The sequence below is a fragment of the Eleutherodactylus coqui genome, chromosome 3, assembly GCF_035609145.1.
Source record: "Eleutherodactylus coqui strain aEleCoq1 chromosome 3, aEleCoq1.hap1, whole genome shotgun sequence".
NCBI lineage: Eukaryota > Metazoa > Chordata > Amphibia > Anura > Eleutherodactylidae > Eleutherodactylus > Eleutherodactylus coqui.
This window is the reverse complement of record NC_089839.1, coordinates 14,403,786-14,467,978: the sequence shown is the minus strand read 5'-3', so window position 1 is coordinate 14,467,978 and position 64,193 is coordinate 14,403,786. Positions and strand designations below refer to the sequence as shown.

The 64,193-nt window shown below is 46.9% G+C and overlaps 1 protein-coding gene across 1 annotated transcript; it reads right to left on the bottom strand.

Moving 5' to 3' along the window:
* Positions 1–4,316: 4,316 nt before the first annotated feature.
* Positions 4,317–31,773, bottom strand: ACBD3 (acyl-CoA binding domain containing 3). Its single transcript, XM_066595146.1, has 8 exons — positions 31,493–31,773; positions 21,074–21,215; positions 17,963–18,103; positions 16,177–16,335; positions 14,639–14,813; positions 10,917–11,118; positions 10,423–10,707; positions 4,317–9,205 (listed from the first exon to the last, which is right to left on the bottom strand). Exons 1-8 carry the CDS (start codon positions 31,710–31,712, stop codon positions 8,994–8,996), a joined length of 1,536 nt encoding a protein of 511 aa, XP_066451243.1. The 5' UTR covers positions 31,713–31,773; the 3' UTR covers positions 4,317–8,993.
* Between the last annotated feature and the right edge of the window lie 32,420 nt (positions 31,774–64,193).

Genomic DNA, 64,193 nt, shown 5'->3' with positions numbered 1-64,193 from the left:
GTAAAAGGGCCTTAAGATTCGGGGCTAAAAATGTAGAAAATGATTTATCAAAAATTGTGGATTGTCCCACAGTGGACTTAAACGTGCAATCACTTATATACTGTAGTACCTCAGTATTGCAATATATTTAAAGCGATTGTCCACTTAGCCTATCCTGAAGATAGTTTATATCAATAGATTTTAGTGGGTCCCATTGATTAGCTGTTCGTCAGACTGATGTGCCGATTTCTGCAGGAAGCGGACAGCTCTGTTTCTCCCGAAGTGGTTGGACTTGGCATTACAGGCAAAGATCCCATTGAAGTGAATGGAAACTTTTATCTGCAATACTATGTTTGGCCACTGCCGTAGAAATGGAGCTGTTTGCTTCATGCAGAAATCAGCTGCATGCACAAACGCACTGCGCCAGCAAAAGGTTGGTCAGCAAGGATGCTGGCCGGCAAACCCCTATAGAAAGGCCATCAATTTGCAACTGGACAACCCCTTTTTAAGTCTTGTCACATTTACGAAAATCCAGGCTCCCACGCTAACTGGTCCACACAATGGCCTCCTGGGGGCGGCTGATGAGACAGCAGAGGGGAGCCTTCTCTGGTTGGCTGGCTGTTTTAGATGTGGTCCGTTTTGACAGTGGCATCTAAATAGTTAATGCTGCGATTAGGGCGAAGTTCCATAGCGGCAGTTGCTATCGGCTGTCAAAAACAGCTGCTAACTGCCCAGTATGGAGTGGACTCGGCTTCCCCACTCACCCCCTACACCCGTCACCGCATGGGGCCAAGCTGTTAGAGGAAGATATGTAGAAGGAGCTAAGGGGGCTGCATGCAGAGATGTGTAGAACGGGCTAAGGGGGCTGCATGCAGAGACGTGTAGAACGGGCTAAGGGGGCTGCATGCAGAGACGTGGAGTCAGATTGGGTGTGAACAACCCGTATCCATTTTATAACTGCCATATTTGCTATAAGGGGGCGGAGTCAGACACGGTTTACACGCCGTTCTGGATAAAGTCTACCCCGCAGCCAAGTGTGACTAATGCAGTACAGGGGTTTATTTAAAGGGTGGAAACCCCACTATGATTGGTAATGCACACGTGGGGATCTCAACACCCCCGCTAGCTGGTAACCCCTCAGTGATGCAGTCGGTTTGTGCCTTAATGGACAACCAATTTTTTAGGCTTTTTATTTTTTTTCTTTTGCCATCGCATGCGAGGAGCCATAGTTTTTTAATTGTCCCGTCGACATAAGACGCTCGCGGCCTCGTTATTGGCGGGACAAGTTGTGTCTTTAATGGCATCAGTTTTGGGTGCAAATCTGTAACTTTTTTATTGTTTTTTGGGGGGAAAAATTCTGCCATTCAGTTTTTCGGATCTCATTTTCATGGCATTTAGTGTGGAAAATAAATACTGTGATGACATCATCCTCCCCGGCGGCACGATGCCAACTATATATATATAAATTTTTTTTTTTTTTTTTTTTCATTTTTAGGTTTTGCTATTTTTGTACACAAAATGTATACATTTTTTTTAAAGATCAGCTTTTGTCTTGACTTTCCTGAAGCCACAGAACTTTTCTTCTTCCTTCGCCGAGGGGCTTGCAGTTTTTCTGCGGGATAAACTCTAGTAGTCATTTATCCAATTTTGGGAAATATATAACATTTTGATGCTTTTTTTATTGCCAGAATTGCAGATTTTGTTGCTCTTACCTCAGAAATGAAAAAGCATGCATTTTATTTTCTAAACCGCGTGGCAGAAATAACTCTCTATGAATTCTGCGGGCCGCTGGGATCAGATTAATACCGAGAGGATGCCATTCTTTTTACTTGTAACCTTTTCACAAATGTTTTGGTTGTGCAGCTTGATTCTAAGATTCTTAACTTTCTTTTTTTGTCCATGGTGCTCTCTGTGTACGGTGGCTGGTTGTTCGCTTTTTTCACAAGATGAGTTGTACTTTTTAATAGCGCCATTTGTATCCATGTGATGTTTTGATTACTTTCTATTCTGTTTTTTTCCCACTTTTTGTGTTTAGTATGTTGCAGCGGGAGGCTGGCTGGCTATCGGTGACAACCGCCTCCCGCACCGTGTGAGATTTCTTCCGATTTCGCGCTATCCCCACAATGTAAGAGTATGTCCAGCTGACGGATGTACCCCAGCGCCATGACGTACTCTTACATCATATGGAGGGAAGGGGTTAATATGTAGCATCTTCGGGAATCAACAGAAGAATAACAGTTTCTCTACAGCCGATGGTTTGTGGATCAGAGATGTCTGACGTTAGACTTGCTCAGAGGATAGATGGTTGGTGCCCTCTAGTCAGACTCGCACAAGAGGTGGCACAAGGCAGGAGTGCCGCCACCCTGGAGGAGGAAGTAATCATCCGCTACACGCTATAGAGGCTGAAGATGTGAACTCTGAAACAAAAGGGTGTTGAAGCAGATTGTGACCAAATAAGGCAGCTGCAGTGATTGTGGCGCCCAATTGTTTCCAGCATCTTGTCTCCACCGCTAGAGAGGAGAGACCGACGCAAACTTCACTGCCAAGCAGCAATTTACAACCGCTGGTTATACAAACGAATGCACAAAGACAACTATAAATGGTGTCACGAGCACAAATCCTGGACTGCTGCTAACCAGAAACGTGAGGTTTACTCCAACCAATCCTCTTTTGTTACTTCCCAGCACAGAACGTTAAAGGGGGACGAGCTTCAGCCAGTCCAGCACAGTGGTGGAGCCGGCCTAGTTTGGGCAGTCAACTCTTGGTTTTCTCTAAGACCCATCATCATCATCACCTTGTGACTGCCAAGGACTAGACTGATAGCAGGTCACCCTATGTACAGAGGTTTCCTCTGGATGCCTGCCCTCACTGTGCAGCTCGCTAAGGCCAGGCAAGGGCCGATGAAGTTCCTTCTTGAGCAGCAGTCACCAGCCCTGACCGTCATCGAGGAGTGTGAAGACTTTATCCCCACCTTCAGCTCTCCGGGTCAATTATCGCATGACATGGGTCTGAGCTCATTCCAAGCCAAATTCAGGTTGCAGCTACCATAACGTTCCATTATTTTGATTAACCCCTGTACAAAAACCTCAAATCCAGTTGCCACATCTTTGGGCTGTCGGTGCGCCGGCTCGTGGCTGCCATTATTCAGCTATAATTCATGCTGGCGCAAATTATATCATCACCCATAAAGCAGCATTAAGTAGGCAGCTGCTGCCATCTGCTGCGCTTCTCTCTGTACTGCCCCCATTGGACACTTTGCACTCATCTTTTACTGATGAGTGCTGCTATTTTTTTTATACTTTTTGCCCCACCCCCTCCTGTTAAGCTCCACCCATGAAGAACATACATTCTGGCACACAAGATGGTCTTTTCTACTACAGCAACCCTCTGTGAACCATTTAATAAAGGCACCACACCAGGCTGTTAAAAAAAAAAAGTGGACAACCCTTTTAAGGGGTATTTTAATCTTGGCAGGTCATCCCCTATTGCGTGGATAGGGGATAACTCTCCATTCGATGGGGATTCAACCGCTGTGAGTTCGATGGCTGTAGAGATACCGCTCCTGGCGTGTCCCTAAACCATGACTGCGGTGGTCATGCATGAGCACTACTCCCTGCAATGAGTGCCAAGCGCTTGAACTCTATCTTCGACCGTCCCATTGAAACGAGTGGCGCACACGCACAACAACTGCTGTCAGTTTTGGTATGGGGCAAAGGACTATGGTCAGACCCTCACAGAGCAGCAAGTTACCCCCAATAGGGAATGACTAGTAAAGATGGGAATACCCCATGAGAGAGGGTTTCTGTGCAAGATACTACTGCTGACCCTTTCCTCGGGATTGGTCATCAACAGTTGATCAGCTGGGGGCCGCCTCTCACAGATTAGGGCTCCTTCACACCGGTGATTGCGATATCGATGCAAGAAAATCACAACTTTTCCCCCCCGTGATTTGTGAGTGGCAGAAGAGGAGGCGATCAGAGGAGCGCGGGCACCAGAAGTAGAAACTGCGCCACCGAAATCCAACACATGGTCACGGTGAATGGAAGCGATCGAAGATCCCGGTTCGCAGCTCTGCCCGCAATTACCAACACCAGTCCGCGTAATCCATTTCCACCCCGCCTCCTGTGTATGAAACAAGAATGTAGAAAGCGGCACCCTCACAGACCACATTCGTGGACTGACTCCCGTGTATTGTGGCGCTGACAATGGGCGCCTCATCAACTAGGATCCCGAGTGGCAGATCGCAGCCGATCAACTATTGATAGAATATATTGATCCCTGTGCCGGCGGTGCTCGCAGATCACGGTTACCCCACAATGAAGAATCTCAGACACCGGTTACATCATAAGAAATCAAAAAGGAAAGAATTCTGTCTTTAATGAGGATAAAGGGAATTATTTTATATAAGAACTAAATGTACAGTGTATGACATCCTTCCAACAGACACAAAGAATAGCGACTGGACAGAGACTCCGACCGGGAGGACCGAGAAATAGTCTATTCCTTTCAATTGCACTTGTTATTACTGAACAGCTGGAAGGCAAAGAGACGAGAAGGTGAAAGGAGGGCGGAGAACCAAACCGGGAAAGGGTTAATGTCACCGACAGCCGGCGCCGAGAACGTGCTTTGCGGATCGTTGTATGCTATATCCAGTATAATCCTCCAGTTTGGGGAAACATCATTGTACAGGAAGTCAATGGAAGTCTTGAAGGGAGCCTGTCAGTATACAGAAGCCCTTCAAAGAGATCCTGAATAGTGTGCCAAGTGCAACCACTCCCTTAATATGTCTTGGACCAGTGGGCAGCGCCAGCAGGAGGGTGCTGGTACCCGCAGAGATCCTACATGGCTCCACTTCAGCCTCCAGAGCAGCCTCTGACTAATAGGGGGGTAATTAGTTTGGAGGTTCTATTACAAGTGACGCTGCCTATAATTCCGGTCCAACCTCAAGCTTTTCATTAAAAGGGGGGTACACACAGGTCAGAGATGGCTTGCTGATGAGTGGGGGTCCCACTGCTGGGATCTTCACCAATCCTGAGACCTAGGGGGTTGGAGCCTTCTGCACACGCACCTTGCCACTCCCTTCATTAGGAATGACAGAGATAGCCAAGGGCTTGTGTGTGCGACCGCCGCTGCCTTCATGGCAGGCTGCTTCAGGATGATTGAGAATCCCGGCTATCAGACCCCCACGGAGCAGAAGTTACCCCGTCTCCTGTGGCCAGGTTATAAAGGAGTAATTGCATGGGATTAATTTAAGGGGCAAGTGCTAATTTCAATATTAGGGCACCTTATACAAACAGCAAATTGAAGAATGGCCTATTCCCAGGATTTAAGAGGGTATTCCTATCTCAGCAAGTTATCCCTCTATCTACAGGATAGGAAATAACTGGCTTATTGGCGAGAGTTCAACTGCTGGGACCCCCACCGGTCCAGAGATCGCCTGTGCTTTGTTCCTAAATTTTGGCAGCCGTTGTCCATACATTTGTAGCACTCACTTCAATGGAAGCGATTGATGATAACTAAACACTTGAACCCGGCTATCTCCAGCGGCTCCATTGATGTCAACGTCACAGGGATGCCTGAGACCACTGATGCCAAAAATTCACTAGAGGCAATTTCTTTGGATTATTGGGGTCCCAAGGGTGAGTCCCTCATGATGTGCAAGTTATCGCCTATTCACAGCATAGGGAATACTTTGCCAAGATGGGAATGACCCATTAAGTTCAAAATTCCCTGCTGATGAATATTTTACTATGTCTTTATAGACAAACAACATGGAGTGCTCACAGCCACCACTAGGGGGAGCCAAGGCTCTTTTTATATTCGTTTTTGCAATGCAGCACCGATTGCATACTGCAGGGGATGGGAACTATAGTCTGCAATAGGCAAGCCGGCATCCTCTCTGGTCTCCCTTTCCATCCCTGGCGGTCTTTTAGATGGAGAGAAAAGTGCCATGGTCGGAACGGAAACCTAATGAAATGGACACCATGGAGGCCTCAGTCTCGCCTTCTAGTTCCCATCTGAATACATTTTTTTTTTTTGCATACAAGACAGAAACCAGGATGAAAGCAACGCTGCATCACCAGAATCTGTCCTGCTGCATGCCTTGAGCTCCCTCTAGTGGTGGAAGGTGGCAGCCAGAATGTCATTCTTTCACAAGACAGTTTAGTTCAGAGATTCAAGAAATTAAATCGGTGCAGAATTTTGCATTTTGATGGGTGTTCATCATTAAGCAGAATTACATACAATGTGTGTATATAGATCTATCACTGGGAGCAGGTGGGCAGCATACAGCACCGCTCAACCCATCCCACAACAATGGCAGCCACTCATCTCACAGATCATCAATACGCCATTAATGGGACTGGTTGTTACTATCTCAGCCGCATCCATCCAGGCAGCTTATTGTACTTCGCTCCATTGCGGATCCCTGCAATATGTATTAAAGTATAACTAAACTTTTTTAAAACTTGACACGCCCACTTGTTTTAGTGATTGGTTGAAGCGCAGAGCCCTTTGGGCTGTTAGGGGATCTTTGGAGTCCATACACTGCTCTGAGCACAGAGAACCAGCTGAATGGCGAAATCACTCGGAGGAGCACTTCTGGCCATTCGTTTTAGTTCAATGGAGATTTCAACATCCCGACTACCAATCTAAATTTCTGACACCTCACAAGTTTTTTTAAAAAGTTTAGTTCCCCAATAAGTCCACAGGGTCACCCCATAGATCACCGAGCCAGATATTACACCCGCTGCACCTCCTCCCAGGGATATCACTGCACAGCTAAAGTACGAGTCCAGGGATTCAGCACATTAACAGGTGTAAGCGCTTTAGGGTGAATGCACACGGGCGGTAATTCCCCGCAGACTCTCCGCCCGCGCACGCTGGCATAGGATTACATTGGTTTATGCAATCCTATGCAGACAGACGCACTTTGACCGCGTGAAAACTTGCGCATTAACAAATCGCGTTATGTCCTATTTGTGTGCGAGGCTCACACAGAAACGCCACCGCTGGCTCGGCTCTGCGCATGTGCGGTTGTGTGCCAGAAGATGCTGGAGGAGGTGAGTCAAGAGTCGCGTTCTCGTAGCAGGATCTAACCTGGCTGTCCGCATTAACCCTTTGTCGGACAAGAAAATCCCCCGTAAATATGCAGGTCCTGAAGTCCTCATCTATTTAAAATCTGCATTTAGCTATTCTTTACTTACATCTGTTTCTGGGAAAGGTATCATTTCTCCTTAAGGAGATCATGTAGAAGATGTGAGGAGACTCATAAGGCCATGCATGCTCCTCTGGGAAATATGCAGATTGGAGGATGGAACAATGCCTCTACAGCACCACCTATTGGAAGGCAGCATTCCTGCAAGTCAATTTCAGACCTTTTAACAAGCCTTATAACCATGACTGGGAATATAAGCCAGAGTCTTCTCCAAAAGGAAAAGCTAACCGTCTACAGACCGCTTCCTGGGGATTGCCCCTCATCAGTATCCAGTAGGTTTCTGGATTAGCTCCATAAGGAGAACCGACACCCTTCCTGACCCACGTCTATAGACATCTCCCTAGCCAAGCCAGAAACCTACTACACAATGATGAGGGTCAATCACCGCAAAACAGTCTGTACGTGGTTATCTTCTTTTGCTTAGTTATTGGCCCAGTCGTTACAAGACCTGTTAAAAGGTCCAACATTGACTTGCCTTCCAATAGGTGGCGCTGTAAAGACATTGTTCAGTCTTCCATTTGGGAAAGCTGTGCGATGACCTATAAGGCCGCCATTACTGCTCGCACACAGGCCGTCACCTAGCTGTCCCAGATCCTTGGACGTCCAGCCCGCCTCCAGTGACACCCAAACCGTTAATGCACTGGAGGCCATATTGTCGTCATCGGGTTCCTCAGACAAGAAGCAACAGAATGCCTTCATAGAAAACAACGGCAATTAGATAAACATATTAGTGCAAGTCGAAAAGCAATTTAGAATATCCAACCATCACAAAACTACAATCCCCAGCATGCAGTTGTCAAGGTACGCTGGGAGTTATAGGTCTGCAACAAAAGGAGAACCGGGTTGGAGATTATTGCACCGTGCCTCCTCCCAGGTAGGTGACAAGGCGTACTGCAGCTCCCCCGCCGAGCCGAACTCTATATAAAAGTTGTAAATCGCCTTACACCCCAGTCCCATGCAGAGCTGCACTGACAATTCTGCAGCTTTCATCTTCAGCCCACCCCGGGTGGCATGGTGAGAGGGGCAGCGTTTACACCGGACCGGACAGATTACTCCATACCACCATCATTATTATTATAAACCATTTCTCATATCGTTACATATTTTACATAGTACAAGATCATCGAGACAAACCGGAAACGGATGAGAGGAGACACTTACACCACAACCCTCCTATAACCCACCGCTGCCGGCTGATACCAGAGAGGTAAAAGCACTTTGCTGATTCGCTCTTATAGTGGAGAAGAAACCGTTAACAAATGGAGCTTTGTGATGATGCGTGGCTACCTGCGTCTGGTACAGAATAGCATTGACCTGTGCGCACTCCGTACCTTCCAGTCGCTCCCACTGACATGTAGGCTCCAGGTTGGCAACACATCAACCTCTACCAGTCTTGAGGGGCACCTGGTACCCAACAAAAAAGGGGGACAATTCAAACAGAGGATGCTCTTTTGTGACTTTCCATGTACATTCTTCAAAATAGATCATGAGACGCCCAAGAGGCGACTTAAAGAAAAGAAAACTTCCATACAGGTGCAAAAAAAAAAAAAGTGCGGGCACAGCCAAATTATCTCTAACCCCTTTCACTGTCACGGACGGTTGCGACACTGAAAGGGTTAAATCACAGCACGCTGAATTAGTGTTGCGCCGAGAGCCGTCAGTTGGTTGCCTCATAATGGGAAGAGGAGCGATAAAAGGAGACAACACTGATTGAAAAAAGATCCAGCACATGTGATCTACTCGCTGCCCTGGCCCCTCCCCCTCACTGACCTCTCACCCTCCCCTCCCCCCCATTCCTTTATCTAGTATAGTACACTCTGTAGTACACGGATTTGGAACGCCACAAGGAGTAAGAGTTGTCAAATTTGAGCAGGTAGACCCCCCGGCCGGGGTACTGGTGGCTGCCGGCGTACACCTCTTCATGACAATCCCGCCTGTAGACCGGCACAATCTCATCCAGCTGAGGCTTGTTGGCGTTCTTTTTGGCTTTCTCTTCATTGTTGGGGTTTTCTGTAATGAGACGAGAGTCAGAAATGAGTTCAGGCTACAAGACGGAATGGATCTCGTAGTCAACAAGCGAAAACCGAGGGCTGTTGGGACATTGCTACAGATGGCCAGGATAGCGCATCGATAGTCGATCAGAGGGGTAGGCCGCTAGGGTTCCCAGCGGATCAGAAGATCCGTGTGCGGACAGAGATGCAAGCAGACAGCTCTGACAACAGTGCAGCAGCCCGGGTTGGTATTGCAGCAAATTCAATGGGAACTCCACCTGCAATGCCAACCCAGGCCACAAGACTATGAACAGAGCTGTCTGTCTGTCCACAGTGACAGCAGCCCGATGTCAGCTGAACAGCAGGGAGCCCCACCCAGCTGATCAACTACTGGTGACCTAATACTGAGGGTAAGTCATTAATGGTAAATTCCCTGACAACCCAAAGACTTGTCAACGACTGATCAGCATGGCCGGTTGTAGAGCTCTGCAGCTGAGACCTCACCAGCCCTATCGTACCCCTTTGTTATGTAAATCCCTTGTTCCCCCGCATGATCTCCATCACATTCAGCTATCAAGTGGGTGGTTTCCACTGTCAATAGGTGACATCAGGTCTCCTAAAGTCACAGTGAGCAGCGCTTTGCAGCCGGCCTGCTGATGAGATGACATAACAGCTCCTCTTTGTAGGCTATGGCCACCTTTAGGGTAACGTTTAAATTATTTTCTTCATAAAACAGCTTTTGCTCCATTTGACTTCTGCAACTTATACGTAGTCCAATGGAGAACAGGCTTTAGGAATGCCGCTCAGTCAGTTTAATCAGACTGGCTCTTTGATGGCTCCTCCTGAAGGATCATCTATACTGAATTCTCAGCAAGTCCAAGTTGATCAACTCGGCTTTGATCCAAATTCAGCTTAGATGAACATTCAGGATAAGGCAGAAGGGTCTGGAGACCACCAGCCACACGGCAACTTGTGGAGTAGTAGAGCTTACAAGCACCATAAACCAAGTTCTGGTGCTCATAGGACAGGCCAGAGGATTCCAGGGAAGTACGTTGCATACTGACCCAGCTCCCTGTTCACACACGGTCACCCATGTAAGTAGGCACATGGTATGTGAGCACTGAAAGGCAAAGCACATCCCTGGGGTTCTATAATGCACCATAACTTAGTTTACGGGGCACATAAGTGATGACAGGTTTCCTTTTAACACCACAAATGAGGTACATAGTAACGAACCTTCATCCTCCTCCTCATCCTCGCTGGACTCACTGACGTGCACGCTCACAGCCGTGTTTGGGGAGTCTGTCCATTCAAAGTAAACCCCAAAACCAATGTCAAAGTTATCTGTGGCAAACTCCCAGAAGAGGTAGGAGCCCTCCTCGTGCGTGGGAACCCGGACTGTGACCACCTCTCCTCTGCCAACAGTGATGACGGAGTCTGCATCCTGTCGGATCTTCTCCTTGAAGTCTTTTATTTGGGGTCTTGTCCACATGGAAGGTGCAGCTATGACCGGCGTGGACTCTGCAGAGACAGAAGAGAACGTTAATGACAAGCTATGTGCAGACCAAACATAGACCTATAGCCATGTAGGAGTAAGGAGCAGCAGCTGACTTGGCCATCATATCAGGATAAGCATCCAATGTCCAGTTAACCATGATGACCAATGACAATTCCACCAGTGTATCACGTCTATATAGTAGTTTAGATGCTGGTCTCCATAGGGGACATACCTTTAGGTCCGTTCTCAAGCAGGTCGTCCAACGGGTCGGGCTCCAGTTCTGTCTCTGTGCTGTCTATGTGAGGATGAGTTTGTCCATTGACCGAGGGGGCTTCTCCGGGGGCGGTGATGCTTCCCATGTTCATCTTGGTCGGAGAACTTACTGGGGAGTTGGTTCCCGCTGACAGCGCCTCTTGTTGCTTCTGTAAGGCAGCCTACAAGGCAGGATATAATAAGTGTGAGGGTTAACAGTGCAATATTACGCTGCAGGTCTAATGCATGAGATTGTGTAATGAGCAGCCAATTCTGCAGAAGTGTCCGGAAGCTGACCGTATTTTATCATCATTCAGTCCTTGCAGAAGAGAACGATTCTCTACACATGGATTTCCTGCTACATTTCTGCTTAAACACTGAAGACGCGGATCTACCATGTAAAGCAGGGGGCCCCAACTCCTGTCCTCAGGGACCACCAACAGGTCATGTTTTCAGGATCTCCTATGGTTAAGAACCCCTGTGGCAATGTCTGAGGACCGACAATAAGTACATCACCTGTGCAAGTCTGAGGAAAGCCTGCAAATATGACCTGTTGGGGGTCCCTGAGGACTGGAGTTGGGGGAACGACAAAAACAGCAAGAGCTGCATTTCAGACTACTACACGCTCCAACAGACAATGCAGTGAAGTCTAATGATCTGCTGAGCTGCCGTCTCGTGTGCTGCATCCAAGTGATGCGCTCTTCAGCCTTCACCCCAGTGTAAATAGTCGCTGACTTTTCAAACAACTGGTGCTTATTCAGCAGTTTATGTGAGAAGAATCAAACATGCAATATTCTAACATTAAAGAATCTGTAGTGCCAGCCACTAGGGGGCTCCCTTCCAGCCCATTTGATGTCCAATGCCTATTCTGCATAGTCCATCTTTAGCAATAGAGAGGATTAGATGGACTGCAGAAAATGGGGGGGGGGGGGGAGCAGGACCAACATTACAGGCTTCCTCCTGTGTATTCAGAAAGAGCCTGACTCTGCTTGCAGGGGGGCCCTCCCCGAAAACAGAATCCACTGTCCAACCAGATGAGTCTTTCGACAGACCTGAACAGCGCCCGCTGACTATAACCGAGTTTGCTCATGCTGCATTATTTCATCTGGGATTTTACCCTTCCAGGACCAGGCTGTTTTGTACCTTAAGGACCGGACACTTTAGGGATTTTACTGCCCTAAAAACATGATTTTTTTCTCAAACATTTCTAGTTTTTTTATTAGGATATTTACACTAAAGTAAAGTACGGGACCGGGTGCCTCATTTTGTTTCGACCGTTTCGATCTATAGTATGTATGGTGTTGGATTACAGGGCGCAGACGGCGACGGTTTTGGTTGGCGTCGACTTTGGATTGTTTTCTCTTATGTATATATTAGTTTTATTCTGTAATTTTCTTTTACTTATTTATATAATGATGTTTTTTACCATCTATGTCCCACGTGACGTCATGTAAGACCTCTGGGGGACATTCACATTTTTTTTTTATTTGATACTTTTCCACTGTATAGCTGGGGCAACCATAGAAGCCGCAGTTACAGAAGAAACCATCCCCTGTAGTGACATTAGTCACTGGCAGAGACGGTCAGGGTCTACTACGACCGTGCAGCTATGCTATAGCAGGGAATCCCGGTCACATGACCCCTGGGCTCGCGTAGTGGAAGAAACACTTTCACTTTAGTACATATAGCTCATTGAACAATGTGTACTAAAGAAAGGATTCGGCAGAAAGGGTTAAAACCCACTTCTCCCTCATCCTCCAGGTTATCAGCTGTGACGAACAGCCGACAACCCATCCTGCTTCTCATCAATTACAGAAGCAGGAGGCTTTAATCCCCGCCGTAATTTTACATACGGCTGGGCTTTAAGCCCGGGACCAAGCGCCGTATATTTACAGTGCCTGGTCCTTAACGGGTTAATGGAAATCAGCAATTAAGGCCCCAAACACTGATGTTAATGAAGCCCTATTTTGTCATTTGAAGCCTTAAGGGACATTTACATGGGCCGAGTATTGCACAAAATTTGTTCAAACGGATGTGAAGCACTGAGCGAGAAGTCAGCAGTGATCCGAGAAGTCAGCAGTGATCCGAGAAGTCAGCAGTGATCCGAGAAGTCAGCAGTGATCCGCCTGTCGAGTACCAACAACTAGCGGTGACGTAACCCACCGGCTCATGCAGTCCTTTAGAAGACAGTAGTCCCATGTAAATGTAGCATTAAGCCTTATCTTGTCAGCCATGCTATAGTATTATAATTCATACTAGCTCCATGGATGTTATCAGTCTCCGGGCTGCTTCTGCATTTGTACTCTGCTGCACCTCCACAGAGGAGATCACTATGCAGGCGGCTCCTGTTTAGTTGTGTTGTTGACTCATTTATCTTATCAGCCAGACAGCTTTTCTCATGCCAATGAATTGTATGGGGCAGTCTGGGAACAAGTCATAGGGAGTATAATACTGGCAGACATGCCCCCTGCTGGGGAGAGGAATGCGGAAAAAAAAAACAAAAAAACAACAGGTCAAAAGGGAAGGAAACAAAAAAAAAAAAAAAAAAACTGCACTGTAGACTAAAGGCCCATTTACACAACCGGATGATCGCTCAAACGACAGTGACAGCTTTGAGCGATCATTTTGCATAAACTATTAAGTAGCTACTCAGCTACCTAAGAGCAGTTTAGCGTGCAAATGAAGCCTTAGCTGAAAGCAGTTGATAGGCCAAGGGCTCTTATCTGCATTCAGTTCCTTTGTTCTCTAACAGGAAACAATGCTATCAGTACTACCCATGGAGAACTGCTGATAAGGCCAAATGATGATTCTTAGGTTGGACTGAATTTAACGATCAGCTAGTAGTCCCCGAAAAGTGCACAATGGCTGCACAACGATGATCGCTCAAACGATCACTTTTTAGCGATTTTTGAGCAATCATCGCTCCGTGTAAAAGGGCCTTAATGCCCATTTACACTTAACGATTATCGCTCGATTTGTTCAAAAGAATGAATGAACGATAATCCTTCAGTGTGAATGTGAAAAAAAACCCCAAAACGCTCACTTGTTGTTCACGGTTGTTTAAGATGACTTTTTAGTCAGCTTAAAAAAACCTCGTTAGCTCGCAGGCTTCTCCAACTGTGTAAATGCTCAGCACTTCCCATAGGAGGCGAAGCCCGCGATCCAGCAGCAAGTCTTTCTGTATAAATGCTCCATACGTTTGCTGACGACCTTAGCGGCGACATCAGCACTTGTGCTGTCATTTAAAAGACTGGCGGCCCGTGTAAAAGGGCCTTATTGTTCAAGAGATTTATAAGCCTTGATTTGTGGCTGCAGTATAGTGAAGGCTATCAATAGTAAGGGTCCTTTTACAAACTCAAGCGCCTGACAGTCGACCCAGCGATAATCGGTGCTGTGCCTTCGCATAAGGGGGGGGGGGGGGAATTAATAAATTAAAATCGCTCAGTGAGTGGAGGCCGAACTGGACGGAGATTGCTTCTGACCGCTCTCCCCCATCCACAGTAAACAGGCCGCCGTTCATGACTGATTGTTATTTGATTTTTATGCCTGCACAGACTGAATGATGAATGATAAGTGAACGAATTATCATTCATTGTTCAGTTGCTGGAAGAGTTTACACTGAACAATTCCTGCAATCCAATGCGAATCTGTGTAAGGGGCCCCTAAGTGCAGCCTTGCAGATCTGCGTGGTGCCGTCTCTACCTGTTGCTGGGCGAGCTGCACTTGGTACAGCTGCTGCATGTACTGCTGGTAGTGCTGCTCCTGCAGTTGCCGGATCAGGAGCTGCTGTTGCTCAAAGTTCCCTGGGTACTGTTGTGCTGCGTACTGCTGAAACTGCACTGCGGTCTGCGAGTTCAGGGCAGCCATGATCTGCTGTCTGTAAGGAAAGAGCAGATGGAAAGACGATTGTTTTTAACAAATGAGACAGTGCCTGGTCCTGATAAAATGCCGCCTGCTGTGCGCCCCTGGCAGAGCTTCAGTGGTCTCATGGAATTTTCCATCAAACCGGCTGTGACTGCAATGCTAAATGTGGATGATGCACTACAGGGGGCTCTTTATCCCATCTCATGAACCCCACTAATGACATCATCCAACAAGTTTCACTTGGCTCTTACACAAAGAACAGCCAACCCCATTATCCCGGCCCCCGACACCTCCATCGCACAGAAGAGTTTGCTGGGGAAGTATTGCGTCCTCTCACATAGCAGTCATGTAATATATTATGGGAGCCGCAGCACCTTGGAGGCTTTCCATTATTGCTCATAGGAGTGGGTCACCAATGATGTCCATAAGCCCTTTGAAAAGGGGTTGTACCAAGAGCACAGCCCCTGTTTATATGCTCTATCAGGGCACATGAACATTGGGACCCCCGCTACGATCCAGAAAGGAGAGCCACGCTACAAGAGTGGCTCCAGTTCTGGTGGACATCCTGCTATAACCGTGGCAGATGTTCTAGCAGACCAATGACTGTCCTGTAATAAATACTTGGATGGCTGTAGCTTTCCCCAACAAAATCAGAAAGTGGGACGCAGCATAATGACCTAATTGTCCCAAACCTCACATTCTGGGAGGGGCTGTGCTTGCTGGCACAACCCCTTTCTACTGATGACCTATCCCCAGGACAGGTCATCAATAGATGATTGGCATGGATCTGCCGCTCAGGATTTCTGATGCCGCTGTCACTACAGAGATCGCAGGAAGCAGAAAGCGCTGACCACAGCACAGTGGCCCAGGCTGGTATTACATTGGATTCAGTGGGAGCTGCTCCTGCACCACCAACCCGGGCCACTGCACTGTGGTCAGCGGTTTCTGCTTCCTGCACTGTCCATAATGACAGCTGCTCTTGGAATCAGCTGATCAGTGGGATCCTGTGCGGCGGACCCCCACTGACCATCTTCATCAACAGAAACCAGTGAGAAAACTTGCCCTTCTTCCGGTAATCACTAAAACAGCCGAGCGCTTCAGTCCAGCACTGTCTGCAAAGCTCTCGTTGAAATGAAAAGGATTTACAGAAACAGTGTAGCGCAGAGTGCTTTGCGGTTTCCGTATCGAGGGGAGGTATGTAAATGGCACAGCACAGCATGCCACACTGTTTCCCTAGTTCTCTCATTCAATCTACTGTGCTGGACTGAAGCGCTCGGCTGTTTCCAACACCTGGTCATAAACAGAGGGCCAGGGTTCTCCCCATTTTGGCTTTTTCATGCCTGCACTATAATAGATGACCCCATGGGAGTACTTACTTCTGTTGCTCCATTCGAAACCGCTCATCCTCCGCACGCATCCTCTCCTCCTCCTCCCTCCTCAGCCGCTCCTCCTCCTCTTTCCGCCGCTTCTCCTCCTCCCGTAACAGGCGCTGTCGCTCCTCCTCTTCCCGTTTTCTTCGTTCCTCCTCTTCTCTCCTGTCAAACAAGCAGATGCTGTTTTATGCTGAACTCCGGGGTACAAGATACTCTCAGCCTTCATTATTACATATTGGCCGCTCTGTAGCTCTGCTGCATTAGAGTTTGAAGCCGTCTGCAATCCACCTTTATTCTAACCAGAGTCTCAGCCTGCTGTTCTGTCCACTATGCTTTACATTGCAGGTTGGATTCTACATACTGAACTTTCTCATACAGTTCAAGAATTCCTTGAACTACATGCTGCAGCCATCGTGTTGTAGAGGCGGCATTTATGAAACCCGTTACCAGGAAGCGATCTTTAGTGGGCAGCCGAGGACTGCTCGAGGCCTGCGGGAGCTCTGAAGGGCAGCGGGAGGAATGTGGACCGAGCCTGCTAGGCAATGTATTGTTTTTTTTTTAGTAACTCGGCTAGGGCTTATTTTCGGGTAGGGCTTATATTTCAAGTCTCCCCAAAAATTAAAAAAATTAAAAATTTTCAGGGAAACATGGTAGATGCTAAATTAAAGGAACAAAGTTGTATAGTAACAAATTGGTGACATCAAATCTAGGACAGCAGGAGCAACAATCACCAGGCACTCAGCAACAGCAACTGGGAATTGGACTATTTCAGTTGCTGTATTCTTTCGTCTCCCCGCCGGGACATCGCTGTGAGAGGTTACGCTGCCACCGAGGGGATTCTGTTACAGAAGATCATCACAGTAATGCTAACGAAGGAACGGTTCCCAGGTTTCAGCAGACGATGTTGGGAGGATTATATATCAGTATTACAGTGAAATTCCTTTAGGTTGCTTTCACAGGCAGCGAAAAATCGTTCACCTGAGCGAACGGGCCGACTAGCGGACAACGCTGTAGTTCGCTGGGGCGGTCAGTTTGAAACACCCAGAATATATATATATTTTTTTTTTTTTAACAGGAACGTTCAGTGGTCCAGTTCGCTGAATTGGTGAATGAGAACGACTGAACGATTAGCAAACAAGCCAGCGATGATTTTTATGCTTGCATGAGATGAACGATAAGTGAACTAATTATTGTTCGGTCAGTCGTTGGTCGCGTTTACACTGAACGATGACTTAAGCTGCATAAAATCCTGAACGATGATTGCTCAGTGTAAACAGCAGCTGTTCAGTACTGAGCGGCCGCTGCTAAAGCGAATGGAGAGGTCCGGGGGAGAACGGGGAGAGAAATCTCCTCCAGCCACCCCGGCCCCCTGCTGGCCGCTCTGTGAGCGAGCCAGCGATACTCGCTCCTGTCCTGTGTAAATGGGCCTTAAATCTGGCAACCGATAATCCGTCGAGAAATGCAGCACTATGCAGAATTTACAAGTGCAGAAGCAGCAGACTGAGAACAGAACAAACCAGACCAAAGTGATCGCTGCAGATTTCACGCTGACATTTTAAGTCTTGTTCACGTTTCAGTTTACAAAAACTGTAGCAAAAATTGCAATGTGTGACTAAATCCTTAATCTGGGTTCCGGGTCCTCCTAAAAAGTTCTCATCCAGTTACTAAACTTTGTAAGACCACCTGATAATGTAGAAAATCTGATAATCCAGCAGCTATCGTGCAACTGATGCCGAATTAAAGGACTTCCTGTAATAGAGGTGATGCGTCGGGGGCGTGTGGTTGTTACCTCTTTCTCTCTTGCTCTTCCTTCTCTATCTTGTGGGAGGTGACGTATGTAGAAAACAGGTGGCAGCATGTGTTCAGCAGGGTGACAAACTCCGTCATAGCTTCTTGTTTGCTCATGTTGCCCAGTGCGGCCCATTCTTTCCTACGAGGACAAAAGACAACAGCGTCATAAAGCTCAATCACCGCATGATGAGAAGTTCGGCAACTTTCTAGTGTACATTGCATTTCAATTCTTCAATTTCAAGATATCTGCTGTCAGTGAATGGCCCATTCTAGACACGGAAGACAAGTACAGACCTATGACTGCTCACAGCTGAGGGTTTGTTACCATTGCATCCAGTCTGGCCAATCCTTTGTCAAGTAAAAGGTACCTTTACACGGGTTGATATTTACCTGAATAATCCTTCAAATCAGCGATTTTAGGCGACCGTCAGCCTGTGTGCACATGGCCCCCGACCGCTCACCGAGCGAGAAGTCGCTTAGTTGGCGTTAGTCATTCCATTTCAGCTCAAGAACAACTATTGAGCGGCTTCTCGCTCAATCTAGGAGCAACTGCCCGTTTACAGTGAATGGATGCTGGCGGGCTGAAACGATCCCCGTCCCGCTCTGCCTCCATTCACTTGAACGACTATTGCTGGGACAGCCGTCACACTGTGTAAAGCTGCCTTTAGCAGGTCTCCATTGTCACCGGCAAACAAGCCCTGTCTAGTCTGATCGTGTAGTCCTGCATTAAGGCCCGCTGATCGGAGGAGATTATTTCTAAGAGCCTTAATTTGCCTGACCATTGGGCTGTGTGCGGCGCAGCTCATCATCCAATGATCATCCGGCAATCGCATCTTTCATGCAGCTCTATAAATCATAATTGTCGGCAGCAGAACTTCACGAAGAGGGGATGTGCCGCTGACAGCGCTGAAATAGTAGGGGGACCAACGATCATAACTAGGATTGATCGCTTCCTGTACAGCCTCAACCAGCGGTGTGGAGGCTCTAATACAATATTGGGCTGCCTCTAGCTTGGATACATGATGTGATACGGGCAGGCATGAAGGTATATAGGTCCCATATGGTATATCGCTCCACATTTGCTTTAACTGAGCCTCTAGACCGTGCAAACTCATTGGCTGTCGCAGGTGGCGTCCCAGATGATCCCATAAATGTTCTATTGGCGATAAATCTGGTGACCGGGCAGCCACGGCAGTGTGACAATGTTGGGGGGCTCCTGGGACCCCCTTGTGTGTGCGGCCGAGCATTATCCTGCTGGAAGCCGCCATGAGAGGAACACATGTGGCTGCAGGATGTCCTGAACATATCGCTGAGCTGTCATTGTCCCTCATACCACTACTAGGGGGGATCGACTGTCTTACGCAAAGCCCACCCAGGCCATCACACCAGCAGGGGGCAGTGTGCCGCTCCACAGCAAAGGCAGGATTGAGGCGCTCACCCCGAGGTCTCCAAACATGAACACGGCCGTTGTCAGCGCCCAAACTAAACCTGGATCCATCCGCACAACTGGATTGTACTCTGTAGCATCCAGTTGTGTCATTTATGACCATTCAGCATACGGAGGCCGTACATGTAATGGGCGAAGTGAGACCAAATGTCCTTCAAGCACCTGGAAAGAATTCCAACAGACACAGGGGTGTAGCGATGGCGCCTCCCGTCTCTGGATAGCGGACAACAAAACAGTTGGAACTGCTGGTGCTTGTCAGACGATCAGACGCTCCTCTCTACTGGTGGTCTGTAGGGGACATCCTGAGCGCAGTCACCTTGTGTTCCCCCACCCACTAGTCCACCTCCTAACAGTCTGGTCAGACACTCCTCTCTACTGGTGGTCTGTAGGGGGCGTCCTGAGCCTGGTCACCTTGTGTGCCATCATCAACTGGTCCCAACACCTCCTAACAGTCTGGTCAGATGCTCCCCTCTACTGGTGGTCTGTAGGGGGCGTCCTGAGCCCGGTCACCTTGTGTGCCCCCATCCACTGGTCCCAACACCTCCTAACAGTCTGGTCAGACACTCCTCTCTACTGGTGGTCTGTAGGGGGCGTCCTGAGCCTGGTCACCTTGTGTGCCCCCATCCACTGGTCCCAACACCCCCTAACAGTCTGGTCAGACACTCCTCTCTACTTGTGGTCTGTAGGGGGCGTCCTGAGCCCAGTCACCTTGTGTGCCATGATCAACTGGTCCCAACACCACCTAACAGTCTGGTCAGACACTCCTCTCTACTTGTGGTCTGTAGGGGGCGTCCTGAGCCCGGTCACCTTGTGTGCCCCATCACTGGTCCCAACACCTCCTAACAGTCTGGTCAGATGCTCCTCTCTACTGGTGGTCTGTAGGGGGCGTCCTGAGCCTGGTCACCTTGTGTGCCCCCATCCACTGGTCCCAACACCCCCTAACAGTCTGGTCAGACACTCCTCTCTACTTGTGGTCTGTAGGGGGCGTCCTGAGCCCGGTCACCTTGTGTGCCATCATCAAATGGTCCCAACACCTCCTAACAGTCTGGTCAGATGCTCCTCTCTACTGGTGGTCTGTAGGGGGCGTCCTGAGCCCGGTCACCTTGTGTGCCCTCACACATCCACAGGTGCCAACACCTCCTAACAGTTTGGTCAGACGCTCCTCTCTACTGGTGGTCTGTCGGGGGTCCTGAGCCCGGTCACCTTGTGTGCCCTCACACATCTACTGGTCCCAACACCTCCTAACAGTCTGGTCAGAATGGCCGGTGGGGGACAATTCATGGATACGACCATCCAGCTCCTCACATCCCAATAATGCGCCCCTCTCCTTCTCTGGTAATGGGGTGAAATCTCTTCTCTGCGTCGTAGAGGCGTCTAGTGGTCAACAAGCTCTACAAGCGGAAGAAGAGGTCACTACACACAAGGAGCCTCCGAGAGCCTCTTATAGGCCAAGGGGGGAACCACTTTTAGGGCCTCCGGTGACAAGACTGTCCATCTAATCACCACAACTCTCATCATTTACAGATCTGCCTGAGATGGAGCTGCAGGACAAGTGCTGCAGCAAAATGACAACTTCTTCTGGGGGCGGGATGCTTTTTGACAGTGTATTAAGGAACAATTATTGCACTACATAGTAGAGTCAGACTGAAGTCAGCCCCGTACCTTCTATCATTACCCAGCACATCGAAGAAGCCCACCTCGGGGCAGGTGTCTGGGTTGTAGGGTCCCAGCAGCACTTGTTTATGTAGCGCCACAAGCTTCAGCTTCTCTTCATAGGTTGGATGGAAAGCCTTCCCGTCCTTCTCTGTTAGACAAGCACAAACAGAAAGGCATTAGGAGCATTGTGTGATCGCAGCAGGAAGTCTGACCCGTGTACGAGGCTTACAATGGCTGATCCTCCTCCTGTACTAGAAGGCGCAGGGATCCTTCCTGTATCATAAACACGCAGCCGAGTACAGTGAGGGCTTTTACATGGACTGATAATGATCACTGCTGGAGGGGCTAGCGAGTATCTGTGCCTGAATGGTCGTTGCATGTAAAAGCACTCCTAATGCAGGAGAAGTATTTTAGCTGCCAGCTGAAGAGTTATTAGGCCTCCTTCTCATACCTTAGGATAGACTATAAACAGCAGATTAACAGGAGTCTGATGCCCAGGACCACCACCAATCAGCTATTTGCTTTCCCCATGCACGGACCTAATTTCTGCAGGAATCAGACAGCTCCGTTCTCACTGCAGTGGTCAGGTTTGGTATTGCAGGCAAAGTTCCAATTGAAGAGAATAGCCTGCAATACCAAACCTGACCACCGTAGTGGGAACAGAGCTGTCTGCTTCCTTCAGAAATCATCTAAGTGCAGGAGTGCATCAAGGAAGCAAACAGATGATCAGCAGGGATCCCAAGCATCAGATTCCCACCAGTCTACTATTGATGGCCTAGGCTATCTGTGAGTAGCTTTGATTTCATATGCCTCATAATGCTCCAAAGCATGCTATATTGTGAAAAATTACAGCACCTAAAACGCAGCGCAGACACAGCCTAAATATCATGCACCTCACACCCGTATCTAGAAACCAGCTGCTGGTATAAGATGAGCTTCCCCTACATCAATGAGTCACATCTTGTCACCTATGAAGGTCAGCAACACATAATACAAGAAAATCCGGCCAAGTATTCTATGTGGAGGAATGAGAACGGCCGGAGCCTCCTTCATATTGGTCCGCGCTCCGGCCTAACAGGTACAGCGAGATGCGCCAATCACATATATAGCGATGAACAGAACCCGGAGGAAGAAACACTCACAACGGGTGCAATACTCTTCAAAGTATATATATATTATATATAGTGTGTGTTTCAGCTGCCGCAGACATTGCCGTTTCGGCAAGGGTTATACACAAGCGCGGTCTGAGCGGGTCGATCGGACTGTTTTTTTCGATTTCCCTCTAGTTTCGCTGCAAACTCCATAACCCAACATTTACTAGCAAGTTCCCCTGCAGTCCTATGTAAAGCCACAAGACATACGGTGCCATCGTGAGCTCTGCTACATCTATCAGCGGCTGTACAAGTTATCGGCCGGAGCATCAGCGATAAGATTGCATCCGCTACGCTGTATCATTTCCATCTAACAGAAATCAGAGAAACGGTTCTCGCAGAAAGATGGTGTCCAAGACGCGTCACATGACCTTAAGGGCTCATTCACACGAGCGAAAATACGTCACGGATTAGGCGTGGATTCTTTAACTTAGTGAATAAAACCTGCTTATTCCAATGGGCCTGCTCACGGGTGTATTCATCAGTCACACGAAAAGGTACACCCCAAAACAGGACACCGTTGCGTATTACACACCAACATAGGACGCTGAAGGGAATGGGACTGCGCGAATATGCAGCGAATACACATGATTCACGGATATTGGCTGCGTATTGACGCAAGAAGGGATTGGGATTTCTTGCTTTTCTTGGAGCGTGTAAACACACAACACGTATGCACACAAGAAGGAAAACACGCCAATACACAAGCTATAGGAGATCACTGCTGTGAGCGGTGATTGGCTGCAGCAGTCACATGTCCTGTAGTCAGCGCTGCCATCCGACAGTCACGGAACAGCACTGCTGCCAAGTTCCTGATCTTGACATTGAAGTTTTAATTAAATTGTGACCACTTGGAAGTTCATCGCCCCGAAGAGCGGTCAGCGCAAATGAACAGCTGGGAACAGAATGTGACACCACAAGGACAGGTTACAGCTGCTGCAGCACATCTGTTCCTGTCCTGGTTGTGTGCGTGAATGCGTAGGGTGGGTGTGGGGGGTCACTTATTAAAGAGGGTTTTCGGCTTTGTATTAATTAAATCTCAAAGGGGTTATCCCAAGATCTGAGGTTATAACTGTATGATTGGAGGTCTCACTGAGACCCTCACCAATCCCGAGTACTCTTTGCCTCCTCATTGCAGACTTTCTGCGAGGAGGAGATTGAATGGAGTGCTAGCCATACACCTCGCAAAGGGGCTGCCAAAGTTTAGCGATTTCCATTAGCCCAAATGGAATTAAGGAAGCGACAAACACAAGTGCGTGGCTAGCTCTCCATTCAGTCCGATGTCAGTGCGGGTTAGAGAAGTGACTCCACAGTGATGAGAAGATGGGGAAACAAACCCCCCTTTCTCAAGATCGCGAGACCCCCACTGATCATAAAGTTATTCCCTATCCTGTTGTGGTATTAGTGTATCTTGACGCCACCGGAAGCTAGGGGTTTGACAGGAGGAACGCCTCTCTCACACCCCCAGCTCCCGATAGGGTCAAGTCTGGAAGGTCCTAGCAGCACAGTGTGTGCATTGATCTGTGGCAGCAGCGGTACAGCCTTAGGCTGATGGTTTGCAGTCTTCTTAGGTGTACCACTGTAACATGGCATCATTAACATCTTATAATGTACTCTTAAGACGACCACAAACCGTCAGCCTAAGGCTGTACCGCTGCTGCCACACATGAATGCGGGCCGCGCTTCTGCTGTGGAGGCTCGGAGAGCTTGCCGCAATCATCCGCTTGAGTCCTGTCTCCCAGCACCTGTCTATCACCTCCATGCCGGCTGACCACTACAGCGACGTCTCTCTGCTCCCTCGCTCACCGCTGCCAGTCTGCTCCGGACGCTGCTTTGTCTCTCAGCAGCCACCTGGCAGGTCTGTGCCGGCCAACCCCACAGCCGCCGCAGATGTCTCTGCTCCCTCATCGGCGCTCCTCCACTCAACGCTGCTGTCAGCTGGGATTCTGTAGTGGCCTTGCAGGACCTACAAGGCTAACAGATGTGCAGCCAATCAGGTACGAGAGGCGTCGACCCCCTGTCAATCTTGACTCCACCAGGAGTTCCTGGTGGCGTCAAGATACACTAATACCTCCTGTAGATAGGGTATAACTTTAAATTTTGGAAGAAGCCCTTTAAAGACATTTCCCCACTAATAACATCTATGTTCTATGCAGAAGATAAGGCATAAATCTGTGATCGCTGGGGGTCCGATCACTGAGACCCCTAAGCAATTCCAAGAGTTGCGCATCTATAATGTCCCATGTGAATGGCGTGCCGGTGTGGATGCTTGACTTCTGCGCCATTCACTTCTGTGACTCCATAGAGGTGAATGGAGAAGCGTCCAGAGATCTCTGGATTGCTGCAGCATTCGGACCCCCAATCAATCATACATTTACCACCTAACCTGTTATTTAAATCCCTCACCATTTTCAAGTTCTCCGCTTGCTGGCAGACAGACAGAAAACCGAAATAATTTCTCACGGCTGAGTGTTTAGTACAATTGTATCCAGTCTGAACATCTCACACCAAACGGATACATTGTATCAAAGCAGGTCAAATGGAAGAAACTATCCAGAGAGACTAGAAGTTTTATCCCCGTGGTTCAGCGCAGTATCTGTCCAAGAAACTGATTGATATCGCACTTTAAGGCCGCCTTCACACGGGCGGAAATCCCGCCGCTCAAAGCCTGCATAGGATTGCGTTAAACGAAATCCTATGCAGACGGGCGCGGTTTGGCCGCGCGAAATATTGCGTGGCAAACAAACCGCGGCATGTCCTATTTCTGTGCGGGGCTCGCAGAGCCTCGCACAGAAACGTCACTCACCCGCCGCCGGCTCTGGTCTGCGCATGCGCCGGCTGCCCGGCAACCGGCACATGAAAGAGCCGGGGCCGCCGGGCGCGAGTGAGTATGCGCTCGTCCCTGCAGGCGCTCGGGTCGGGTCCCGCGGCGAGAATCCTCGCCGCCAGATCCGACCCGCTCATCTGCAGGCGGCCTAAACCTGTGATTTTCCCTGTGATTGTGATGGGTTTTGCATGAAAAATATATCACATGCAAAGAAAAAAAAAACAAAAACAAAATTTAAAAAACGCATATTGTTTCAATAGCAAAAGTTAAAGGTCGCGTTGCTCTCGTATGAAGCTCGGATCGGCATACAAGTGCAATGCAATTTTTTTCCTCATAGAAAATAATGGGAGACATCACCCCAAAAAATAGAATACGCTGCGAGAGAAAATTGCCGATGTAAGCACATCCATTACAAATAATGGGGTCTATTTCTGGGCACGTTTTGTACGTCTCGCAATGCAAAAAAAAAAAAATTGCCCGTGTGAACAGATTTATGCTGCAGCAAACCCTCAGCTATGACAGGTATATACCGATTTTGTCCTCAGCCGCTCTCCTGCAGAGTGCTAGCTCTCAGGCGGATGCAGTAATAGTGTAGGCCTCCATGTATGGTAGTCCTGGTGCAGAGCCGGCCGATAAGACAAGAGCCATCTGTATTTGCTATTGAGCACAAGCCGACGGATGAAGTTCCTAAGATGTCGTCACAACACAAAGCAAGACTCTCAAAATGAAAAGTTGTAAAATACAAGTTATAATCAAAAAAGTTTTGTTTTTAATGGTAAATCGACTAAGGAGACGCCGCCGGATCACACAGAGCCAAAACTGCAGCTAGATCTGACCAGGAGAGGTTTCTCCGCTGCTCAGTGATACACATTTTGCGCTCTTTTTCCCCGCTGGAGTCTCGCCTTTCTGTTTCTCTTACACACAATGTTGCTGGAACTGGTCGCCTGCTGTTACAGCCCATCGGTGCTAAGAAACAGCAAGATGTGCGTTTGGGCACATTAGGCCTCATGCCCACAGCCGTGTCGGACTCTGCCAGCAGAATATTGCAGCGGAGGCCGACAGGGCACCCCCCCAAAGACCCCATACTCACTTCTCTGGATCCGCCGTGCGAGTCCTGTCTAGTGAACCAGAACGCACGCGCAGTACAGTGCATAACGCGCCAGCAGTGGGCGATAACTCGGCCAGCGGTGGGTGGTGCCTCATAATCACGCGATACTTCCGCTGTGCTCACAGTGGAAGTATCGCGTGACGGACGGCTTCCATTGACTACAATGGAAGCCGGCCACGCAGTTTCCTGCAGCAAACAGAACACGCCGCGATTTCTTTCACGCTGTGGAATTCCGCAGTGCGAACATTGAGCTATTCGGTTCCATAGAATCTAATAGCCGCGGGATAACACCGTGGATTGCCGCAGCATTAAACGCGGCGTTAATCTGTCCGTGGGCATTAGCTCTTAGTTGGAGCACCAGCATTGTATTTGACTTTACAGGGCCTGTTAGAACGATTCCTGGCATCCTCCTCTGACAACTTGTTTCAATCCACAGCACCCCTTCCGCTGGACATTTTTCTTCGATCGCGCCATTCTCTGTATACTCTCCACACCGTTACATGAGAAAACCCCACATGGTTGGCAGTGAAATCCCAACCCCGGCTGGTTCAGCACTGATGACCGGCCTCATTGGAAGTCCCTCCGATCGCTGGATTTTCCCATCTAATGTGGATTCACACTGAAACTGATCCACGGAAAACGTGTCACGTGGTTTTATGCTCCGGGGTCACGGGGAGAATTACCGTACAGGGAAGCGCCAAATGTGAGAGGCGGGGGTTGTAATAAAGGGACCATTCACTGTACATTAGCCTGGCCTGTCCCATCACAAGCTTCATTATTAAGAACCTACGAGATATAGAAGTAGCCCTCAAATATCTGTCTGGGATGATTTAGTGATCCTGCACTGAGCAGGGGGTCGGACCCGATGACCCCAGAGGACCCGATGACCCCGGAGGACCCGATGACCCCGGAGGTCCCTTCCAACGCCACCATTCTAGGATTCTATGATCAACAATAACGATTAGAGGTGAAAAGTTACATTGTTAGTAATTTCCCCGTTCCACGGATTACAGTCCTAAGTCAGTGAGGATCGATGCTACCAACAACTGCCGTCCCCAGCACGGAGCTCTCATTCTACTCCAGACATCTCGGTGTTAATACCAGGGGGACATCGAGCTGAAAACACTTGTGTCATCCAATACCTCCGCGCCAATGATGACCTACTGCTCTCCACGCCACATAAACGCTCTCCCGCCTTCCCTGTACGGGCGGCACACTGAAATATAGATGAGCTCCTCTGCCCTGCGACAGTCACGTCTTGTCCCCTCGCCGTATCGCTAGAATTGCGGCATCTTTTTACGGTTGCCGAGGACGTCCATCTGCTGTAATAACGGACGCAGCGCCGACTCAGGTGACAAACGAAGAATACGAACACGAAAGACGTAATATTACCGATGAATTATATTATATAACCAGGCGGATTTACCATTCAGGTCGGACAGGGGACACCCTGGGGGCAACTAGAATAGCCGCCATATCAGTTGTCAACTGACAACCCACAAAATAACATTTTCCAACTTGTCAGAGGAAGCCGACGCACAGACTAAGACTTATCAGACCGGGAAGGTCTTCACCCGTTCTGGGAGCGGACCACTAGCAGCAGCGCCAGGGAAATTACAGCTGAAGAGCGACCGATCCCCCTCCATATAGATACAGGACCCCCACAATTGTACTCCGTACAAACAAACCCTCTCCTAAGACCCCAGAGGTCACTGTAGACCCCGAAGGTCATGACAGGGCAAGGACCCCTTGTCAGGTGTCACGGCAGGGTGATCGCTCCAACCCACTTTCCCAGCCATGGCACAGGGCAACTCTACCCCCCGCCCCGACATCAGTCACAGCACAGTAAACCCTTCCCAAAATAGTCATTGCAGGGTGACCCCGTTACTCCCTACACATACTCTTCCCGACTGCCACAATCCTGGTGGAGCACGCCTGCAACTGAAGGTACGGATAGTAGAGAGCAAAGTGTAAATACTAGGGCCGATTTTCTAATGGCAATGATGACCTGGCTTGTCCAGCCCCCGTTTTCATTATAGGGAGATATATACGCCCCCCCCCCCCCCCCCCCCACTGTATACAGGCACTTGTCCTGCTTTCTGCAGCAATGTAGATTTTAGTAGGTTACCAGACAATTGAATGAAAGCAGAGAAGAGGATAAATCCCCCCGGGACGTCTCTGTGCAGCAGCCGCCGTACGTCCGCCTCGCACTCGCTGCAGTCACTTGTGAAGACGCTACTTCTGCACGCCGGCCGCTCCGCATCTAGGTTAATGAGATGTAGAATAAATGCTGCCACATAAGGATCCGGCCGGTTATCACATGGGAGGGGAAGTATATGGGAGCAGCAAGTATCCGAGGGGAAATACTAATCGCCCAGCAGCGTCCACTGAGAACAGCGACGTCCGTCAGAGGCGAGAGAGGGAAAGCGGGATGACAACTGAGAAGACTGTTAAATGCCCAGCAGTGGTTGTCACTAAATCCTATCACTCCACATTAATTACATAGAGGTTCAATCACTGTGTTACTGATCCCACAATACAGCCTGTATTATACTCCAGAGCTGCACTCACTATTCTGCTGGTGGAGTCACTGTGTACATACATTACTTATCCTGTACTGCTCCTGAGTTACATCCTGTATAATATCCCAGAGCTGTACTCACTATTCTGCTGATGGAGTCACTGTGTACATACATTACTTATCCTGTACTGATCCTGAGTTACATCCTGTATTATACTCCAGAGCTGCACTCACTAGTCTGCTGGTGGAGTCACTGTGTACATACATTACTTATCCTGTACTGATCCTGAGTTACATCCTGTATTATACTCCAGAGCTGCACTCACTATTCTGCTGGTGGAGTCACTGTGTACATACATTACTTATCCTGTACTGATCCTGAGTTACATCCTGTATTATACTCCAGAGCTGCACTCACTATTCTGCTGCTGGAGTCACTGTGTACATACATTACTTATCCTGTACTGCTCCTGAGTTACAGCCTATATTATACCCCAGAGCTGCACTCACTATTCTGCTGGTGGAGTCACTGTGTACATACATTACCTATCCTGTACTGACCCTGAGTTACATCCTGTATTATACTCCAGAGCTGCACTCACTATTCTGCTGGTAGAGTCACTGTGTACATACATTACTTATCCTGTACTGATCCTGAGTTACATCCTGTATTATACTCCAGAGCTGCACTCACTATTCTGCTGCTGGAGTCACTGTGTACATACATTACTTATCCTGTACTGCTCCTGAGTTACATGCTGTATTATACCCCAGAGCTGCACTCACTATTCTGCTGGTGGAGTCACTGTGTACATACATTACTTATCCTGTACTGACCGTTAGTTACATCCTGTATTATACTCCAGAGCTGCACTCACTATTCTGCTGGTAGAGTCACTGTGTACATACATTACTTATCCTGTACTGATCCTGAGTTACATCCTGTATTATACTCCAGAGCTGCACTCACTATTCTGCTGGTGGAGTCACTGTGTACATACATTACTTATCCTGTACTGCTCCTGAGTTACATCCTGTATTATACTCCAGAGCAGCACTCACTATTGGTCATTACATAGTACCCGCTGCTGTGTGCAGTCCATGGGTGGAGCGGGCACCATCAGAGCTCTCTATCAGTCCGTATTATGCCAGCTCTCTGTCGCTCTCATAGTGCTCGGCACTTTTGTCAGTCTACACCACATTTCTAGCATTCCATTCATGAAACAAGAGTATTAGACGAACTGCGCCGCCATTCCTGAAATCGTGGGAGAATGTGAATTTAAGATTTGTGCACCTGCAACAACTGAAATGCAAAACTCCAGAGAACAGCGGGCCCCGTCAGGTGGCATCGGGCCCCGTCAGGTGGCATCGGGGTCCAACTACAGCAAAACGCGCTCCGCACAATACTGGGGTTCTGCATATCGGATGAGGCGCCAACGAAGAATGCGGAACTATGAACGATGCCAACACTACAGCGGCACAGCAGAGCCGAGCAGCGCGGAGCCCGTCACCTGCATGATGCACCGGTCCTGGATTCAGTCTCGATTCTCAGTGGTGACGGAGAAAACTAAGTAATGCAGAACCCCGAGACTACAACTCCCAGCATCCCCCTACAGCCACAGACTACAACTCCCAGCATCCCCCACAGCAGCGCTCTAACCGCAGACTACTGCTCTGTTCCGACAGCCGAGGATGCTGGGAGTTGTAGTTTCACAACAGTTGAACTATAGATTGCAAGTTATTGAGGTGGAATTGGGGAAAATCAGGCACCAGAGGAGGACCGAGATACGGGGCGACTGGGGGCCACCGGCTAGAAATACACAGCACCACGGGGGCCACAGTACACTAGAGGCTGCTCTGTGGGGTCTACAGGACAACAGGGCTGCCAGGGGCAACTCCATGGGGGCTGCGGGCAATCAGGGTCACCACAGCTCCTGCCCACCGTCCTGCCCCGGGCGCCCCACCGCCACTCCTGCCCACCGTCCTGCACTAGGTGCCCCTCCTGCCACGGACACCCCACCACTCCTGCCACGGGCGCCCCACCGCTGCCGCTCCTGGCCCGCCGTCCTGCCACGGGCGCCCCACCGCTGCCGCTCCTGCCCCGCCGTCCTGCCACGGGCGCCCCACCGCCGCCGCTCCTGCCCCGCCGTCCTGCCACGGGCGCCCCACCGCCGCCGCTCCTGCCCCGCCGTCCTGCCCCGGGCGCCCCACCGCCGCCGCTCCTGCCCCGCCGTCCTGCCCCGGGCGCCCCACCGCCGCCGCTCCTGCCCCGCCGTCCTGCCCCGGGCGCCCCACCGCCGCGACTCCTGCCCCGGGCGCCCCACCGCTGCCGCTCCTGCCCCACCGTCCTGCCACGGGCGCCCCACCGCCGCGACTCCTGCCCCGCCGTCCTGCCACGGGCGCCCCACCGCTGCCGCTCCTGCCCCGCCGTCCTGCCACGGGCGCCCCACCGCTGCCGCTCCTGCCCCGCCGTCCTGCCACGGGCACCCCACCGCTGCCGCTCCTGCCCCGCCGTCCTGCCACGGGCACCCCACCGCTGCCGCTCCTGCCCCGCCGTCCTGCCACGGGCACCCCACCGCTGCCGCTCCTGCCCCACCGCTCCTGCCACGGGCGCCCCACCGCCGCCGCTCTTGCCCCGCCGTCCTGCCACGGGCGCCCCACCGCCACGACTCCTGCCCCGCCACCCTGTAGCTCCTGCCACCCTCCCAGCGGGCATCACTATCCGCCCCTTTCACGGCTTCCAGCACACTCCGGCCTGGCAGGTCTCCAGGCTCGCTGCAGGGTAGCAGCGCCCCCCACGGGCTCAGGGGTCAGTTACCTTTGAAGAACTTGAGGGCCAGACCGTAGAGCTCCTCCAGAGTGAAGCCCCAGCGCTGCTCCATGTTCGGGGCCTCCGTGTCATCCTGTGCGGGCGGCTCCCGGCTCGCTTCCCCCTCCTCCGGCCTCCTCTCCCCGGCCGCGGGCTCCTCTGGGTCCGGGGTCAGGGTCAGGCCGTCAATGGAGACTTCCAGCCGCTCTGCGCCGCTCACCACAGCCATCCTCCCCTCACAGCGCCGGCCACGTCCCGACTTCCGGCTCCTCACTGCCTGTGACGCGGGAGCGCGCACGTCATCTCCGCCGGGCACAGGGCGCATGCGCGCAACACAGCCTGACGTGGCCGCGCAGTTCCGTTCCTACTAGTAACAGTGAGGGAGAGAGCGCCCCTGCTGGCCAGCTGGAGACTGTCCTCATAATATCAATAATAGCGGGAGCTTTATGTCTAATGCAGCGATTTCTAATGTCCGTTTTCTCTGACGCGTCTGTTTGTTCACACATCCATTTGTGCGCGCTGTATCCACATTGGTTTGCATCAGGGTAGTCAGGCACATGAAAAAAAAAACACAGCATGTCCTATTTTGGTCCGCATTATGCCTCCACCCTGTACCAGTCACTATACGAATGCCTCCACCCTGTACCAGTCACTATACTGATGCCTCCACCCTGTACCAGTCATTATACGAATGCCTCCACCCTGTGGCAGTCACTATACGAATGCCTCCACCCTGTACCAGTCACTACACCGATGCCTCCACCCTGTGCCAGTCACTATACTGATGCCTCCACCCTGTACCAGTCACTATACTGATGCCTCCACCCTGTACCAGTCACTATACGAATGCCTCCACCCTGTACCAGTCACTACACCGATGCCTCCACCCTGTGCCAGTCACTATACTGATGCCTCCACCCTGTACCAGTCACTATACGAATGCCTCCACCCTGTACCAGTCACTACACCGATGCCTCCACCCTGTGCCAGTCACTATACTGATGCCTCCACCCTGTACCAGTCACTATACTGATGCCTCCACCCTGTACCAGTTACGATACGAATGCCTCCACCCTGTACCAGTCATTACACCGATGCCTTCACCCTGTACCAGTCACTATACGAATGCCTCCACCCTGTACCAGTTACTATACGAATGCCTCCACCCTGTACCAGTCACTACACCGATGCCTTCATCCTATGCCAATCACCACATCGATGCCTCCAACCTGTACCAGTCACTACACCGATGCCTCGACCCTGTGCCAGTCACTACACTGATACCTCCACTCTGTGCCAGTCACTACACTGATACCTCCACCGTGTGCCAGTGACTACACCAATGCCTCAAGCCTGTTCCAGTTACTGCACCAATGCCCCTATCCTGTGCCAGTTACAGCACAGATGCCTCCACCCTGTGCCAGTCACTATACCGATGCCCCCACACTGTACCAGTCACTACACCAATGCCTTCATCCTGTGCCAGTCACCACATCGATGCCTCCAACCTGTACCAGTCACTACACCGCTGCCTCCACCCTGTACCAGTCACTACACCGATCCCTCCACCCTGTGCCAGTTACTACACCGATGCCTCCACCCTGTACCAGACACTATACCGATGCCTCTACCCTGTGCCAGTCACCACATCGATGCCTCCAACCTGTGCCAGTGACTACACCGATGCCTCCAGCCTGTGCCAGTTACTGCACCAATGCCTCTATCCTGTGCCAGTTACAGCACCCATCCCTCCACCCTGTACCAGTCACTACACCGATCCCTCCACCCTGTACCAGTCACTACACCGATCCCTCCACCCTGTACCAGTCACTACACTGATCCCTCCACCCTATACCAGTCACTACACCGATCCCTCCACCCTGTGCCAGGCACTACACCGATCCCTCCACCCTGTGCCAGTGACTACACTGATGCCTCCGCAATGACTTCTGTGAGGGCTTGATTTTTACACGATGAGCTGTAGTTTGCATTAGTACCATTTTGGGGAACATACGACTTTTTTGATTACTTTTATTGCATTTTTTGGTAGGCAAAACAAACAAATGGGGCGGAGCCAAGTGCCAGGACTTAGCTCCGCCCCTGTCTTGCCCCCTCCTATTGCAAATAGTGGCAAGGGGCGGAGAGGGGGCGGGAGCTCAGTTCCTGCTCCTGGCTCTTCCATCCCCCCCCCCCTTCCTGCAGACAAGGACACCGTATATCGGCTCGGCGTGAAAACCGATCTGACATACAGTCATCTAAATAAGCCCTTAGAATGATAGACACCCCCACAAATGACCCCATTTAGAGAATACACATCTTAATGTACTCACTGAGGGGGTCAGGAGTATTTTGACCGCAGTTTTTTTCAGGAGTTGATGCAACTTAGAGGAGAAAAAATTTCATATTTTTGCAAATGTGTCCGTCACGCTCAGTCGGCACACGGTGAAGTATTTGCCAGCACACCTTGTTTCTGTGGATTCTATCCTGACTAGCCAGGGTTAACATCTCCTATGCTTACTAGTTGAGGTTAATTAGTCCTGCAAGTGTCAGTGAGGTGTGGCTGGTGATTGACATTTCTGTCAGCCTATTAGCTTCCTCCTCTTCCCTATACGATCCAGCTCTTCCTGGCTGTGAGTGGCTGATGATTTTCAGTGTTCCCTGAGCAGTCAGCCTGCTCAGAGCGCCTGTGTTCAGGTTTGTTCCCTGGTTTGTATGGTTTTATAGTGTTTCTGTCTTTTTGTTATTGTCTCTCTCTTTGTTGCCAGTATTCAGGTTCCCATAAAGTAGGGTCTTCCTTTTCGGGACGAGTGCTCCGCTGTGAGGTGGGTTCAGTCTGAGGGGTTCTGAATACCTCACTCTTCTGTTCTACCTGTGTGTCGCCACCCATATTTCTAGTTTTCGCGTCGGTTCTGGCTGCCCTCATACCAGGTTCCTGTTGGCAGTCCAGGACGAACGTAACAGTGTCATTTTAAGGACATATATATATATATATATATATATATATATATATATATATATTTTTTTTTTTTTTTGTCTACAGGGCACATGAAAATGAAGACTTGCACCCCAAAATGGATCCCCTGTTTGTCCTGTGTTCAGAAATAAACCCATTGTGGCCCTAATCTTATTTCTGGATGCACAAAGGGGACCAAAACTAAAGGAGCAGCTGGCGGCTTTCAGAGCAGAGATTTTTTCTTGAAGGTGATTTAGGCCCCGCTGCCCACTTGTAGAGCCCTTGAGCGTCCAAAACTATAGAGAACCCCCACAAATAATGCCATTTTGAAAATCAGACCCCTACTGACTTCATCTAGGGGGATGCTGCGTATTTTGACCCAACAGTTTTTGAATGAATCTAAGCAAAGCAGAAGGAGAAAATTACAATTTTCTTTTTCTTTGGCAACCGTGTCATTTTAAAAACAGGGGTTTTTTTTGTACAACACAAATAGGAATGAAAACTTTTCACCCCAAAATGGATCCCCCCGTTTGTCCCGTGTTCAGAAACATGCCCATTGTGGCCCAAATCTACTTACAGGACACATGGCTAGGCCTGTAATGGAGGGAACACCCGCTGGATTGCAGGGCACAACTGAATAAATTCCAGGCCCCATTGCCCACTTGTAGAGCCATCAAGTTGCCAAAACGATAGACCACCCCCAGAAGTGACCTCACTTTGAAAACTAGAGCCCTTAACGAATCCATCTAGGGGTTTACTGAGCATTCTGACCCCAAAAATTATTATAAAGCATGTGAAAAATAAATAACATTTAATTATTTTCATAAGTTTCCTTTTGTTTCAAGCAGGAAAAACTGGGGAGATTCAGCCCAAATTTTATAGCACTAGTTCTGTGTCCAGCAGCACCCCCATTGTAGCCCCAATCTGCTTACAGGACACACGGCTGGGCCTGTAATGGAGGGAACACCCACTGGTATTTTGGGACACGACTGAATACATTCCCGGGGCTTCTTGTAAATTCCGTATTACAGGTAGCGATCTGAATAACGCCGGGCTCAGACGGACGTATATGGGATCCGCTTGCGTACGGCCGGGCAATGTACTTCTCATAACTGCATACTCACACAGGTGGTCATGCGCAGTACACTTTTTTTTTTGCTTTTTTAGGTTTTCCACGCCGTCGCCTAGCGATGCTGCGTTTTGTTTATTTTGCAGATGGATTATGTAATTCCGACCTGCTAAAGTGAGCGGCATTGTGTAATCCAATGCATATGATTGATTTCACATATCCGCAATTCCTATCCGGTCGTGTGGGACCGGCCTAAGCTAGATCGCTACTTTTTTTCCTTTATACGGATAGTGGTGATCACATGACCGGGGGACTGCTCAACGAGGCCTCCGGTCACTGATCCAGGCTCTTGGCTACCTTGATAGCCAGGAGTAAGGAGATTTTACATTTCCTAGGCCCTTCCCAGCTGCCGAGCTTGCATCCACCATTTTGCTGAAGGGGCCCATACACAGAAGCCAGGAAACCGTCCGTGGAGAAAGACCGCCTCAGGGGCAGTTTTTTTTGTTTGTTTGTTTTATATTTCCTGCGACGTCGCCTCGCAGTGTCACATATACACTCTTTCTATACACGATTAAATTGCATATGGGCAATATAGAGAACAATTGGCTATCACGCACGTGTATATGTGACAGAATAGAAAATGCTGCGTACCTATTTGTGCTTGCGTATTATGCAACTCCGGCACACAAGTAGGATCGAACCTGCGTTAGGTAGTGTAATTGATTTGCCTGCGAATTACAGCATATTACACAGGTATACAGCGCACGTGTAATAGAGTAATCATATGCTTGTTTAAGCCCTGCCGAATTTAGACACACTTATTGCTCAAAATTCGCTTAAAAGTCGTCTTTTGAGCGATAATCGTTGTGTGTAACTGCACTGACATTGTGCAGTTTTCGTTAAGCCGTCGCTCATCGTTGTTTTTCAGCGTGCTGATGAGCCTCATCGGGGATACAGCTGAAACTAGTATCAGCTATATCTCACTCCCTGATGACAGGCTGGGTATGAAGAACAAAGTGGTCCAGCTGTGTTCTGCATACCCCACTCGGAGCGCTCGGCTGTATAACAGCCAGGCACTCCGAGCAGAGAACAGCTGGATGCAGAAGACAAGCAGGGCCTCCCCTCTTGTCTTCTGCATCCTCCGCTCGGCTGTGTAACAGCCGGGCGCTCAGAGCGGGGAACAGCTGGATGCAGAAGACAAGCAGGGACATCCCTCTTGTCTTCTGCATCCTCTGCTCGGCGCGCAAGGTGATCGCTCAACGTTTGAGTGATCACCTTGTGCGGTTTTAAATCACACAACAATTATCGCTCAAGTCGCTTTAAAGACATATTTTGAGCGATAATCGTTGTCTAAATGGGCCTTAAAGGGGTTGACTCGCGGCAAACCTCAAAATTTTACATTAGCCCATTCCCCCTGTCACCCCCCCCCCTGGCATAAAATAGCATTTTAAAGTGGTTTTTAAACCGCTTGCTACTCACCGATGTGATGAAAGATGAACTTATAAAAATCTTCTCCCAAGATGGCCGCCGGTCCTTTCCCAGGGATGCACTGCAGTTTTCTCCCATGGTGCACCGCGGGTCTTCTCCCATGGTGCACCATGGGCTCTGTGCGTTCCATTGCCGATTCCAGCCTCCTGATTGGCTGGAATCGGCACACGTGACGGCGCGGAGCTACGCGATGATGCGTAGAAGGGGGCGGAGCCAGAATGCCGCTCGTGCCCCGGGCTGACCAGAAGGAGAAGACCCTTCTGCGCAAGCGCGTCTAAAAAAGCAAGAAGACCCCGAAATTAGACGGAGCCAGGGAGACGGGGACGCCAGCAACGGAGCAGGTAAGTGAGTAACTTCTGTATGGCTCATATTTAATGCACGATGTATATTACAAAGTGCATTAATATGGCCATACAGAAGTGTCTCACGAAAGCAAGTGGGGTTATACAACCCCTTTAAGGCAGGAGGAAGATGTGAGAATGTCCCACCATTATGAAGTGATTCCAAACCTTTTTTTTTTTTTTTTGCTTTAGCAATCGGCGTCCAACACAATGCTGACAACTAAATATATATAACCTAAACAATTGATATTTTCCATCAGACTGTTGGATTTCCATTAACATTTGTAAAATCATTCAGTTTGTTAATGATGATTGTTACTTCTGTACCATGGAGAGGGTAATTCATTCATTAATGAATTTATTAGATACTTATTAGAGATGAGCGAGTATACTGGCTAAGGCACATTACTCGAGCGAGTAGTGCCTTAGCCGAGTATCTCCCCGCTTGTCTCTAAAGATTCGGTGGCCGGCGGGGGTGACAGGTGAGTTGCAGGGGGGAGAGATCTCCCCGCTCTCCCCCGCTGCCCCCCGCCGGCCCCTGAATCTTTAGAGACGAGCGGGGAGATACTCGGCTAAGGCACTACTCACTCGAGGAATGTGCCTTAGCAAGTATACTCGCTCATCTCTAATACTTATTAATTACTTTTGTTTTTTTTACTTATTTAGTTTATGATTTTGAATTCCAGAATTATCATTTTATAGTTTTTTTTTTATTTCATTATTTATCATTCATTTTTATTTGTTATTTATTTGACTTCTATAGATCACATTCCCTGCTCTGTGTCCAGCAGCCCCCTATGGTGTACTTGAATGACTCATGTGCCCCCCTGGTGCTCAGAGCAAACATCAGAGAGAGGAGACAAATTCTGGTCTGCTTGTCTCTCCTATAATGTTTCGCATAGCGACTTGAAAGAGAAAAGTGCAAAAGTTTTCATGAAAACCGATGTTTGCTTTCCAAAGTATCCACCCATCATGCACTACTTCTCCTTGTCTTGAGAGCACAGCATGTAGACCCATGTGACTGTTTTCCACGATCTTTCCTTGTTACTTGACCAAAGTACTCTTGCCTTTGTTTAATCTCAACCAACTGGGCATTCAGATTCAATGAGAGCAGATAAAGTAATCTCTTAAAATAATTATAAATGCCCCTCGTTACCATCTTCATTCTTCTTGTAGCCTACTATTTTTTTCTCATTTAGGTTCTAAATAGCCCAGGCTAAAGGTCCCTTTACACAGTATGACTGTTGGGTGCTTTTGCCTTCTTTCATACATGAGCGATAGTCTGTCAAGCGTATTTAGTGACCCTGCATTGAGTTGGGGTTTGGACCCAATGACCCTGGAGGTCACTTCCAACTCTACCATTCTATAAGAATGGGGATGAAGCACACTGGAGATCTCTTCCGGTTGCCCACCTCCAGTAAACAAAAGTTGTTCATAGATTGAACGACTATTTTTTCCCTTGAGCGAAAAGCCACCCAATAGTCATTCTGTTTCATAGAACAACTAGTGACTTCTCGCGCAATGCCCTGTCAGCAACTGTGTGTTTTTTGTTTTTTTGGTGTTTTTTTTTAATTTTTTAGAAAAATGAGCAAAAAACAGATGAAACGCACACAATTACTCCACCAATCTCCTCACTGGATCTTCATCGGAGTAGCTCCACTTCCTCCCTTCTCTTCGACGCCACCATTATTTCCCCCATACGTCATCAGTATTGACAGCACATTCCCTGTTCACAAGGGAGGATGTATAACCAACAACAATTTTTGGTGAAGGATACGGTCACTCAACAAATGAGCATTTGGGTGATCAGCAACACCTTCATACAGTCCAATGATTTGGCAAACCAGCATTCCTACAAACATTCTTGCCCAATCATGGAGTTGTGTAAAATGCCTTTTGCATACATCCACCGGCCTCTCCCTAGCAGGCGACTCTGTTGGTAGCCCTCAGCAGCATGGTGTACAGATGGTTTTCCCACGTGTCACATCTGCACCCGACAGTCGTCTTGTGTAAATGTAACATTGAGAAGTGCCCAAGAGCCATCCGGTGAGCTACCGCCTGACCATCATTCCTGTACTTTACACAGAAGTAATAGACGTTCAATGAATGGAGGCACAGCGGGCTGGGATTGTTCCGGCCGCCAACCAACCAACATTCACAGTAAACAGTGGTTGCTCAAGCATTGAGTGACTCCTGTTTACATGACAACAAGTGAGCGATTTCTCACTCAGCGCTCTGTTAGCGGCCGTGTATACATGGGACGATTATCAGCTGAATTTGCTGTGTCCCGCAAGTATTTGGGTGGCAATTGCCCCATGTAAAGGTACCTTCAGTTACAAAAGGGACCACGGCCCTCAAGAGTGAAAGGGGAAAGCAACACCATTTAAGCCCCTTCTACACGGCCCAATGATCAGGACTTTCATTGGCACAATCATTGGGCCATACGGATATGCAGCTTATTCATGGCGCCCATTCGTTGTCTGATGGGGTTGGTAATGCCACCATAAAATGCTCACTGATCAGCAGCACATTTCTCCTTGTGAATGTGGCGATGAACCGCTATTCTGTTTAGGGATGAACAATGCTATTAACTACCGATCACCTCTCATGGTTAACCTTTTTAATGAGAGCCAACAACATAGCCATTCTCTGTTGGAGCTCATTACCATGGGTAGATAAAACCAACATGTCCGAGTAGTAACATCCAGGCCATTCAGAAGACTCTCAGAACAGCTCTCACACTGACAGCACAAGAGAATGGCGCCTGAGCGATAGAAGGGTGTTGTCATGGAGTTGGGCTACTTTCTGATATCATTCCCTACTTGCGTTCGTATTTCCATGTGGACAATACGCTGTCCATGCATGTACATCTGCACGGAGAACCGCACACATACGTGACCATATGCAACTTGTTTCCACAATTAATCACAGGTCTTCTGCCGTGGATATCCGCATGCAGAATCCAACCCACTCGTGTAAGCCTGGCCTTAGGGTCCTGTCTAGACAGGCAAATGAATTATTGGCTTGTTTCAATGGGAATCTTCAGAATTGTTCATTCCTTGTATAAGCAAATACAGGGACCGAATGTTTGCTGATTAAACCGAATGATAAGAGGAAAAAGTCAACAATGATTTTTAAGCCGGCTTAAAATGAACCACAAACGAAAAACGAATGATTCTCGTTCTCAATTTGCTCAAGTTTAGACAAAACTATCATCGTTCACTTTCGCTCATTTGAATGATTTTTGAATAATATTGGTTACATCTCTTAGCAATGAACCAAACTAAATACAACAAATGGCAACGTGTTGTGATACGGATGACCTACTCTATGGATAGGCCATCCATATCAAGGTCCTGGAAACCCCTTTAACCTACATTGCATCTCTTGTATATTGTATCTATGCCTCTGTTGTACCCGTCTTAATCCATGATTTGCCTCTGTTATTTATTTAGCAATGCACAACTACACTTAGATTTGCATAAAGATAATTAATAGGGATTAGAAAGTTCCTTCTTCCAGCTCTCCTGTCTGGACAATGACAAGACCTGTGCCAGCTCTCCAGAGATGTATATTGTAATTAACTAGGGGCCATAACAATACTGTCTACTGCTCCTCACCTGGACCAACCCATAATGACATCACCTCGTTATCACTTGATCATTCCACCAAATCCCTACAGAAGAGCCCATAAATCATATAGTTAGCAGTAGGTGCAGAAGCTCCAAGTGAAGTTCCACCTGGTTCAGGATGGCAGATTACAGTCAAGGCCCTGAGGATTACGGTCAGGCCTTTCTTCAGCCTAACATTGACCATATGACGTTTTCGGACTACTAGGTGCAAAACACAGGGGTGAACCTGACCCCAATCCAGCAGAGGGAATTCCAGCAGGACAGTGTTTTAGGTAAGGGAGGATTTTATCATTATGGTATTTAGTAGAATAGCTAGCTGCTTCCTATGTCTGGCTGTCTTTTAGCTCATTTGTCTGTTGATTTCACATTTATATGTCCATCTACCATCCCTCTAACGTATAGAACCATAGGCGTACGTAGGGGGGTTGCAGAGGCTGTGATCGCACCTGGGCCCAGTAGCCCTATGGGGCCCGTAAAATTTCTCTTCCTCATATTGCGAACCGGTCCAATAATGGTCTGTGTGCATTATCTGCTACCAGTTTATTCTGTAAAAATTGGCTTTAACAGTTTTTTGTTTTTTTTTGACTGGTTGGCACAATCTTAACTTCCAATACACTGAGCTAAAGCTCAGAAGTTTCTATTTTCCAATATTTGATAGTAAAAAGGCAAGTTTGTATTAAGATGTGTTATGTAATTCAAAGCGTCCCGTAAATATATGGGGATTGCGCTTCATGGCTTTTATAAAATATAATCTTTTTTTTTTTCTTCCAATTGTAAAATTATCACCGGCACAAAGTATAAGGAAATGACATTTGTGTCGACTGGAGAAGTTTGCAGCCGACCAGTGTGATTTGCTTTTGAAATATACTTTTTTTTTTTACTCCTTTATTATTTTGCACTCCAGAATTATCATTTTATTTTTTTATCTTTTTATTTAACTTTATTTTTCAAATTTCCACTTTTTTGTGTTGACTTTTTTTTTGCATTCTATCAACCATTTTTAATTAAATTTCTTTATTTCCATTCTTCTATCTTGTTTGCTATCTCTGTATCTATATCTGTGTTTGTCAATCCATCTTCTATCTTTATATATCTATACCTATGTATATATCTAAAAAGTTAAATCTTTCTCCGGGCGTGGGTAGAAAAGGGAGGGGGGGGGGGGCTTTGGGGCACAAGGGAGACTCGCTAGACGAGGAGTCACTGGGCGAGACACAGCAATGTTGAAATTTTTTTTACTCTATATACATGCATAGAAGAGACTAAATACAGCAATGTTAGTATGTCTGCGGACATTGTCTCTGTATTTATATTCAGTCTAATTCTTATTTAACCTTATGTTCCAAATCTAATTTTAACTTTAATATGAAAGTTCAATAAAATCTTTTTGAACTTAAAAGTTAAGTCTTTTTATTTAACTTTATTTTTCAAATTTCCACTTTCTTTTTTGACTTTTTTTCCTTTGCACCTATGTGTAATTATTTTTAATTAAACTTATTTATTTCCATTCTTTATTCTGTCTTGTTTGCTATCTACCCATCTGCCTGCAAATCCATCTTTAATCTTTGTCTGTCTGTGTGTATATATGTGTATATGTGTGTATATATATATATATATATATATATATATATATATATATCTCTAAATATCTAAAGTTAAATCTTTCTTTTATTTTCAAATTTCCACTTTTTTGTTTTTAGATTTTTATTTTGCACTTATTTTTTTTTTCTATCAACTATTTTCAATTGAAGTTGTTAGAATAAAAATGGAAACAAAGAAATTATATCTTGTCTATCTATCTAGATCTCTGTATTATCTGTTTGTCAATCCATCTTTTATTTCTACTACATATCTATATAGCCTATATGTATCTAATTATCCTTCTCCCGTTTATCTATCCGTGTGACACATACATATGCTAGATAGATATATACAGATGATAGATAGATCTATTGAGCTCTTGTATTGGTTTATAAATCCATCTTTTATCTATCATAAAGCTATATCTAATCTTCCTGGTCCATATCTATCCTGGTTGTAATAGCAGAATATATGATATCTTGCTGTCTAGGGCTGAATTTAAAGGCCCATTTACACAAGCAGATAATCGCTCAAAGATCGCTCAAACAAGAGTTTGAGCGACAGCTCTGAGCAATTTTTGCATAAACGATAATTGGTATTTAAGTAGCTATGGGTGCCCCACGCCCATTTACACGTGCCGATTATCGCTAAAACGATCACCGATTAGCGAGTTTTTAGTGATAATCGTCCAGTGTAAATGGGCCTAAACGGTTTTATGTGGCCTCATTATTTTCTTTTGACTTTTTTTTGCCCTGTGCACTTCCTCCTAAAGGCTCATTTAAACAAAGACAATCTTTCAAAGATTAACAGTTCTAGGGATCATTTTGCATAAAGTGCTAATTAACACTTTATTAGTTTCATTTGCATGTAAATGAGCCTCCAGAGTTGCTTGCAGAACACAACAGGTGGTCTGAGCTCTGCACATAGCTTTATTGTCCTCACAGGGGCTGTCAGCTGAATACAATGTAATCAGCGCTCCTGTGGAGAACACAGGGTGTGGTCTGTGGTTAAAATTACACACAATGATTATCGATGGTTTGGTTTGTCATCGTTTGAACGCATTTTAAGGGATAATGATTGCGTGTAAATGGAGCTTAACATGTAAGGGCTTGCAGTAATCCAATTTGATATACAATATTGCATTGTACAGCTTTGTAAGCATTTCTAAACATTTTTTAACCTACTTTTACATGTTTTTATTTAGAAATAACAGAAGAGGAGAACACGCTAAAAAGAGGGTAATGAACACTCCATCGATGAGCAACACTGTAGAAAGTTCTGCATTCAAAAATAAGTTGGAGCAGCTAAGCTTGCTGGAGGTCAGATCATCTTCTTTGAAAGAAGTGCCTATATCCAAGCGTAGGAAGAGGACCGTATACAATCAGAGCCAGATGAATGTATTAGAGCAATTTTTCCAAACCAACAAGTACTCAAACATCCATCACCGAGCGGAACTGGCCGAACTCATCCATATTCCAGAGTCCAGGATTGAGGTATGTGAGGTTTATCATTGTGTAGTCTATTGTACTGCTTATGGGCAAGGATGCAGCAATAGGAAGTTGGGAGGATTTATTTGTGCTCGGGCTCTGGTGCTTGATGGGCCCGATAGTAGAACACCAGTATGGCACATATAATGGGGGCTCCGGTGAAGATTTCACAACATGATTTTTTTTCCCCCTCCTGTCAGGTTTGGTTTAAAAATAGAAGAGAGAAGGATAGACATGAAAAGAACAAATCCGGCCCAGTCAACCAAATACATCCACCAATTAACCACAAGCATATTGGACCAACACTGACTCCATTTGAACAGAACCAACCCATGTTGGTCCAGCAGCAAAGGCAATCTTCCACGAGCTTTCAGCAAGCCATGTTCTGCCGGAGTCTCAACCCCATGCCATACCCCTCACCTTCTTGCGTCATAACCCAAGAGACAATGATGATGAACCAAGTCTTGACCATCTCCCACTGCAACAGACCATATGCAAACAATGAACAGCACCTGTACAGGAATTGTACCTCCATGAACACCAAGGAGGGGGTAATCCAGAACTGCAGATCCAACCAGATGCCTCCAAGTCAATTATATGGTGGACTTTGGCACCATCCCACCCAATAAGACTATTATATCAGATATGAACATAGCAATCCCACACGCACCAGTGCCTACAGATTTCAGGGGTCCCAGTGGAATAAATCAATTCACAGGTGAATTTCCATATAACATGTCAAGGATGGAGAATAACCTCTATGAGCATGGGCTGGGGGACTTAAGGCCAGACAACCAGGGGAGACTCGCTAGATGAGGAGTCACTGGGCGAGAAACAGAACAATGTTTAAATGCTTATTTTTTACTCTATATACATGCATAGAAGGAACAGAAGAGACTAAATACAGCAATGTTAGTATATCTGCGGAAATTGGCTTTGTATTTATATTCTGTCTAATTCTTATTTAGCCCTATGTTCCAATTCTGAGTAACTTGTATGAGAGTTCAATAAAATCTTTTTGAACATAAAAATTAAGTCTTTTTATTAACTTTATTTTTCAATACCATTTTTTTTATTCTGTACTCTACTTATTTTTGTAATTAATTTTAATTAAATCATTTATTCCCATTCCTTATTCTGTCTATCTATAGCTCTGTGATAGCTATGTGCGTGCCAATCCATCTTTTATCTTTATTATAAATCTATGTCTAAGGCCTTAGTCACACGGGTGTTTTTTCACGCGATTTGCGGATCGCATGACTGATGCGCATCCGCAAATCGCATGACCGGTGCGCGCAAGTCGCCCGCAAATCACCCGAAAATCTGCTCCTAGCCGCGTTTCATTAGAAACGGGCCGGAGCTGTCCAGCGCATTGCATTCAATGGAGACGGCAATAGAGCCGGCTCCATTTAAAGCAATGCGCTGCGGGCGAGCCCGGGATGAATTGTCGGGAAGGGCTTAAATATATAAGCCCTTCCCTGCAATTCATCCTAAAATGTGTAAAAATAAAAAAAATATATGTATACTCACCTTCTCCCGGCAGCCGGAGCTCCGCGCGCCCGTCCTGCAGTGGGTGTGAAGGGGGTGTGAGTCAGACCTGCCCCCTGATTGGCTCAGCGCTGAGCCAATCAGAGGCATGTCTCACTCACACCCATTCATGAATTCATGAATGGATGTGAGTCAGACCTGCCCCTGATTGGCTCAGCGCTGAGAGGCAGCGGTCACTCACCCATTCATGAATTCATGAATGGGTGTGTGAGTGAAACCTGCCTCTGATTGGTCAGGGCTGTGACCAATCAGAGGCAGATCATTCAGCAGGCGGGGATTTTAAAGCCCCGCCGGCTGAATAGTGCCGAGAAGCAGTTCAGGAGAACTGACAGCGGCTGCGGTTGGACTCCGGCTGCAGCGGAAAGGTGAGTATACAAATTTTTTTATTTTTTTTTATTTTAACACATTTTAGGATGAATTGCAGGGAAGGGCTTATATATTTAAGCCCTTCCCGACAATTCATCCCGCGATCGCCGGCAGCCCATTGCTTTCAATGGAGCGGCTGTATTGCCGGCTCCATTGAATTCAATGGGCAAACATCGTTCTTCTCTGCCACAGCTGTTACAGCTGTGGCAGAGAAGAATGATTTGTCTTCTATATGTTCTCAATGGGGTCGGCGCTGCTGCCGCCGGCCCCATTGAGCGCATATACAGAAGAGAACAGAGATCGCAGATCACAGATAGGTGCGATCTGCGATTTCTGTTCTATAATTTATCGGACGAGCGCATAAAAAGCGCTCATGTGTCCGATACCATTGCAAAGCAATGGTTTTATAAAATTGCCGGACGCATGCGCAAATCGCGGCTAAAAACGCCCGTCTGACTAATGCCTAAAAAGGTAAATCTTTAACTTTTATTTTTCAAATTTGTACTTGTTTTTCAGATTTTTATTTTGCACTCTGTACTTTTTTTTCCCATCAACTATTTTAATTGAAATTATAATTTCTTTATTTCCATTTTTTATTCTATCTATCTCTGTAATATCTATGCATCTGCCAATCCATCTTTTATCTCTATTATATAGCTTATATCTATCCATTAATCCTTCTCCCATGTATCTATCCAGCTATATGACACACATGATAGATAGATCTATTGATCTCTTGTATAGGTTTATAAATCCATCTTTTATCTCTATCATAAAGCTAGATCTAATTTTCCTGGTTCATATCTATCAAAGTTGTAATAGTATAATATGATATATATTGCTGTCTAGGACTGAATTTAACCCTTTGCAATTCAATTTTGTATTCAGGGTTTCCTAAGGGGCTTCCTTTTTCTGCCATTATACAATGGCGCCATCTGCTGACTAGAGCCAGTACTGCAGTATGGGACATGCTGGAGAGGCCCCCGACAACAGAGCGGCCAGTAATCTACAGTAAGAATACCCTGCCAGACGTCCTCCGACATCGGAGCTATACAGCCTTCAATCAGAATGTCTTCAGACGTCAGACAGTGGATTGGAAAGGGTTAACACTTATGTGCTGTAGCTGGGCAGTATCAGAATGGCCTACAGAGGGTGCTTAACAGGCATTCTGATACCTGGAAAAGATAGAAAGGGTTAACACCCTAGGTGTAGCAGGAATTGGTTACAACTGAGATGTATAAAAGTGAGTTCCTGACAGAATCAGAGGGGGGAGGGACAGAGCAGCAGAGCTGAGGTGCTGCAGGCTGGTGGTCTAGCAAAGACCCGAGTCCGACAGGGACGACAATCCTGGACTCACACCCAAGTTGGGGCACACAGGCCTTGAGTCAGACAGGGTCGACAACCCTGGACTCACACCCAGGTGAGGTGCATATGGACTGTGTTTAGAGATTGCTGTGATGATGAATAAACTCTGGCGGGCGCCAGATAAAGAAATCCACGTCTCCTGAGCAGTTTCTGTGCATGTGGTGGCTATTCTGGATTGAAAGGGGGGGGGGTGATCCGCAGGCAAGTGTACCCCACTTTGTTACAGTGCCCTCATTATTTTCTTTATTTTGACATAATTTTGCCCTGTGCATTTCTTCCTAAAGGCTCATTTACACACAGACAATCTTTCAAAGTTTTTAAAGATTGATAGTTCTAGTGATCATTTTGCATGAAGTGCTAATGAACACTTTTTATTTGTTTTATTTGCATGTAAATGAGCTTCCAGAATTGCTTGCAGAACACGGCAGGTGGTCTAGCTCTGCACACAGCTTCATTTGTTTTCACTGGAGCTGTCAGCTGAATACAATGTAATCAGCACTCCTGTGCAGAACACAGGGTGTGGTCTGTGTTATCTCGCTCCAGCTGAAGGATGGATTTTAAGCTCACCTTAAATTCATCGTTCAGCTGACGAGTGAACGATGGTAGCATTTACACAGGATTATCGCTCATATGCCATTATTTGAACGAATTTTGAGCGATCATTGCGTGTAAATGGGGCTTAACATGTGAGGGCTTGCAGTAATCCAATTCGATATACAATATTGCATTGTACAACTTTAAGTATTTCTAAACAATTTTCAACCTACTTTTACATGTTTTCTTTAGAAATAATAGCAGAAGAGAACATGTGCAAAGAAGAGTGTAAGGAACACTCAATCAATGAGGAACACTCATAGAAAGTTCAGCATCCAAAACTAAGTTGGAGCACTTAAGATTGCTGGAGGTCAGATCATCTTCTTTGAAAGAAGTGCCTATATCCAAGCGTAGGACGTGGACTGTATACAATCAGAGACAGATTAATGTATTAGAGCAGTTTTTCCAAACCAACAAGTACCTAGATATCCATCACCGAGGGGAACTGGCCAAACGTATCCATATTCCAGAGTCCAGGTATGCGAGGTTTATTAATAAAATGTATGGCCTATTGTACTGCTTATGGGAAAGGATGCAGCAATAGTGGTAGGTGCCCTGTTCAGACACAATCTTCTGTGTCTGGCAAATATGGGCGTCGTCCTATTCTGTTACCTGATCTTATATTCACTTTCTTTCAGCACTCCTAGGGTTAATAGCTTCTGGCCTCCTGTTCAGCTGTTGCTCCTTTTCTAATCCCCATCCTATATAGCTGACCCTAGGCCTTTCAGACCTTGCTGCAGTGTTGTTGAGTTTGTTCCCTTCACTTCATGTCCAGCCACTGCTTCAGCAGTTACCTTGCTGTCTGCTTATGTTCTGTGTCCTTCATTTGTGTACTCTGTTGTCTGTTATTCCCATTATCCGCTTCTCTGATTATCCTTGTACGCTGTTTCTTTCTGTACTCCCCGTTGTATCTTTGTCCTATAAGTGTTCTGGCCCGGGTAAGTCAGCGCCTAGAGAAAGACTGTGGGGTCGTCCTCATCGGGACGAGTGTTCGACCTAAAGGCAGGGGTTTCCCTCTCCTGGTTATCAGTTCAGGCAATACACCCCCCCCCCCCTAGTTTCCATCTGTATATGGGGCTGTTCATCTGGTATCTTATCTCCCATGCTGGGTTTCGCTGTCAGCCATGCTGGATCAGATCTTCACCTACACGGTAGGTTGACACAGTGGTTCCACATCCACAGTCCTTAAAAAGAGGATGTGGGGAGGATTTATTTGTACCTGGCTCTGATGCTTGATGGGCCCAATAGTAGAACACCAGTATGGCACACATAATGGGGCTCCAATGCAGATTTCACAATGTGATTTTTTTTTTTTTTTTTTCTCTCCTGTCAGGTTTGGTTTCAAAATAGAAGAGGAAAAGATAAACATGAAAAGAACAAATCCGGCCCAGTCAACCAAATACATCACCAATCAACCGCACGCGTATTGGACCAACACCGACTCCATTTGAACAGAATCAACCCATGTTGACCCAGTAGTAAAGACAATCTTCCCATGAACTTACAGCAAGCCATGTTCTGTCAATCTCTCAACCCCATACCATACCCCTCACCTTCTTGTGTCATAACCCAAGAGACAATGATGATGAACCAAGTCTTGACCATCTCCCACTGCAACAGAGCATATGCAAACAATGAACAGCACCTGTACAGGAATTTAACCTCTATGAACAGCAAGAAGGGGGTATACCAGAGCTGCAGACCCAACCAGAGCCTCCAAGTCAACTATATGATGGAGTTTGGCATCATCCCACCTAATTTAATAGAATAGTTACCGTATATTCTGGCATATAAGACTAACTTTTAACCCCCAAAAATCTGCTCTGCAGTCGGGGGTTGTCTTATATGCCGGGTATACAAACAAAAAGGTGTAATAAAAAAAAGCAGTACTCACCTCCCCCGGCGTTCTGCGGTGCTGCTGCAGGCTGTCGCTCCCTCCTCGTCCTCGGCAAAGCATTGCTTTCTGGATGCAGGGCTTGAAATCCCCGCCTCCAGAAAGCTAATGCTGTGATTGGCTAACTCATGCGGCGTCAGCCAATCACAGCCATTCAATAATACCAGGCTCACCTTCCTGTCCAGCCGCTACTTGGACGCCTCTGCCCTGTGACGGTCACTGCACTGGCTGCCCGTTGAATACAGAATTCAATTTAAACTCACTACCTTCATCCACAAAGCCCTCCACAGTGCAGCGCCCCCCCTATATCGCCTCCCTCATCTCAATCCATCACCCAGCCCGCACCCTCCGCTCTGCTAACGAAACCAGATTGAGCACCCCTTTAATTCGAACTTCTCATTCCCGCCTCCAAGACTTCTCTAGAGCAGCACCAATCCTCTGGAACGCACTACCAAAGGCTACCCGAGCAATCCAGGACTCGCAGAACTTCAGGCGTGCTCTAAAAACGCACCTCTTCAGGGAGGCATACCGCATGCCCTAAACAAACCCCTCTGTACTCCGCCTGATAACATGCTCCCTGACCTACTGACTGCAATCCCTGCTAGCCACCATATACCGCTCCTGCAGTCATACCGATTCTGCCGTCACACGGCTAAATGTCTGACCATTGTCTGTGTATATCATCCCTCACTCTCCAGCCCCTTTACCTTCTGTATCACCCCATTATCTGTAGTATGTAAGCTCGTTGGAGCAGGACCCGCACCCCTATTGTTTCCATCAACTGATTACTATGTAACCGTGGTTCTGTAATTTTTGTATTTTTTGTCTTTCTGGATTCCCCCTGTCTATGTAAGCGCTGCGGAATATGTTGGCGCTATACAAATAAAGATTACTATAGATGTAGCAGCGCTAATGCATGTTGAGTTATTAGCTAAGCAGCGTGATGAGTGAATGACAGCGGCTGCACTGCAGAGTTAGCAGTCTGCGCTACAGCTATGGAGTGCCATTCTTGAAGTATGACATATGCTGCGTTAGCGCGCCATTTAGTTATTTCTTTCAGAAAGAAATATGTATTTTTTAGGAGATCACGAACAACTTGTTTAGTCCTTATTTTTCTTTTATCCTTCAGCAATAGCCTCTCGCTAACGAGTCCAATAATAGTCTGCGTGCATTATCTGCTACCAGTTTATTCTGTAAAAATTGGCTTTTTTTAACAGTTTTTTTCCAAACACCTTTTTTATTTTAAACTTTTGCAAATGTTTTTCATTACAATTTTAAAAAAAGAGAAAAAAATTAATCTTAAGAAAATAATACATTTTGGAAAGATACAATGATGGTCTTAAAAAGTCCGCAAATGAAAAGCTTCTGAACAGTTTTTTGGAAAGTAAAAGGAAAGTTAGTAAATGGAAAGTTTATATTAAGATGTGTTCTATAATTCAAAACGTCCCTGAAATCTATGGGTTTTGCGCTTCATAGCTTTTGAAAACATAATAATTTTACAATTGGTAAAAAAAGTATCACCGCCATAAAGTATAAGGAAATGTCACTTGTGTTGACTGGAGACGTTTGCTGCAGACCCGTGTTATTAATTGCTTTGGAAATATATATATATTTTTTTTTACTCATTTATTATTTTGCACTTCAGAATTATCATGAAATTTTGTATCTTTTCATTTAACTTTATTTTTCAAATTTTCACTTTTTTGTTTTGAGATTTTTTTTGCATTCTGTGCAACTATTTTAAATGAAATAATTTCTTTATTCCCATTCTGCTATCTTGTTTGCTATCTCTGTATCTATATCTATGTAATATCTGTGTCTGTCAATCTTTATATATCTATGTACATATTTATTATAGGTCTAAAACATTACATTTTACTCCGGGGAGGGGGTAGAAAGAGGGAGGGGGTTGTCCTTAGGGCCAGACGACTGAGGGAGACTCGCTAGACGAGGAGTCACTGGGCGAGAAACAGAACAATGTTTATTTTTTACTCTATATACATGCATAGAAGGGACAGAAGAAGAGACCAAATACAGCAATGTTAGTCTGCAGAAATGGTCTCTGTATTTACAATCAGTCTAATTTTTATTTAATGTCCTATGTTCCAAATCTAATTGTAACATAAACTACTTAAGGCCCATTTAACGAGCCGATGATCGCTAAAAAAATTGCTAAAAGGCGATCGTTTTAGCCATAATCGTCGCATCTAAATATGCTCCCATCATGCACTTTTCGGGCGCTGTTGGCTGATCATTAAATTCATCATCCTTCAGCCTAATCATAAGTTCTTCACGGGTAGTGCATTGTTTCCCACTGGAGAACAAAGGAGCTGAATGGAGATAAGAGCCCTCGGGTTATTAACTGCATTCAGCTAAGGCTTCATTTGCACACTTAACTGCTCTTAAGTAGCTGAGTAGCTGCTTAAAAGTTTATGCAAAATGATCGCTTAAAGCTATCACTCAAACTATCGTTTGAGCGATCCTCGACCCGGGTAAATGGGCCTTAAGTAGCTACTCAGCTACTTAATGGCAATTAATTGTGCAAATGAAGCCTTTGGCTGAATGCAGTTAATAGCCCAAGGGCTCTTATCTGCTTTCAGTTCCTTTGTTCTCCCACGGGGAACAATGCTAATCAGCACTACTTGTTGAGAACTGCTGATAAGGCTGAACAACGATTTTTAGTTTGGCCTCAACTTAACGTCTAGCTAGCAGTGCTCAAAAAGTGCACGATGGCCGCGCGTTTTGATGCAATGATTATTGCTCAAACGATCGCTTTTCTGCGATTTTTGAGCGATCACAGTGCTCTGGTGTTGTCATTTCCTGTATGACTGCATGCAAGCTGCTGATTATGCAGTTATAAGCATGAGGACTGACATTGATATGCTAAGAGTCACGACTTGATCCAGTAATCCAGTTTTTGTATAGGTTAACATGTTTCTTGGTGTTAGTCCAGGTTCTAAATAAACCCAAAAGGGCATTTTGGCCAAGTTTTTGCCACTCACATGAGGTGGGGGTGAGCTACAAAGGCGGACAGCAAACAAAGTGGAACACTTCCTCCTATCTCGCAAAACAAAAAAGTATGTCAAAAATTATTGAAAAATTGTGAAAATATTCTAAAAATAGGAAAATATTAGGTCGCCATGGAGGAACTTGTAATGTTTTGTAAACCTGAAAGCTCATTCTGTGAGCAGCTATTTCAGACCTCTTTGGTTTTTGGTAAGTGAGAATGTAGGTTTGCTCCTGGATTCTTTTGTTCCATGAATGGTTGATTGAAGGTCTTTTCATTGGCGAGTGAGGTGAATCCTCTTGTGGAAGCCTGAGAGACCATTTGGCAAAAATATCATCCATCTCTTTTGGTGAAGAAAGGCTGTGAGTGATTCCATTTTTGAAAATGAGCAACTTTACTGGGAAGCCCCATTTGTAGGGGACTTTTTCCTCCTTCAGTATCTTAGTGTATATTGCAAACTCCTTTCTTCTTGCTAGGGATGCTGAAGACAGGTCAGAAAACAAAGAAATCTGTTGAAAGCGATCTGGAAGGTTTGCAGCTTTAACGGATGACTTAAGGAATGCTGCTTTATATTGGTAAAAATGGAGTTTGGCTAATACATCCCTCGGTGTTCCTGGAGACACATTTTTGGGTCTTGGGGATTCTATGAGCTCTGTCTATTAAGAGATCCTGTTCAGTTGATCCGGGGAGGACGGGCACAAACAGATCGGTTAGAAATTCTACCATCTTAGAGTCGTGGACATCTTCTGGAATATTTCAGAATCTGATGTTATTTCTTTTTGAACTATCCTCCAAATCAGCTAGTTTGAGTTTCATGAATGTGATATTGTCTTCCATTGTGCTGTGTGTCCACAAAGGAATTGTGGGCTACTACCAACTCCTCCATCTTCTCCTCAAGGTATATCGTGCGTTCTCCAATCGCTGATATCTGTGGGCATGGCTGAAATGGCATCTCTTATATCTTCTTGTATGGATTGTTTTAGATCTTGAAACATGGATTTCAGCATACCAGTTGGTATAGGTGCAAAGAATTCACTTGATGAAGACTTCTGATGGTCATTTTGGGCAGATTGTTTATGTTGGAGGGAGGAATACATTACTATAGCTGAAATAGACAGTGCAACATGAGAAGCTATCTTCAGTGAATTTGTTGGGGAGTCAGGTTTGCGCATATCTGATCCGTCCCGAAGTGGTGGAGTAGTAGCTGGAAAGAAGGCTGTCAGTTTTGGTGGGCTGGCTTCTTTTCTTTTGCCTCTTGTTATAGGGGCATAGCTAAAAGCTCAGGGGCCCGGGTGCAAAAGTTCAGCTGGGCCTCCCCCTCGATCTATACCCAAAACCTAAACAATGCTAATTTACATACACGATCTAACCCCTTTACATAAGCTTATTAAACAGGACTCATTTCTTGGACTACGTGAAAATCTGTTTGTAGCCGCTTTGACACGGTCGCGAAAATCGCCCAAGATTTCTGCGTTGCGAGATGCAAAAATCGCGCACGAATATGAACTCTATTCTTTTGAATGGGGTCATACACATGAGCAACTTTTTCCCCGCATTCCACGAAAGTATTGTGGCATGTCCTATCTTTGACCCTTGGACCGCCCCTCATTGCCCATTGTTTTTAATGGGGCCGGCGCAGCATTGCATGGTGTACAAGGTGCACACGAGTGTGATGTGATGCAAGGTTTACCTATTGAAAACAATGGGAAACATTCTGTAATCCTCTGCCACGGCTAACTAAAAGCATCGCTACTTCCCCGATGTGATGCCAGCTGGTTTTAACACAAAAACAACTAGCATCCGTGGGGACGTCACATATTGGTGAGTGTGATGTTGGGCTGAGTTTCACGGTCCAAGATCAGACTCACCCGCTTGTAATTAATCCAAGGCTGGCTGCAGATCGGATTTGCATTGTAGAATAAGGGGCAGCTGTCCACCCCCGGACTCCACAGAAAATACCGCCCATAGCATGCAGTGGAAAGGCGTTTACACAATGGAAATCAATTGCAATTTTCTGCTCGCAGAGGAAAAAAAAAAAAATCACAGCATGCTCTATTTTAGTGTGGATTCTACCCAAATGCCTTCCACTGAACTCAATGGAAGCCGTCCGACCCACATCCCTTGATATTGCGGAAAGGTCACAGATACCCGCGTTATTGCCTAGCGACGGAGCGGGTAAAGAAGAGATTAAAAAAAAAACCAAAAAACTGAGGTACGATGGCTCGCCCTGCGGACTATCCGCAGTACAGAAAAGAAGAAAAGACAGGTACATGCAGGTGCTGACCGGGCACAGGGTCAGATTCCGCTGCGGGCTCCCGCATGTGGAATCCAACCCAGCTGTGTGCAGCCGGCCTAAGGCCTCCCTCACACAGCGTTTGCTGCAGATTCCGCCCCGTTTCAGCAGCGCTGGCATACTTTATGCCAGCGTTTTGGCTGCGTTTTCAGCTCGGCTGAAAACGCAGCCAAGAATGCTGAAAAGAAAAGAAAAAAAAGCAATACTCACCTAGCCGCTGCAGTCCGGGTCGTGGCCGCTGCAGTCCGGGTCGTGGCCGCTGGTCTCTGCAGCTGATCCGGGTTTCCTCAGCACTCCCAAGTCTATTGCCGGAGGCCAGGATTGAGAGCCCCGGCTCCGGCAATAGAGTGCTGTGATTGGTTGTCGGCGCTTGCTCGATGCCCAATCACAGCCCTTCATTGACTGTCTCAGCCAATCAGCGCCGGCAAGCTCTTGTAAAGGTGAGTGAATAGTTAACTTGCTTTTTAGAAGTTGGTACGGCCCATATAGGATGATGGTGCGGGCTGATATGAGGTGCGTCAAGGGAATTTTAAAATAAGGAAAATAGAATAGAATATCAGCAGATACTTTTCTATTTCCCAGGTGGTCTTGATCTCAGGGGTAATACAAGTATGTCAAGTTTAATGGAAGCTATTGCCATGTCTATGGAGGTTGTGACCCACTTACACAGACCATTGGGAGGTCTGTGGGTGTGGCCTATAAATTCTGAATTATTGGGTATTTCTAGAATGTCATATAAAACTCATTTTATAGGTTTATAAGAGTAGAGATCATTCCAGAAGTGTAGCAGCCCAGAAAGTAATGTGGTGATGTGCATCTTGAATAAAACCCTAGTAGTAATGCCTCCAGATATCTAAATATCTATATTGTGCGCAGAGATGGGGCAAATGGCTTACATTAAATACAACAAGGCTATATATTCACCTGTCATGTTCATGCTTCATATGATTTCTTATACAGGAGTCTCTTAAGCACTCGCCCTTTAAGAGGGTAGTGGATAATAGAAAAAAATAGCTGCCCATGTGGTCAACACGGGGGCCGGGAAATGTTTTTCAGTATCATTTATTCCATGCTTATGTGAATGTATGATAAATGAGTGGAAGCTGCAGACCGATTAAACACAGGTAAATGATCACTGTCCTTGGCAGCACTCAGATAGAAATAGAACATTTGTTTCTGTGTTTTAATTCTGCGAATGGGTTAAAAGTAACTGAAGGGTGATTTTTATAAGAATTATTCAAGATATGTTTAGATTATTAATTATGTTTTGTCACATATGTATGCTTAAAGGGGTTGTCCCGCGGCAGCAAGTGGGTCTATACACTTCTGTATGGCCATATTAATGCACTTTGTAATGTACATTGTGCATTAATTATGAGCCATACAGAAGTTATAAGAAGTTATACACTTACCTGTTCCGTTGCTGGCGTCCTTGTTTCCATGGAGCCGACTAATTTTCGCCGTCTAATGGCCAAATTAGCCGCGCTTGCGCAGTCCGGTTCTTCTTCTTTCCTCAATGGGGCCGCTCGTGCTGGATGCCGGCTCCTTGTAGCTCCGCCCCGTCACGTGCCGATTCCAGCCAATCAGGAGGCTGGAATCGGCAATGGACCGCACAGAAGCCCTGCGGTCCACCGAGGGTGAAGATCCCGGCGGCTATCTTCAGCAGGTAAGTAAGAAGTCACCGGAGCGCGGGGATTCAGGTAAGCACTCTCCGGTGTTCTTTAACCCCTGCATCGGGGTTGTCTCGCGCCGGGGGAGTTCACAGAGGGATCGCGATCCCTGTGTGTCTCCGGCCGGCTCTCGCGATGTCATCGCGAGAGCCCGGCCTGTCACCATGGCAACAGGACACCAGACACTGGCGTCCTGTATTGCCTGCGCCTATAATCGCTGTACAAGCGATAAGGCATGGCAGAGCAGTAGCTCTGCCATGCCTTATGACAGCGATCATAGGCACAGTGATGTAAGTCCCTCAGAGGGACTCAAATAGTATAAAAAAAAAAAAAGAAAAGAAAAGTGTAAAAAAAAGAAAAAATGTAAAAAGACCCCTTTATGCTTTTTCTAATATTAGCATAAAAAAAGGGAAAAAAAACTAAAACCCCACATATTGGATATTGACGCGTCCGTAACGACGTGTACAAAAAGTTGAACATGCTATGACAAAAAGCGTAAAAAAACCCGCTAAAAAAACAGAGGCAAAATGCTAATTTTTAGCATTTTGCCTCACAAAAAATGCAATAAAAGTGATAAAAAAAGCCGTACATTTCCCAAAATGGTACCAATAAAAACTACAGCTCGTCTCGCAAAAAATAAGCCCTTAAACAGCTCTGTACATAGAAAAATAAAAAAGTTACAGGACTTTGAATGCAGCTATAGAGAAAAAAAAAAAATTTCCAAAAAAAAGGGGGTTTTATTGCAAAAAAGTGTAAAAACCTAAAAAAAAAAATAACAATTTTGGTATCGTTGTTACCGTACCGACCCGCAGAAAAAATTTAGTGTGTCATTTATGCTGCATGATTAACGCTGTAAAAAAAAATTTTTAAATCTATGGCAGAATTGATGCGTTTTCTCTCCCTGTTATCAAAAAAAAAAAAAATTTACGATATTGTCTATATACCCAAAAGTGGCACCGATAAAAACTACAGATCGCCACGCAAAAAACAAGCCCTTATACGGCCGCGTCCACGGAAAAATAAAAAGATATGGCTTTTGAAAAATGGAGATGGAAACATACCAAAAAAAAAAAAAAAAAAAAAAAAAAAAAAAAAAAAAAAAAAAAAATCGCTTGGTCCTCAACGCCAAAATAGGCCGTGTCATTAAGGGGTTAAAGCGTTGATACTTGCACCTGAACCAATTTTTTATTTTAACTGGGCTGCCTCCTGGCCTAGTTACCAATTAAGCCACATTAACCAAAGCGATTAATGGGTTTCACCTGCCCTCTTGGTTGGGCATGGGCAATTTTTCTGAGGTACATTAGTACTGTTGGTACACCAATTTTTTGGGGCCCTCGCCTACAGTGTAATCCAATTAATTTTTTGCCCACCTGCATTAAAGCTGACATTACATCAGCTGTGCTGGGCAATGCAATGGGATATATTTATGTACCGCCGGTGGCTTCCAGGGAGCCACCCATGCTGTGGGTCCACAGGGAGTTGTAACTGCATGTGTCTACTTCTAAAGAACCCCAGTCTGACTGGGGCATGCAGTGTGGGCCGAAGCCCACCTGCATTTAATCGGACGTTACCTCAGCTGTGATGGGCACTGCAATGGGAGACATTTATGTACAGCCGGTGGGTTCCAGGGAGCCACCCATGCTGTGGGTGCACACGGAATTCCCATTGCGGAGTTGTACCTGCCTGTGACTATTTATAAAAAAACCGCAGTCTGACTGGGGCATGCAGACACCTTGACAGAATGAATAGTGTGTGGCACATAGGTTTCCCATTGCTATGCCCATGTGTGCAGCTCCTGATGGCGGTGGCACAGGATTATATTTCTCATTGCTTCTGTACAGCTTTGTGGGCTATCGCCCCGCCCCTTTTAAAGAGGGTCACTGCCTAGCCGTGCCAACCCTCTGCAGTGTGTGCCTGCGGTTCCTCCTCATGGCAGACGCACTTATAAATAGACATGAGGGTGGTGTGGCATGAGGGCAGCTGAAGGCTGCGCAGGGACACTTTGGTGTGCGCTGTGGACACTGGGTCATGCGGGGGGGGGGGGGGGGTTTGGGCAGCATGTAACCCAGGAGAAGTGGCAGCGGAGTGTCATGCAGGCAGTGATTGTGCTTTGTTGGAGGTAGTGTGGTGCTTAGCTAAGGTATGCATTGCTAATGAGGGCTTTTCAGAAGTAAAAGTAAAAGTTGTTGGGAGGGGGGGGGGCCACTCTTGCCGCTATTGTGGCTTAATAGTGGGACCTGGGAACTTGAGATGCAGCCCAACATGTAGCCCCTCGCCTGCCCTATCCGTTGCTGTGTCGTTCCCATCACTTTCTTGAATTGCCCAGATTTTCACAAATGAAAACCTTAGCGAGCATCGGCGATATACAAAAATGCTTGGGTCGCCCATTGACTTCAATGGGGTTCGTTACTCAAAATAAACCCTTGAGCATCGCGATAATTTCGTCCTGAGTAACGAGCACCCGAGCATTTTGGTGCTCGCTCATCTCTATTTTTCACCCGAATGATGGGATCATGGCATCAACCTGTTGCCCATCTCTCCAAATAACTTGACAAGGTTCCCATGGGATGGCCTCCCTGCCTGAGAGGACTGGAAGCAACAGTGGCCTTGGTTACAGAGGCTAACCAGCTTACCATGGGTCAAGATTTCACAGCATGGGTGCCTCATTCTATCCTAACTCTGGAAGCCAAAGTTCACCACTGGCTGACAAATGCTTGCATGACTAAGTACCAAGGCCTCCTATGTGAAAACCCAAGACTGAAATTGGAAGTGTGCACCCACTAAACCACGTTGCCCACTAGAACTGGACCCACCGACCAGAACTGCTGTGCTGCTGTGGCGTGATGGATGAAGTCTTTAGCAGCTGTCCTGATCTACAGTATACACCTCTTCAAGCTCCTCATGAATATTACACTGATGGTAGCAGCTTCGTGGATGAAGGCATACGCTATTCTGGATATGTAGTGATCACCCTACAGACTTCTATAGAAGCGGAACCACTGCCCAAAGGAACTTCAGCTCAAAAGGCAGAACTTATTGCACTTATCAGAGCCCTAGAGCTGGCAGCTGGGGTGAAAGTCAATATCTTCACTGACTCAAAGTAGGTCTTCTCCACCCTCCATGTTCCTGGGGCCCCGTACAAAGTAAACTGCCTGATCACTTCTGCAGGTCAAGAATTAAAGCATGCTCCTCTCATTCTGTAACTATTAGAAGCTGTGTGGGCCCCTACCCAAGTGGCAGTCATTCACTGTAAGGCCTTAGTCAGACGGGCATTTTTAGCCGCGATTTGCGCATGCGTCCGGCGATTTTTTAAAACCATTGCTTTGCAATGGTATCGGACACGAGCGCTTTTTATGCGCTCGTCCAATAAATTATAGAACCAAAAAAAAAAAAATAATAATAAGCAGATCGCACCTATCTGCGATCTGCGATTCCTGTTCTCTTCTGTATATGCGCTCAATGGGGCCAGCGGCAGCAGCGCCGACCCCATTGAGAACATATAGAAGACAAATCATTCGTCTCTGCCACAGCTGTAACAGCTGTGGCAGAGAACGATGTTTGCCCATTGAATTCAATGGAGCCGGCAATACAGCCGCTCCATTGAAAGCAATGGGCTGCCGGCGTGCGCGGGGTGAATTGTCAGGAAGGGGTTAAATATATAAGCCCTTCCCGGCAATTCATCCTAAAATGTGTTAAACTAAAAAAAAAAATTGTATACTCACCTTTCCGCTGCAGCTGGAGTCCAGCCGCGGCTGCTGTCAGTTCTCCTGAACTGCTTCTTGGCACTATTCAGCCGGCGGGGCTTTAAAATCCCCGCCTGCTGAATGATCTGCTCTGATTGGTCACAGCCCTGACCAATCAGAGGCTGAAAACACTCACACACCCATTCATGAATTCATGAATGGGTGAGTGACTGCTGCCTCTCAGCGCTGAGCCAATCAGGGGCAGGTCTGACTCATCCATTCATGAATTCATGAATGGGTGTGAGTGAGGCATGCCTCTGATTGGCTCAGCGCTGAGCCAATCAGGGGGCAGGTCTGACTCACACCCCCTTCACACCCACTGCAGGACGGCCGCGCGGAGCTCCGGCTGCCGGCAGAAGGTGAGTATACAATTTTTTTTTTATTTTTACACATTTTAGGATGAATTGCAGGTAAGGGCTTATATATTTAAGCCCTTACCGACAATTCATCCCGGGCTCGCCCGCAGCGCATTGCTTTCAATGGAGACGGCTGTATTGCCGTCTCCATTGAATGCAATGCGCTGGACAGCTCCGGCCCGTTTCTAATGAAACGCGGCTAGGAGCAGATTTTCGGGCGATTTGCGGGCGACTTGCGCGCACCGGTCACGCGATTTGCGAATGCGCATCCGTCATGCAATCCGCAAATCACGCGAAAAAACGCCCGTCTGACTAAGGCCTAAAGGAAATCAGAAGGGAGACTCACACATTGCACAGGGAAACCGAAAAGCTGATGCCAAGCAAGCTGCCACTCTCCTAACTGCTAAAAGAGCTACAAGCCCTCTTCCCAGCTTCCCTCAGTGACTGGAACCCCTGCTACAATCAAGATAAACAAATGGCTAAAGACGGAAGATGGAAAATACACACCTGAAGGCTGGTTCATCCTCTCAGATGGAAGTGTGGTCTCAACAGCGCTAGCAACGGAGATCATCAAGAAAGTGCATGCGGGGACACACTATGGGTCCACCACTATGGAAGATTTAATCAAAGATATGCTGTACATCCCAAGACTTACCAAGCGAGTACCAGAAAATGTGTCATTTGCGCTAAAAATAATCCCAGATAAGGTCCTCTGAAGACTCCAGGGATGCAATCTTAGGGCTTATTCAGACGACCGTATATCGGCTGGGTTTTCACACCGAGCCGATACACTGTGTCCCCGTCTGCAGGCGGGGAGGATGGAAGAGCCAGGAGCAGGAACTGAGCTCCTGCCCCCTCCCCACTCCTTGCCACTATTTGCAATAGGAGGGGATAGGGCGGAGCTAAGTGACAGTGCTTAGCTCCACCCCTGCCCCGCCTCTCCCATTGCAAATGGTGGCAAGGGGCGGGAGCTCAGTTCCTGCTCCTGCCTCTTCCATTTCCCCCCCTTCCCCTTCCTGCAGACAAGGACACCGTATATCGGCTCAGCGTGAAAACACAGCCGATATACGGTCATCTGAATAAGCCCTTATGGAGCTGCTTCCTTCCAAGATGTATTTGTGGACTTTACTCAAATGCCTGCAGCTGATGGATAGACGTATCTCCTGGTCTTTGTCCGTACTTACACAAGGTGGTTGGAGGCCTACCCCACTAGGACTGAAAAATCAACCGACGTGGCCAGAGCACTACTGATACATAATTCCAAGACGCGGTCTACCGATGTGGATTGGGTCAGACAACGGAGCAGCCTTTGCTGCAGAGATTATACAAAAGCTAGCCAGCTGTCAAGATCAGATGGAAATTGTTCTTCGCCTACAGACCTCAGAAAAGGTTGAACACATGAATCAGACCTTAAAACTTGCTTTAGGGAAGCTCTGTCAGGAGACTCTTCTAAAATGGCCACAAGTCCTGCTCATTGCTCTGCTACGAATCCGATCCGCCCCTGCTAAAATAACTGCTTATTCCTCTTAAGATGTAGGGAAGGCCTACCCAAGTAGTGTTGGGGATTAGAGCAAACCACAAAATAGTGGGAGAGAAGTCACCAGCAGATGCTTGCCCTGGGCAAAACCATGGCAACTATTGCCAAAAGAGCAGGAGAACGGTTACCTACTTGTTTGAATATTTGCTGTGCAAACGTTACCTAATATGTCTGGATACTGCTGTGTACTTTTTCTTCCAGGGGTAAAAGTCTGGGTGAAAGATTGGCATCAGAGGCCTCATAAACCAAGATGGAAGGGTCCATACACCGTTATCACGTCTACCCTGACTGTTGAAGTTGCTGAGACGCGAGCCTGAATCCACCATACCAGAGTCAGTGGCCTACATTGACCGTGCTTGCTTACCACACCCAACCGATCCCCTGAAGCTCACCATAAAAACCTCCAGAAGGGTTCTGGACCAGACTGAGACCTTGCCCCCTCCTGGAAGCCTGGAAAGCGGCGAGGCAGATGCAGATTGTGAAAACCACCGTCTCTGTAGTGACCACTTAAACATTGTTCTTCCCTCAAACACCTATGGGAGGTGGTAGCCACAGCTCCAAGACAACAAGAAGAAAGCACCAACTACAGACTGTGTTGGGGATGGGGGGGGGGATTACTCTACATACAGGAAGACTGGATTTATGCCAATAATTGTGATAATTGTGTACAAAAAGCTAGAATGGGTAGAAGCACCACCAAGACATTAGTGTACCATGCTTACTATACGGGTAAGGAAGACAAGTAGGGAGTTGCACATACAATAAGACCACCTACTACATGTCTGAACAAGGTTCACAGATCATATGCTATAATCCAGTATATCCTTTCTCTAAAGCATGGCTAGACACTTGAGTATAGCCTATCTATCTTATGCTCCAGTCTATGGACATATAAACCCCCAAATTAAGATGCTAGCAAGTGATGGCTATCAAAGGGTGAAAAATGTGGTATGAGGACCCAAGCTATTTCTGCATTATCAGCCTGGAGGTTGAATCATATTATATATAATCTTTGTTACATATGTATCTAACAAATAAAGGTGCTACTGGATAGTAATTTGAGCCTTATTAGAATCCCTTCCTCTTGAAACCTAGTTGTTTGTACATAGTCTGCTTTGCTATGTATCTAATCTTCTCCTGTGTGATACTAGCTGCAGCTAGTATACCCTGTGTAATCAGCTACCAGGAACCGATCACTGGAATTCGCCCACTAACCCCCTCCCTTTACTCTCTACTGCTCCCTTTCCTAAACTTGTGAAAGTGAAAACATATTTCTGGGTCTTTGTGTAAAGATGAACCAGTCAGTGTTGGCTTTCAATAAGCTTGCCTACTCAATGTATAAACTGTTGTATGTGATGTAATAAGGCAGTCAGATATTTGTGAGCAGTGTTCACTCTGACTAAATTGTGTCAACAGAAATAAATCTGTTCACTTCCCGCGTCCTGGGTGTCTTGGCAGATTGTCACCTCAGTATAAACCCTTAGTGACAGAGCCAAATTTTGGAAATCTGCCGTGTCATTTTAACATCTAATAACTCCATAAAGGTTTTGCATATCCAGGTGATTCTGACCTTGTTTTTTCACCACATTTAGGTGGTAAAAATAGACCAATAGAATTTGTGAATAGTTATTAAAAATGCCAAGATTTTAGAAAGTTTGGGGAAAAATTTTCAATTCTAATCTTATATATGCAAACACTGCACAAGATATATCAGTTTTACTTTATGGTGCACATTTAACAAACCTTTTTTTAACCATTTAGGAGACGTACAAATTTAACATTCCTT

Bases quoted from the DNA above. Each gene is read 5' to 3' on its own strand.
- ACBD3 (XM_066595146.1), bottom strand. From the start codon at position 31,712: ATGGCTGTGGTGAGCGGCGCAGAGCGGCTGGAAGTCTCCATTGACGGC. The intron at 21,216-31,492 runs GTAACTGACCCC...CTTGTCTAACAG, and splicing joins GGCCCTCAAGTTCTTCAAAG to AGAAGGACGGGAAGGCTTTC. The intron at 14,814-16,176 runs GTAAGTACTCCC...CTTTCCTTACAG, and splicing joins TTTCGAATGGAGCAACAGAA to ACAGCAGATCATGGCTGCCC.